At 42.3% G+C, this 54,029-nt stretch overlaps 4 protein-coding genes across 5 annotated transcripts; 2 read left to right on the plus strand and 2 right to left on the minus strand.

Moving 5' to 3' along the window:
- Nucleotides 1–6,049: 6,049 nt before the first annotated feature.
- On the plus strand, nucleotides 6,050–34,774 carry atf6 (activating transcription factor 6; the record flags this gene model as incomplete). The annotated part of the gene is made up of 16 exons (XM_079221492.1): nucleotides 6,050–6,149; nucleotides 6,712–6,788; nucleotides 7,178–7,256; nucleotides 7,870–7,967; nucleotides 8,806–8,929; nucleotides 9,170–9,373; nucleotides 10,962–11,122; nucleotides 16,986–17,171; nucleotides 17,340–17,431; nucleotides 19,085–19,222; nucleotides 20,797–20,895; nucleotides 21,017–21,119; nucleotides 21,865–21,929; nucleotides 23,207–23,318; nucleotides 27,161–27,245; nucleotides 32,931–34,774. The coding sequence occupies 16 exons, from the start codon at nucleotides 6,050–6,052 to the stop codon at nucleotides 33,125–33,127; spliced, it is 1,920 nt and encodes a 639-aa protein (XP_079077618.1). The 3' UTR covers nucleotides 33,128–34,774.
- Nucleotides 34,775–34,966: 192 nt separating this feature from the next.
- On the minus strand, nucleotides 34,967–43,307 carry olfml2ba (olfactomedin-like 2Ba; the record flags this gene model as incomplete). The annotated part of the gene is made up of 8 exons (XM_079220792.1): nucleotides 34,967–36,174; nucleotides 36,276–36,452; nucleotides 37,457–38,746; nucleotides 38,972–39,200; nucleotides 41,049–41,210; nucleotides 42,400–42,507; nucleotides 42,756–43,019; nucleotides 43,146–43,307. The coding sequence occupies 8 exons, from the start codon at nucleotides 43,305–43,307 to the stop codon at nucleotides 35,561–35,563; spliced, it is 3,006 nt and encodes a 1,001-aa protein (XP_079076918.1). The 3' UTR covers nucleotides 34,967–35,560.
- Nucleotides 43,308–44,251: 944 nt separating this feature from the next.
- Nucleotides 44,252–49,137, minus strand: LOC306738824 (torsin-1A-interacting protein 2-like). 2 transcript variants are annotated; one of them, XM_079220746.1, is made up of 8 exons: nucleotides 49,046–49,137; nucleotides 48,510–48,587; nucleotides 48,034–48,195; nucleotides 47,322–47,357; nucleotides 46,820–46,993; nucleotides 46,100–46,231; nucleotides 45,755–45,910; nucleotides 44,252–45,583 (listed from the first exon to the last, which is right to left on the minus strand). In XM_079220746.1, the coding sequence occupies exons 2-8, from the start codon at nucleotides 48,544–48,546 to the stop codon at nucleotides 44,820–44,822; spliced, it is 1,461 nt and encodes a 486-aa protein (XP_079076872.1). In that variant the 5' UTR covers nucleotides 48,547–48,587; nucleotides 49,046–49,137; the 3' UTR covers nucleotides 44,252–44,819. The 2 variants fall into 2 exon arrangements, with proteins under 2 accessions (XP_079076872.1, XP_079076871.1); XM_079220745.1 differs by having other exon boundaries at nucleotides 47,322–47,396.
- A 206-nt stretch (nucleotides 49,138–49,343) lies between these two features.
- LOC306738872 (uncharacterized protein) lies at nucleotides 49,344–53,213 on the plus strand (the record flags this gene model as incomplete). The annotated part of the gene is made up of 8 exons (XM_079220801.1): nucleotides 49,344–49,422; nucleotides 49,649–49,771; nucleotides 49,864–50,037; nucleotides 50,478–50,582; nucleotides 50,674–50,805; nucleotides 50,929–51,048; nucleotides 51,145–51,195; nucleotides 51,297–53,213. The coding sequence occupies 8 exons, from the start codon at nucleotides 49,344–49,346 to the stop codon at nucleotides 52,079–52,081; spliced, it is 1,569 nt and encodes a 522-aa protein (XP_079076927.1). The 3' UTR covers nucleotides 52,082–53,213.
- Nucleotides 53,214–54,029: the final 816 nt, after the last annotated feature.

Genomic DNA, 54,029 nt, shown 5'->3' on the forward strand with positions numbered 1-54,029 from the left:
CCACTCAGCGGGCCGTTGGGCTGCCCCGCTAATGGGACAAGCACCCCCGGCTCCACCGTCCTTGTAACAGCGCCCCATAAAAGAGCACAGGAGGATGCTAACCAAGATGAATGTCATTTTTTTCTCAACTCATTCTACACTAATCAGAGCTTTTCATTTGTTATGGCCTTGCGCCAGCCCCTCCACCGCAGCCTCCATTAGGGCAGGATAACGTATAAATTCATTAAAGTCAAAGAGGGACGTTAAAATGGTCATTTGTCAGATCTCTCTTTGTGTGTCCCTAATGGTGGCACATGGTTCGAGGCATTGAGGTGGTTTTTGGTGGGGCTTTTCTTCCTCCCCAGTGCATTAGGAGGGGAACGTGGGAACTGGGGACAACGTATATGTTTCCCTCTGTTCATGAATGATTTGCATTTTCAAATTCAAAATGTAACAGTTTATTGTTTTACTTATTTATCTATTTATTTGCAATACTCTCTGAAAATAAAGTAAAAACACATCAGGGGCATTTGCTGGCCTTAACGACCCTGTTGTATTGCATTCATTTGTATTCCATCATGTTACTTTGATGTGTCTTACATCTTCATTTCTTTTGTTTTTGCCTGATTCAAGGAAAATGTGTTATTTTGGTGGCTATCCAATTCATCAATCAACTTCAGAACCCCCCCACCACCACACACACACACACACACACACACACACACACACACACACACACACACACACACACACACACACACACACACACACACACACACACACACAAACTCACAGTCAATGAAGCAACCCTTTGCACTAATCCCTTTGTATTCACACCACCATTCCCACCAAACAATGTCCTAAAGCCTAATCCTAAACCAAGCTCTACAGACCTGGGCCACCTGCTAGCAAGTCACAGTTTAGCTACGAGGCTACAACACAAAGCTGAGCAACACACCGCCTGTTTAAAGTCACCTCACAACACCTCGCATGCAGCAATACAAAGAGCACAACGAGCATGGATTGACATCCAAACACGCACACATCTTATTTTTGCTCCTTCTCTCTCTCCTTTTGGCCCCCTTTCTCTTATTTCTCTCCTTCCCTTTCTGTATCCATCCCTCTCTGGCTTCAGGATGGAGGTTCTGGCTGCGTCGTCAAGGGAGACGGCTCTCTCCATCTGCCTCTACTGTCATTAGCCCATCTCCACCACGCTTTATCCAGGGGAGGGGGGGAGACCCAACACCCCCCTCCCTCCTGGACCCTCTTCACAATTCTGACAACCCCTGCCCCCTGCTCCATACATAAGCCTGAGATGATAAGTGTTCCCCCTCTTTGTGTCGGCCAGGATAAGACAATGCCACACAGCACTACAGAACATCATCCATCTCAGAGGTCATCAATCTGGGACACAAAAGATGAAATGTAGCTCGAACTCCCTTTTGCAAAGAGGTTTCTCTTTGCTTAGAGGAAGCTCGTCCTCCACCTCGCTCGCTCCTTTTCACTGCTGGATTACTGGTTCACCAACAAATTCTTCTGCCTCGCTTGATGGGAGGAAAGTAGTTCATGCATTTGCAACTATTCTAAGTATTTAAAAAATACACACACCAGAGCATAATTGCAATTGCACAAAAACAAAAGTATCCAGACATTATTTCAACATCTCCAGTGATAGATGAACTCTGTTTCAGTTCCTCTGCAAGACAAATATGTTGCTGATAAGGAATGTCTGATTGAAAACAGGCTGTGGACACTCCAACAGGCCTCTGCCAAATTTCCATGAATTTGTTTGGTGGTAATTACTTATTAAAAGCCCAGCGACACACAAATACCACCATTCCCCTTTTGTTTCTCTTCCTTTTTTTGTGGCTAATTAGGTTTACATTGTCTAACCACATTACATTACATTACATTTCATTTAGCTGACGCTTATATCCAAAGTGACTTACAATAAGTGCAATTCAACCACGAGTACAAACTCAGAACAACAAGAATCAAGAAAGTACAATTTCTTCAATAAAGTTAAAGCACAAAGTGCTATCAGTAAGTGCCATTTAAGTGCTACTAAAGTGCTACTACGGTGCTACCTTCCTTATTCAAGGTGTAGTCGAAAAAGATGTGTTTTTAGTTTGCGACAGAAAATGTAGAGACTTTCTGCTGTCAGCATATTTTTTTTGTCTTTGGTTATAGTCTGTGACAGTGTCTTGATTTGAGGTCTTCATTTTATTCAGGTAAAATAACCCACTGAGGCTAAAACGTCCTTTCCAAAGATGCTCAAGAATCAACATTTCAAACACAGAAACCACAATAACATTTCTGAGATAACAAAATGGTGATTATTATGTTGCACAACATATTTATGACTGTTTGCCCTTCAATGAGTTTAATGTAATCTGTTGTGATGTTATTGTCACACTCAATTTAGCACTGAAATGATTGCAAACAAGTTCCAAACTGAACTTTGTGTTTTTGCAGCAGCAACACAGACAGCAATTGTTGGTTCTAATTGGAAAGAACTTGTGATCAAAAGCAGATTTGCGTAATAATTGGATTCTGGTGGACAATATTGTGCTGTTTTTACCTATTTCATCTCTTCTTTGATGTGCAAGGAAAATTGTTTAATCTTTAGCCATTGTGACTCCAGATAACAAGAGACACAGAGCACAGCCGCCCAACCTCTTGTAGTATAAATAGCTGATAACAAGATGCAAAATGTGATATTGTCTCTAGATGATAATCTTGTTTTGGATTTATTTTGATAGCTTTATCCATCTTAAAGAGGCCTCTCTCCCTGATTGTCATTTTCACATTACACTGTTCCCAAATCGGATGTCATACTTCAGACAAAGGAAGAGAAATATTGTAGCAGCTTCAACACCAATGTGACCAAAGCCCTTACTTCATTTCACACAAACGTTCTGTTAAAACAAATCAGGTAAACCTGTTAATCTGCTGTCCGTGTCTGAGTCTGAGGGGCTTTGCACACAATCAATATGATGAGTCCTCAACCATCCGCACACTAAACACACAGTCCACGCCATTAACCACCACTCCAATCTGATGCGGGTGCATTTTCATTACCACCAGGGCACGTGATCCAGCCGGAGACATGGCTTATATTTTTAAGTTCTGTGAGGAATGTTTGACGCTTGGACGCGTTAGGAAACCTTGGATTTCGACAAAGTGCACAGTCACACTGTCACGTTAGCAACAAAGAGCAGAGAAAGGTTACACTGACTAGACTCGCCCATGATTCATGATTGCTTACATTAGCTGATTAGGTTTATGTTATAGGTGAACAACAGACTCCAGGCAGATGGCTGACCTCTATATTAGTCTTTACCTTGCTGTAATAAGTTAATACAGGGGGGACTTGTTCTTCCAGTCCAACCAATCCAGCAGGGAATCAGCCGGACCACTTCAGGTTAATCTCACTACGGCCTAAAAAGCCCATGATGGATTAAGCCCAGTCGCTGATTTTTAGCCCACAATGTCACTTACTGCTGTGCCTGTGTCATTTAAAAGTCACAAACAAAGTGTAATAGAGAAGGTTCATTCTGTAACAAGAGCTTACACACACATCCATCTGATGAGAAGAGACCTGTTTACAGATTTGTCGGATAAGAAGCCAATTTTTTGAAATGCAGGAAGCTGACTTAGCTTTTGTCCAAACGTGTGGTTCATGTCATGTTTGTGTTTTCCACAACATGCAGGATACATGTGGGAACGTCAGTAACAGCAGTTCGAGAACATTTTGTTCTGTGACCAGGGAGATCAAATTATAGGTGCACTGACATTTACATGTGCCGATTCAAATGATTCATATACTGATTCAGCCAATCAGGACATGGCCCCCAAACACCTGCGGTTCTTTTTAATAGACTGTTAGAGGAAATTGCCTGAATTTAAAGGGTACTCCAGCAGTTAAGCATTGCACTTTCATAAAGTTGGACAGATTGTAAAGAGCAGAGGTCGAGATATCCTGATTTTACATGGAAAAAACTGGATCCTTCACATCCATTTATGCAACTGTTTAGTGTCTTTATATAGAGCCTTCCTGCCTGGTAAACACTTGTTGTTATTTGTTCAGGCTTGACACAGAGCCATACAACACAATATAAAATCATTTTCATGTGCATTTTTAATACATTTTCCTGAAATCATTTTTGGGGATTTTCTGATTAATGTAAAAGTATTACTGTTATCTACCTTTCTTTGCAATATGCTGTATTTGTGCTCTATAAAAACATTGTATGCACTTACAAAAACATTAGTTAGAGTTATGATGAATAACCTTAATTCTAATTCACAAAGGCTTTGTCCTCAAACAGGCTTTACATGGCTTAAAAGGGCTCCAAGCCAGATGCTTGTGCTGCCTGTCGTGACACTAAAGTACAATTTACACCAGAATTGATGCATCAGTGGCATGTCAACCCTATGGAAGCATCCATCTGTCCAATCCTCACCAATTCCAACCGCGGTTATAGTCGTCACTGTCACCCATGCATCTAATCAGCAAAGGACAGACCGCCAAACTATTTTCACCAGGCTGACGAGCATCAGCAATACCAAACCAATCAGTATATTCAATGAAAAAAAACCTTTGGAAGGTTATGTTAGAAATATGTAGAAGTTATCTCATTTATCTGTCTCAAATCAAAGATTTTTTTAAACTACCATAGAAAAAACTTGGAGGAAACTGGTGGATGTTTGAATGACCGGCGCAGCCTACAAACAGGACATCAGTTGGCAAAGGGGGGGTCACACTTTCATTGTATTCAGTTGTTGGTGGCTTCCGAACAGGTAAACTAAATCAGAGGTCAATTAGATGGTGCCTATTTTTTCTTCTTTTGTTTTTGTACACGTCGGCAGTTATAGTTATGGGAAAGATTAGAAATCAGTTATATATATTTGTTAAATAAGAACATCATCTATATAAACTATTATCTTTATTTTCATGTAAATATTGTTAGTTGAAGCATTGTGTCATAAATAAACAATATATTATTTACATTATGATATTTAAATGAATGAATCTGAGAGCCTTTCACAGACCCCCTAGCCTTTGGCTGCAGACCCTACTTTGAGAACCACTGGTTTAAATCACTCAAGCTATTGGTTGAATTTTGGTTGAAGTTTGACAAAGCAATCCCAACTCAAGTTCCACTCATTACCTTTTTCCAGAGCTTTCAATCATGGTCACCATCAGTGGATGCAGTTTGCCAAGTTGTCACTGAGATGGATTAGCTGTCAAGTGAGCTCAGTTGTTATGATTTTACCCAGAGCACTTTCAGGAGTTTTCATAAGCACAAACGCTCATAGTTGATTGTAGAAACAGTAGGTTGGCAAATCAATCACAACTTAAGGTTATACTTTTACTTAGTTTCAAGAATAAGGCGACTGTGAGGTGGCTATTGTCCTGTTTTCGCTCAGCTCTACGCTTGTGTATCATTGCCCCTTATTCTCAATAGGATTTAGTTCACAGTAATGTGAGTAAGCCCTTAACTAGACGTTACTAGAATGGTTCTTTAACAAGATCAGTTGAATTTAAAGTTTCGATTTAGCCTACATCTCTTGGATTAACAAAATACTCAAAAGGATTGGATTGTCAATCATTCATAACGAGGAGATTGTGCAATTTAAGTGACTCTGCATTTCATTAATAAACAACCATAGTCATCAAGTCACAAATTATTCAGCAAAATGCAAACGTTTCCTCTCTGTCCAGTCATGAACTCAGTGCCTTTACACCCCTTCGAGAGGTCAACTTAGCACACTGTCTCGCCGTGGCACGTTGCACGGCCTGCTGTACTATCCTGCCGCCCCGTGGTCTGCGAGGGCAGCAACAGTTTACGGCACATTTTACATTTTCGCCCCTGCGTTTTCTGTTTCACACGTTCGTCCCTCGGCGGCACCCGTACATTTACAGTAAAGTCGGACGTGTATCTAACTGGTTCCTCAACGTCAAACAGGAAGTTTCCGACCAAACAGCTGCAATTGAACGCATCCTCTGTACCGTCGCTTGATTTCTACCTGTTGGTTTGAGACGATTTACTGATGAATTTAAAAGATGGCATCCGACTTAACGTTATACTTAGACAACCATCAACAGTATCCCGCGATGGACGATGAGACAGGCACCATGTCTATCGACCACGGAGGAGAGTGGGGTAAGCGTTGGTTAACTGCACTTCCCAGACAGATGAAGCTAATGTTTAGCGAGCCATTGGTTGAGGACACGGACATCATTAAGGTGCCTTTAAATACATAATATTTGACATGGTTGCCGTTTCCAAAACACTCTTATCACGCCTGCGTTTGATTGCGTAGCTTACGTGTACTTACACACGCTTCCTGTCGTAGCACGTAAAGTTAGCGTTAGCTAGCTGATGTAACCTGCTGAGCGAGAGTGTAAATAACAACGAGCAATCTGGCTGAAAACACGACGTCCAACACAGAGATACAACACTATCGAGCACATACTGTGCAAACACTTTGCTTTAAAGATGCTTTGCTGCACTTGCTTTGAGATATAACTGAGGAGAGTGTCTTCATCTTTCCCACTTTAAAGCTTCTATTTCAAATTAATTTTGATTAAATTAATTAGATATAATTTTAACAGTGTATTATATTAAACATGTATTATGTACAAACTGCCTAGTTATAAATACAACATAAACATGTTTGCAGTAGCTTATCTCATTTACGCGCTGTATGCTTATCGTTGCACAGACATTAGCCTGTTTGATGAGCTGGACGACCTGGGGGCCGCGGATGACCTGTTTCAAGCCCTGCTGCAGGCTGGCTGTGTGAGTAACTTCCCCTCAGTATGCAAATGTCTTTCATCAACAAAGGGCCAGAGATGCAGGTGCATCATAGGCTAACATGGGAGCACAGTATGTTATGTAAGAACATGTGATGCATGAAACGGCAGCAACACACACACACACACACACACACACACACACACACACACACACACACACACACACACACACACACACACACACACACACACACATTGTGTAGGTGTGTGGCATAATGTAGGCAATAACCAGGTTATTACAGGACTTTTATTGACATGCTGCTTTCTGCTCGTGTATATATAAAAGGTTATATGATAATAAAGTGATCATATGCCCTTTGCTTATGTTGTTAACCAGACCATTGTTTAAAAAGTGTGTGTTTGGTTTCTCAGGCCAGTGAGGGTCCAGCCCTGGACTTTGATATCGACATACCGTCGTGGTATGGCGTGGACACAAGCAGCACCTGCACAGGTACATCGACACACGTTGACATCTGTGTAAACGTGGATATCACATTTCAGCATGAAACGAGTCGAATGTGAACTGGACAAAAAAACTGTCCCATATCCATCTGTTTGGTATTTATATGATGTAACCCATGTGATGTACTGTTGCACAGGGATATGTTGAGGCAATTGAATATAATATTCTCAGGTACACTGTTGTTGTTTTTGTTGGAAGTGTAATGTACAATTGATGAAGAAAATTTGTTTTTACCAAAGATTATTATTATTATTATTTATATATATTATTTTCTGAAGTCACCTACCTCTCAGAATGTTTGTAATATTTCTTTAAAAAAGAGGAAAATTATGACAAAATATCATTGATTACTTGAGTTTGTTCATATAATGTCTTTATAGCTGCTTTATGTTTGCTTTGCAGAGACAGTAACTGTAGCTTATTAACGAGGTGTGTGTTTATGGGACCCAATGATTTATGCTAAATTAATAAAGCATACAGAAAGGGTGTTAGTGTTGAGTTTGTGTGGGATTACACAGAGATAAGAAATTCACATCCGTCTGTGCTGATAAGCCGACATATATGACACATTTTTCTGACGCCTTTTTCCTTGTGTATCCAGATGGTGAGGTGAGCGTGGACTCTCTGTCACCTGCCTACACTCTGAGCTCTGTCCCCTCTCCTTCCTCTGTGGAAGCCCCGTCTCCATACTTCTTACAAGTAAGTCCCCGTCTTCAACTCTTCGTCCTTCTCAGTGTTCGGCAGTTGACTTGTATTTCCAATGCAAATCTTCCACTGTTGTTACTGGTTGCGAGTATTTACATATGTGCCCCTCTTGGAGGAAGTAAAAGCTTCATCCAGATGGCGTCCAAACATTAACAGCTGCTCTTTACTTTTGGATACACTACACATACACACTTGAGACACTTTATTAACAAAAGCCTTAAACACCTTGTCAAACTGATCATTTGCCGCCCGCCTGAGCTGTGCCCCACCCCTCGTTAAAGAGAAGGTGCTGACAACTTCAGCCACATTAGCATAATTTAGCAGGCAGATGTTTTCACAGTGTGTCAAAACAAGGACAAGGGTTACATCTTCGTCCAGCCCCGACACAGTCTGCACACCAATCACCCTCACTGAATCCAAGGACACGTTTTTGTCCACTAGTCTTTACATATTGACAAGGACACTTGATTCATATTAAATCTGATGTGATAACAATCGTATTCCGTCAGAAAGTGTTCCCTTACTTTCTAGTGAAGTTTGCTGATGACTGATTGCAGACAAGCATCATTCATCTACAGCTGCTCTGACGTAATGTTTTACGTTTGCCAGTTTTGATGGCAATAACAGGCAATCAGTACATGGCTTAGAACTGTGTATTGTTCAGTGTTGAGCAGCAGAAGTCAAAATAATGAAACCTTATGTCGGAGTTACCTGTATTTCAGATTCAGGCTTTAGTCGTCACTGATGAACTACTGCTTTTGTTTACTGCTGACGTCTAGAAAAAAAGAGGTTCGGTACCTAATAGACAAGTCTTCTCTGTTTCCACGTCCAGGATGAGGCCATGTCTCCGCAATCGCTGCCCTCTCCTGCTTCAGTCTGCTCAGAGTCCAGCGGCTTTTCTGGGATCTCTCCCCCAGCTAAGAGAGCTCCAAAGAGGACCAACCAGAACGCCCGAGGTGAGGCAGCTGTCATCTATATTCGTACGCTTATTCCAAACACTCTGGGTTTGCAAGAAATCTAGGATGTGATCAACAAAACTGAAAGATAGAAATGCTCTCTCATTAGAAAAGACTTGGAATGATTTGTAGGAGAAAAAACCCTGTCATGATCAATTCTAATTTCACCACCTTTCCTTGCATTGACATACATTCTGTTTTCTTATCTCATTACCTGCCGACCCCCATCACACATAACAGCCAGACAAGCTCAGCCAATCAAGAGGCCGATTCAGATTGTCCCGAAGGTTTCCATCCAACCGAAGCCGCTGATTACAGCTGTGCCTCTGGCTCATGCAGTAGCTCCCCTGCAGACCAAGACAATCATCATCCAGCCCCTGCAGGCCACTGTGCTCCCTGTGGTCAAACAAGTGCCGATCAACATCCAACCAGCGCCCCCTCCAGGTGAGAGCTCACACTGCAGCACGTTGAGACACATTGCATCACCTCACACTGTATTGCATCAGACCAGCACACTGGATTTATTTGAGTAGTGTGTTGTGAGGGTTCCTTACTTTACAATTTTTAGTTGTTTTTTCATTTCGTGATGACATGGTATTTCCGTAGTACAGTTTGTCATTTCTGATGAATTTGGTTCTGGTTTGGACAATAGTTGAATTGTTGTGTCTTGTCCAGCAGATGGTGGCATAACCTTAGTTTGTGCTCAACTTTAGTCCTCAATGTCCCACGTTACTCTGCTTGATGGTCAACTAATTCTAACTAAATCCGACATTTAAGATGTTTGATTCCTCCTTTTTGTATCCAAAATATGCCCAAATTTGGTTCCATTTGAGGGAAATTCCCAATGCTGGGAATCAGCCTACAATCAAGAAAGTTTGTTTTATGACCCACATGTAAACCAAAGACTATTTATGGGCCCCGCTGTGTGATTTTTATGTGTTTCATGCATTAAAATATTTTTTTATTTTGTTTTGTGGTTTAGCCCGCCTGGGTTACCATTCTGGTTACATCCACAACACCGAGGCCAATGTAAATACTTATGTCATTGTCTGGGACCCGAGTGGGTGGAGTGTCTGACCTCTCTCGAATTTGAACTTGGCTCTCCGACGGCTTAGTCACGGCTAAGGTGGCAGATGACTAAAGCTAAGACAAGTTTAGGACCCCAGATGGAAGTCAAGTCAAGCCTGCTCAGTGTTACGAGTCCCTCTAGTTTAAGATCTCCACAATATGCACAGTGAGCCCTGTGCATCAGACAGATGGAAGAAAGAAATTAGAGATATTTACTGATTAGTCCACATCCGATAGATTACAAACGGGCTGTTCCCAAGGTTTTTAATTTATTTTCACTTTCAAACTCGTGAATTCTTCTTTCAGATGGTGAGCTTGGGCGCAAGACACAGCGTTGGCACCACACACATTCATTAGTAACACAATTAGCACTGGCAGGTTGTTTAGTATTAGAGGTGCTGGGTCAGAATGGTTCCTGGCACAGGCTTACTGGGAGGGGTGGGCCTCTCTCTGGGAGGCTCCTACATAAACAGGACCTGTATAAACATGGTGTTTGTGTTGTGTTGAGGTTTTGCTAGTTTCTTTCTTTCAGGCCATGATACATTATGAATGTGGGCCAACACAAAGGTTTATATGTGTGTTCATGCACATACAACTCACACAGCCCGTAGGTTGGAATGTGGAAGGTTAAGACCACAGGTTGAGGTGGTAAACATCTTCTCCACCTGTACTTTAAACACAGAGAGTGCCGTTAAAGACGAGGGGTTAATGTAGGTCACCAGCGGTGAGGGGGGGTTTAAGAGTCCGGACCGTACCATCTGTAGTACAGGGTGATTTCATAGAATATCAGGTTGAATTTCAAAGACGAGGCAAATGTGGGATAAGAACATAAACACAAACATGGGAACAAACTGACAATCACAGGCGGCGTTTATCAATGTTAATCATACAGTAAAAATGATGATTATAGTATCGCTAAAACCCGTAATTTGAAACTGTGCATGTGTTGTGTACTCTTTCTCAGGACGTCCCGTCGTGCTGTCTCAGCCCAGCCAGGTGCTACACATCCAGGCACCACAGGCCAGCACCGCCAACATGGTGGTGTTCAGCCAGGACCGGTCCGTCCCCGTCGCCGCTCCTCCAGCGGTCTCTGTCACGCTGCGAGCCCCGTCCTCGGATGAAGATGTGAGTCCCGTCCACGCTCTTTATGACTCAAGTTGTCCTACTTGCTACATTGTTGAGTTATTTACACAGAGGGGTGGAGATGAGACAGAGCCGACTTTCAAAGATGGCAAATGCCCTCTTATGTATAACCAGTCATGCAAAAAAAATGTAACAGTGCTTTGCCACATTTTCATTGTTAAAAACCTACAATTCTCTCTTCCCCCCTCCCCCCCCCCCCCAATCTACTATTAGTGTCATTACAGCTGAGTGCTCACGTAGGTGAGGTCATTTACACATAACTGTCAAAATGTTATTTGATTAGGGATTAGGGGTTCAGTTTGCCTCCATTGGTTACACCCAACCACTCCACCTGTGTTTCTTTACAAATGTACACTCAGTGACACAAACTGAAGATTTGTTCACTTGGAAATCAAGACGGTAAATACAGGTAAACTATAGTGCCATGTTCCCGAACCCCCATCGGCCTATTTTGACATCTGAATGCTTCAAACACAGAATCCTTGACATCCTTGTAGTATTTTTTTACTCTAATCTGTCGGGATTCATGCTCTCAAGCTCTTCTGGAGGTCACCCTCTTTAATTTGCTTCCTAACTAAGAATGTGTCCAAGCAACGTATACGACGGAGCCTCTCCATGGGAGTTAATAGTAGCTTCAAGTGTTTGTGTGCATGGACGTGGGAGGACGTGCCAGTGTGCAGCTGCGTGCCTGAGAGTAGCAGCACCGGCGTGCTTCCACTTGCCCACCGTGCTACTATGTTGTTGTGGTTACCATGTTCTCTCTGGAACCTGTCCAACATCTTTAGTGTTTATTTTAATTTCACAAACCATTAACTTTAATTTCGGCGTAAAATCTTTAAAGGAAAACGTTAACGCATGAGTCTCCAGGGCTTTTATGGAGCCACAAACAACTCACAGATAATCGGCATTGACTTCTGTTTTGTTTGTGCCTGTGGGGTCTCGTTGGAAAGACGAACGTTATGCATTTGTAGTTCTTTCGGCGTGTATGCTGTCGGAGGGATATCGGGCTACTCTCCATGTGGATGACGGAGGGTGGGATCATTCGGGGGTGATGTCAGGACAGCTGCAGTGAACAGGAGACCCACACAAACATGTAAAGTGAACACAAAGCCCCCTAATCTTCAGTATTTCTACCCAGTGCGCTCATTTCTCTTGGGTCTGTGGAATGAAAGCACAGAGCTTTTATGGAATTTATTTATGAAAAGGTGCAGCACTGTCTGACCCAGATATTTCTGGTTGTGGTCTCTCAATGTGCACCCTGGACTTATTTTATGTGGTAGTGTTAATCTTTTATAGACCTGGGGCGAGTTTGGAGGCCTGTGTTTCTGATTCTTTTGTCTTTGCTGGAATACACTGCAAATACATCTTTCTGCCAGTCTGAACTGTCAGAAAGAGAGATGCCATGACTTTCATCAACTTAAGTGTTGATTTAGGCCCAACAATCCCGGATGGCTCACTGATGTCTGACCTTTTTAGAGAGTTGAGCAACATGTTCTTGCTACGTCGTCTGCTCTTGTTCTTTTTTGTGTTTTTCCTGTGATAAAATCTTTCACATTCAGCATTTCCATTTCGCTGCCTCGTTCAAACTGACGTGGCAGTGAATTTGTAAAAAAAGCAGCTTTTTATTTTATTAAGAATAACCATGTGTGTCACATTTGTGAAATGTCTCCAACTGTAAATCATTTGCAGTGATTTCTGCAAAAAAGAAAATGCATCCAATTATCAGCTATCATCATGTTATAGGGATAATCATTGTGTGGTTCTGATGCATTACCCATGGACTCGAGTCATAGCAAAATGTCACAACGTTCTATTTGACCAGCCTGCTCAATCCATCTTGACGTTAACTGTTTGTTTTTCAATTTTTTATCAAGGTTCTTTAATGATTATCCTCAACTGAAATTTTGCAAGTGGTTGTTGTTTTTTGACGGGTAACTGTTGACCCTCGGCTGTAAAAATAGTCGGGCCCCTAAAAGGGCCCGAGAGGAACTTGTCCAATTATCATGGGGATAATCAAGTCTGGAGAAGCACTTTTCACACTAGACCTTAAGAACAATGTCGAGGAATTTCAAACCTCAGAGGCCAAAACAAATACGCTTCTCAGCCATTTGTAAAGCAAACCAAGTCAATAAAGTTTACAAAAGGTGACTAAAGGGGAGGGACAACACATTAATCATGATGGGGGCGGGGGGAGGGGGGGGAGACAGCTGAGACCTCCATTTCATTTCTCAAGATGGAGTGGTAAAAGGTTTTTAAATATTTCAGTGAAAGTAGGACAAATAAATTCATATTGTAGAATCTGAGTGTCATATAATGGTTTAAGGAGAGACTGTATATGTTTTTCTAAATGGCGGCCTCTGAAGCCCTAATTGACAATTGTAATTTGAAATGAAAGTAAGAAATAGTGTAAGAGTAGCACAAGTAGAGAGGAGTCATAAAGTCAGCGGCTTAATAAAGCCACTTACAGCAGTATCTGAAGTTCACTAACATTGGCCCCCAAAAGCTACTGGTCATACCAGACCAGTGAGGCTGGAGCAGCAAACCCCCTTTAGTGTGTTAAAGCGAGGAAGGGATTGTTTTCTGCTTCTGCATATGCATATATAAATTCAGCTTTCCATTTGAAAGAAAAATAATGCCTTCTTTCATCTCTCTAAACATGCATACCGGTAGTCTCGCTGTAGACTGACTTGAGAGTTGTTTTCCGGGGCCCACGAGCAGCTCCTGAGCCGCGTCATGCTGTGTGAATGTGCACGCTCGTGTTCGGACCCGCAGCAGCTGTGTCCACTTTATAACCTCGCTGTGGTTTGGGTAGCAGCACAGACTTGGTGGTTGTGTAAAATGCCTGTTAAAGAGGACATGCTTGTGCCAGGTGTTACTACATGTAGTATCTGCAGTTTGGTCCGCATCACTGTTCATGGTGTTTACAGCACTGTATTCTGGGCTATAGTTAGCATTAATAAGCCCCCGTGTTAAACGGCTGCTAACGATTACATGCTCCAGACAGGTGCTGTGCAGGACGAAGAGTTTGCGACAGCTGTAAACAGCCATCAGGGATTTAGCTGTGTGTGTGTGTGTGTGTGTGTGTGTGTGTGTGTGTGTGTGTGTGTGTGTGTGTGTGTGTGTGTGTGTGTGTGTGTGTGCGCGTGTGTGAGAGTGTAACACTGAAAAACAGTCCTGCCCGGAATTGCAGGCTTCATCAAATCTATGGCGTCCCCTCCCTCCAACACAGAAGATGCTTTTACGTCTTTTGATTTTCTTTTCGCATCAGTGTGCAGTTTTCAGTTCGGGAGTGTTCAGTTAAGTTCAAGAAAAATGGGGGAAATCACCGTGAGAAAATTCCAGAGGGTGCTACAAGGGAGCTTGATTAAAACCATTATTTAACACTCGTCCAAGGAGAATGCTTTGCATGGATGAGAGCAGTTCTTAACCGCTTCCTGAACATTAAAAGCATGCTTTTGTCCCCATATCTGGTTGTTTTTGTCGCAGTGTGTACACGCTGCTTTTTCAACTGGAACAACGCTTAAAAAAAAAAACGTTTGCTCTGCACCTCCATGTTTAATCCACAGCAAAGTAAGTTAAGTACCGTGTGGGTGCTCAAGTGGGTACTGAGGGAAACGGAGTACCTAAACAGTGATTTGCAACACAAAATAGCTCTTAGGAAGAATTCAACATCTTGTCAGTTCTGTCACCTGTGGAACACATACCATAGTTATGGGGGTTTTTGACCGATGGTAAAATCAGGAACTTGTTAAACTAAGCCCCCGTTCAGAGAGGTTATTGGTTCGTCGCGCTCCTCCTCCCGGAGTAACCCTTCGGATGCTGAATGAATAGAGTTGACCCTCAGCAGCAGAGTGGCAGTCCGGCACGCTGCGATCTGTTGGCTTGTTTTCTTTCTCTTCACCTGCATTCACCCATTGAAGAGTTTGTAAGCGGGTGTTCTCCCTTTCAGCAACACCCTGCCCCATGCACCTGGAGGAAAAGTGCCCTGCTCATGGGCACCGTGGCAGTTTTTGTTTTGACCTTGTTGACTTTTCCCACAGCCGCTGGAGTTTGAACCAGTGTCCGCGCTCTCACCCATTCCAGAGAGGTTCATTGAGAAATAAAAATGTTTGCCGCCTGTCCCACATTTTCCTCCTCAGCCTCATTCTGGTGGCGATGTGAAGTCCCCCCTTCTCTGCACTCCCTGGTAACTGCTTACTTGCGGCGTTCCCAGGCTCGGGCTTGTGGCACGGCTCCCAGATTTGGGCTGGGAGACGGAGGGGTTTCTCAGGAGACAGAACACAAATACAGGGATCCAAATAACTTAATCACCAGCAGGGCTATTAGGCCCAGGATCTTAGAGGCTTATTACTCTGGGGAGGGCGTTTGTGTTTGGAGAACGGCAGGAGAGGGGGGGGCCGGGATGGTCAATGGAGGTGTTTGGGTGCCACCACAGCCATGGGTCGTGTTAATTTGACAGGTCGTGTTACGATTCAAGCTATTTGGGTTCGATTTCATTCACTTACCTCACAGTGGAAGGAATCCCATTGGTTATCCTTAGCTACTTACATTTGCATACACAAAATAGCCATTAGAGTTTTCCCTGCTTGGTCAAACCTCTGACAAACCTCAATTTTGTATTTATGTTTAATGTTAATATATTTAAATGAATAAAAAAAGTGACAAAAAAATAGAGATGCTAATTAGGGCAACTAAGATTAGTTTTGTTTACATCCAGACCTGCAACATATATATTGCCTCTGTGTTTGTATCTCACATGTGAACCCATTTCTCAAAGAGTGACAGACTCTCTAAACACATTTTTCTTCACCTATAGAACAGAGGCATCGCAGGCGACCTCTGGACCTCTCGGAGGATTTTGGTGTAAATATTTCCAAGCGGAAGCTTGATCGTGTGCACTTAAGGGCTCTTTTGGGAGATGGTAAAGACATGATTTGTAGCAGAGGTATCATTAACTCACACATCTTGACCATGTCTGTATGATTCTGTCACCGTGGTAAACGGGACCATCAGCAGCCGAGATGGCGCACTCTCGGTGGGAATAACAAAGTGGACCCCGGCTTTTATGTCGACTTCCTCTACCCCTCTTCTGATTTTAGTTTCTCACCATGTGTTCTATCTTTTTACTGGTGGTTTCTCTCTCGTGCCAGGGCCGCCTTCTTTTATGGAAGTTCTCAGTGTTGTTCAATGTACCACAAACATCGACAGAGCAGATGTTGGAGCTCCAGTGTGGGAAATATGGATAAGCATCTCCACCATCGACTGTACTTTTGCATTGATAAATGTGTGAAATTCTATTTTTACGCATACACACCGGCAACAGCTATGGTCGGAAGCTTTATGTTTTCGGTTTGTCCGTCTGTATGTCAGTTCATTCGTCAATCTGTCTACCTGTACCTACGTCCCATGCTCTTGAACGCAATTTTAAGAACGATTGTTAGAGGCATACCAGCGTGAGGCAGTCATTTTAGTTTCCTACTTATCCTCACGAGACACTTGTTTGGGTGATTTCACTGAAAGAGATTTATTGCCCTTGAGATCATTGAAAAACATACTGTGCGTTCCATTACCCATGCTACCATATTATTTGGTATGCCAGAAAAAGATTGAGTTATTCTGAACACAACGTATGTTAAAAACACCAGGATGTACTCCTGCATCCGGTGACATTATGATCCACAACCCAACAGGCGGGCATTTTATCGTGTTCTCACAATAACCATCCCTCTTCCCTGTTGGGATAGTTGTAGCGTGGATACATCCACAATGGGATGACTTGATATGAGTAATAACCCATTTCCAATGTGTGTTTCTGTTTCTGTCTTCGTCGCTCATCTCGCTCCAGTCGAAGGTGGGCCAGAGGCAGCAGCGCATGATAAAGAACCGCGAGTCGGCATCCCTGTCTCGGAAAAAGAAGAAAGACTACTTGCTCTCGCTGGAGGCTCGGCTGAATTTGGCGTTGTTTGAGAACGAGTCGCTCAAGAGTGAGAACGGCAACCTCAAGAAGCAGCTGGAGGGCCTGCTGTGTGAGGTGAGAGGCCCGCAGCCACAGCTCTGCCAGACACTTCCACACAGCCGGCACTTATAAAGAGGCCTGTGCTGAGAAACCTCCACCACAAGAGTCTTGTGGGAATTATGCATGTATATAATCTCTGTTTTGAAGTGTGTTATGCAACATGATTCCTAACTTTTCCTGCAGAACACAGTGCTAAAGGTGACCGCCCCCAAGAGGAGAGCTGTGTGTCTCATGGTGGTGTTGATGTTCGTCATGCTCAACGTTGGACCAATGAGGTGAGCCTGTGGTGCATGCTGTTTCTCTCTGTACGACTCCACAGCAGACTGATGTCGTTTCTAAAAGCTTCAATTCAGTTCAAAACAAAACGGACGGCAATGATGGCATGATTTAGCTCAAGATGGATGAAGATTAACAGTAACTGCAACAAACTGTGGACAATTACTGGAGGAAAACAAATGGGAAGCCTCATGAGTCATTGTGGGAATCACGCCTCTCCTGTAAGACATTACGCAAAAACGTTTATTAAAAACAGAGCAGAACATTTCACATTGAAGTAGTTTCTTCACAAACAAACCCACTTCCCCTTATTTCAGTTGACAAAGTTATAAACGCATTGGAATAAAAAACAAATTATAAAGCAATCATCTCCGTATCGTTTTCCAACAGTTTAGATAAGACTAAACACTGGTCTTCCTTCAAAGCTTTCAGTGCTTGTACTCATTTGGGTGTCTACAAACTCACAAATATGAAGAAAACATCAGAAAACACGTGATTCAGCAAGTTGTTCACATTTGGCACCTCTTCCTATGTCATATGGAGGCTCATTAGAATATAGCATGTAAACATGTTGTAGTTGAAACCCCAAATATAGGTATGAACCTAAGAAGCATGTCACTACAATCCACTGTAATGTGGTCCTGTTGTGCACACACTTTACCAGTCCAATCTTAAGTGAAACTGATGTACCGGTAATTGGTAGAGTTGTAATAGTTTGCCCATGCTGTGTGTACAATATATTCCATCCCTCTGTTGTTGTGGCCAGAGTTTAAGGGCTTTGTGACTAATGGGTGAATCAGCCTCAGAACATCGCTGGGTTGCGAGGAACACTTTCCACTTACAGATGTAAAAAGTGTAAATCATGTGTTTATGGCATTATTTCTGATCACTGCTCATAATGTTGACAGCCGTGACCCATTAAGAGGATATGTGAAACAACACTGGGGGAAAAAAAATGTATTCCACCCATCTAACAGATGGCGAGATTGAGTAATCTCACAAACTCAAATCCACCTCCAACGACAGCGATGACTCCTCTGTTCTCATGTTGTGAAAATGTTTGTTTTCTCCTGGGATCAGCTTGCTCCACAAAGATGCGAGGATCAACTTGTTGGACTGCCTTGCTTTGATGATCTGCCCGCACTCTGTGCTGGGAATGTGGCCTTTCAGTTGTTCTCTAGAGCATCAACGTGATAAAGTTTCTGTGCACTGTTGAATGAGTTTGCTTTTAAGACTTTAGAGGTATTCACAGTAGCTGAAGTCTGTGTGCGTCTGTACCTGTGCTCAAATCTGTGTGTTTTGTGTTTGGGTTTCTCCTTCGGAATGTAAAATATGCCCGCTTTTGAGGTTGGATCCCTTTTTGAAATGAAAATGCCACCCAGAGAAGTAATACCATTGAAAGAGATTGTGTGTGTGTGTGTGTGTGTGTGTGTGTGTGTGTTTTTACTTGTGTGTGCTTTGGGTTATGCAGTCTAGATCAAAGTTCAGATTCTTCTTGTGGCAAAAAAAATGAAAACCCCTCCTGTGCACAGGATGTGGGCCACATGGAATTTGCCGGTTATTTCAGTCCAGTAACTAGTTCTTCGTCTCTGTGCGTTTCCTCCATCCCACCTGTCTCTTTTCCTCACCTCTCCTGTCTTCTGTGTCTCCAGTCTGTTTCAGGGCGGTCCGGGCTCCAAGCTCGGCGTTATCTCCATGCAGCAAGGCGGCAGACACCTGTTGGGTTTCTCCTCCGAGGCAGAAAGTGAGGTTGTGATGGGCCCCGAACCCCTCGCCCGTGGCCCCGGCAGGTAATGAGCTCAACACGTTTAACAACACAACGCCGCGTCAGCAGACCCGGATGCACCTGTGCCTGGGCTCAGTCTGAATCGGTACAGGTCATTACAGCATGTGTAAACACGCGCGCCTGCCGATTACCAACTCTGTCCAAACGTCTGCTTTTCAAATGCCTCCAGGCCCCCTGACTAGGTAGCCAGCAGTTGTGCTTTGAGTAACAAGGTGGGAAATTGGGGTCCGGCCTTGTTTGACATCCAGCTTTGTATTGCCAGTAACAGTTTATTTTTCTAAAGGGTCATATATTTTTCTTCTTTATAAAAAATAAAAGCGATTTAGGCCCAGCAGGCTCATTTGTAAATTGCATAAATAACATTCTTGTTTGGTGCATTACCTGCACCCCCCCCATGTCCTGAAAGGTTTTGCAAGGTGGTCGGAGCATCTCATGTCTGCATGGCATCGCCAGCCTGTCTTTTGTCAGATTGCCGCACCGGGTATGTTACATGTTAATGCGAAGCATTCATTCTGTAGTGTCGGGTTTCCCGGCAGCATTAAACCAAGCGCGGGCAGGAAGGAACACATTAGCTTTTACAAAAGGGTTGACAGCACCGAACGCACCAGGGAGGAGGATGACGGGGGAGACCTGTAACCTAATCTCGGGGTCCCACTGAACAGGAAAGTGTGTGTGTGTGTGCGGGAAGGTTATTACAAGCCCCTCAGTTAGAGTTTTGATCAAACCTCTTCGGGCGGACATGTTGTCTCACCGAACCATTTCCAGAGCGTTTAGAGTCGGGAACGCGAGGCCTCGTCGACCCGTTGGCTCAGATCAAGGGGGCCCGGGGGAGGTATTACATTGGTGGCAGACGCTTTGGTAACGAGCCCCCTGCAGGTGGGCCCTGCCTGTGGACAGTCTACACATCATCACCTCAAGCAACACAATCAGTCATTCGCAGAGAACAGTTGTAATTAAAGTCACAGTAACGTCTAAGGAGGAAGGGCAAGGCATGCAATGCCGTTTTCTGCTTATCCGTAATGTATTTAAACCCCACTGCAATAACCCAGATTGTTGGGGCTGTTGAGTTTTTTTTTCTGTCGTCCATAATCAGACTTGATGTGACCTGGTGGTGCTCAGCTGTCTGGAACATGTTTCTGATTATTCTCTGAACAGCACGTGGCCGTATCGCTTGAGAATCTGAACTTCCTGTCAGCGTTTCTGTTCTTACAATTAGCGACTGAAGCTCTGCCACCTCTGCACGTGTTTAGTATTAGGGATCTGAATCCATGAATCTCTTTAGTAACCAGTGAAATTCAAAAGGAATATATTTGTCCCCACGGTGAAGCCAAGCTGGGTTCTTTTTTGATACCCTTTTGCTTCCTGCTACTCGATCCACTCTGTTTCACCTCCGTCAGAGGGCAAGCAGCCATGTCGGCTCTCCGCTTGCATTGAAAATATATTCTCAACATTTGGGATATATTTATTTACATCCAGATTCTTATTTGGAATTTGACATTGATGTGAGAGCACATGAGCGGTCTTGTTGTCACTTTTCTGTTTGTTTACCAGCTTCTGTCTGCTCTTTCCTCTGCGTAGCAGCTTTGAGGATAAGGCTCTGATGGTGTTGAAGGATCCTCTCTTCCTCAGACCGCCTCCACCCTGCCTGCCTCCTGTTAACAGGACAAAGTGCTTAGAGTAAGTTATGAACTCTTTCATGCATGGCCTACCTTTTGTCCTTTCACATAAGAGCATGAAAAATGCTCAAAATTGACCTAAAATGTGAAAAACAAATGATCTCATCCACTTTGATTGGCAGGTTGGCCCATGAGTTGAGGGGTTGGGTCCACCGTCATGAAGTGCACCAGACCAAATCCAGGCGCACGAGTAACAGCAGTCACAAGCCCAGCAGGACCATTCTGGTAAGTCGTGTTTTGGAAAAACAAGAAAACACATCTAATGGGCCATGCAAGACCTTTCGTGATGTTCGGGGTTCGCTATACAGTTTACAAAGTAAACTCTGCTTGTAATTTAGGCCATATAAAATCAAAACAACTCTTTCACCACTGCTTTACCTCCCCTCTCACCTTCCCCACCCTCTCATTTCTCTTTATTGGGCTGAGTTTAATCCGGCAGCCCTGAGAAAGTAAACACAACACTTAGAGCCGAGCTGTGGGATTAGTGCCCCGTGCCCCTTTTTTTTTCCATCTTTTTTTTTTTTTTTCAAAATCTGTCACAGTTGGTCTGATCCATTAGGAGCTGCCCAGCTCATATATACCCATTCTTCATTTTACTTTAAATAGAAGTGTCGGCGTGTTTATTTCTCACCTGCATTGAGCTGTTGTCTCCAGACACACTAAGTCGTCACAGCATTTCAACCTATGTATCTTCGTTTTAATAAAATCGAACTCTTTCATTGTGTTTCTGTTCATTTGAATGGTTTTACATGCAAGTTTAAATCTTAAAATTCCTAAATTCCTGTTCATCAGGATACACCGTGGGACTGGAATGCGTGCGCTGATCTCTCGCTGTTTTGAAATGATCGGTCTTGACAGTCTGTATTTATGTATTTGACAGTGTTGCTCACAGTTTATCCTGCTCTATCTAAAGGTTAGTTGATACGACTATAAAGTGATTGTAGCTCATTCTGTTTTTCTTTCCTTCCAGAAACAAGAGAATAAGGAGAGTGCCCAGATTTTGACGGTCCAATACACAGAAACGTCTGAGGAAAAGTGAGTAAAGGGCTGTTGCAATGTAATTGTGTCTTATTCATGCAAGTAAATCATTTTTCTGGTTTTCTCTTACAAGCTACTTGATTTTAAAGCTGCATTAAGCATTTTGAGGGCAGAATAAACTGTAGCTATAACGTAACTACTGCTTGTATGGTAAACCAACACTGTGGTGGAGTAAAACAATACCTGTTTAGAGCTGCGGACTGTATTGTTTGTTGTCAGCTGGATACTCACAGACATATTGTGTAAAGCATCTGTAGACATAACAAACTGGTATGTTTCATTTAGATGCATTTGACCAAAGTGGCTCCTTCACTGGAGATGTAATGAGAAATATCATCTCTGCCTTTTATTTCCACATTTCTGACATTTGTCTTTTAAAAAAAAAGATTTATGAAACAGTGATTTGAAAGCATGACACCCTGAACAGCTTCAGAGGTTTGTTGGTCAGCAAGAATCTTTCCTGCCGGACGGCACCGTGTAGTTAACACCAGGCAGAGGGAGACAACAGTTATTTGACCACCCACCGTTTTTTAATATATATAATACATATAACCAGGCAACAGCTGTTGAGTCTGCAGAAGCTTAAGTTTATCTGCTGGGTTGTGAAACATGGGAAAGGGACGACTGTAAAGGTGCAACCAATGATTACGATAACTACGATATTGATTTCTGTGTCGTTTGTTTTCTCGATTTAATTGCTTGGTTACGAAACAGAATATTGTGTAAAATAACCATCACATTTTCTCAAGGTCATAACATGTTTTACTTTTTAATACTAAAACTCAAAGAGAATGAGTGTCCTATAATGTAAAACAAGGACAAAGCAGCACATTATTATATTTAAGAACCTTAAACTAAATCATTTTTGCCATTTGTGCTTTGTGCTTTTTGTAAATAATTTAAAACATAAACGATTGCAGATTAATTTAATTTTGATTGACTGATTAATTGACTTCTAGTTGCAGCTCTTGATAACTGAGATGATAACTGACTGTGTGCTCCACTAGTACACATTGGATTATTGAATGATTTCATACACTAAGGAAGAACGTGTGTCTGTTTTAGGGTTAAAGTCTAAAAATTAGACTATATTAGAAATCTAATATTATTTGATATTGGAGGTTTGCACAAAATGTGCCAAATATAATAAATTTCTTTGGCACAGAACATTTATTATCAGCATTTGAATCGGTGGTATTCATGTCAGTCTTTTTCTCCTCGTTTCTGAATATTTCTCCAGTGTTGCTTATTTTTCCATTTTTCTCCATCAACAGGAATCCTGGCAGTGAGCTGCAGGTGTACTACGCCCCTCATCACACCTACAGTGACTTCTTTGATGAGATCAACCGTCGCGGCGACACTTTCTATGTGGTGTCTTTCCGCAGAGTAAGTTTCCACATGTTTGGTCCATTACACTGATTAGAGAGGAGTAATGGAGTCTGACACCGTGGTTAAAGTAAAGCAGGAAGAATGATCAACACGCATCAACCTTTGAACCTTTCAAACGTGTGTCCCAAAATGGGAATGAAAGGCAAGAAATGAATTCTACACCGAGTAACTTATGAATCATAAATGATATGGAATAGGTCAGTTCCTCAACATAGAGGTTTGATTTGAGAGAGAAGTTGATGAAATGCACACGCCTCAGGGTGTAACTACCCCTTTCCAGTCCAGTTTCCTCGGCCCATTTACAATCATCAAGACCATGTTGCAGATTTCTAGGCACGGCTACATGTCACTGTTAATCTTCTCGGTCTTTATTCATTTGACCTGTTTTCCACATTTCAGACTCTGGACCTTTTTAATGTTCCCTGTTGATGTGATTAATCACATTAAAGTTGTTGGATTTGTTTGATTTAGTTTCTAGAGGGCCAAACTTAAATCCCTTCGTCACCAAGAAAAAGAAAACAAGTTTTCTGAATAATCTTTATCCTTTTTTTGAGTTCTCTCCATTGTAGTTTGTGTTTCATTATTATGGGACGCTCCATCTGTTCCAACGAAGACACGTTTTATTGGCAAATTTGTGGCAAACATTAAGAAGTTTCTGAACAAAAACACATTTGGTTACTTCTCCAAAGAGCTCATATCACACTCTACACCTCTGGGTGATGTTAAGCCCTTAAATCCTCAGGATTACTTAGTGGGGCGGGAGTTTTGAAGCATGTGGTCAAAGATCAAGACCCCCAAGTCAAATGGGTTTGGCTCTCAGTTGGCATGGTGACAGCAGGGACAATGGTAACAATGGTGTCCCCGAGTCCAGGGCCTCTGCAGGTCAAGTGGCTGTCGGTCACTTTCCAGCAGCTCTGTGTTGCATGAGCAGAGTTACCGAGGGTGGCATAGTTTAGAAAGTTCAACATGACGGCTCGGATACTTTGACTTTCAATCAACTGTAAAATAATATAATAACGTGCAATTCCAAATGTTAGAATCCTACTGACATGCTGACAAAACAGTTTTTGTAATGAATCACCTTAGAGAAAATAGGCTTTTCAATTATTTTAAAGCTTTGATTGATTATTTTGATGTGACGATGAGGAAATGACCGTCACGATACCTTAAGCCTAAGGCAATGTCTTCATATTGTTTGTTTAATATTCAGTTTACAATAATTTAAGACAAAGAAACACAGACCATTTTCACAATTGAGAAACTGAAACCACCAGAGAATGTGCTTCATCCATCATACGAATAGTTGCTGATTTTAATTTACTTGCGGTTGATGAATTGATGCATTTTCTCAGTTCTAAAAGGATTTGTTAATTTTTCTGACTTCCTCTGATTCTCATTTTACTCATTTTTTAAATAGAAGAAAATACCACAAGTCCTGCCTTCTGGACGACATGCCTGGTTTCATGGTGTGTGTTTTTTGTTTGTTTTTTTTTTCTCAATGCTGAGCTGAATTTATCCTGGTTTTAATAAGCCGGAAAGCTTAGAGGAATCAAAAATGCATTATTAGGTATGAAAACGAGCACTAAAATAGTAAAAGACAGATCATAAATAACGGGCTTGTTCTCCAGCTTGACCTTTTTTTAATTCTCACAGACCTTTATTGGCTTTTCTCAGTCCGTTTATTGGCCTGTATTTTGGTTTCCTGGGTTTCAGTGTGTGTGTCGGTCAAGAAACAGGTGTGCTTTTGTTTTTATGTTCCAGTAGGTATGATTATACAACAAGATTGTCAAAGCTCCGGATCAAATTTGGAATTTTGTTTTGGCTTTTAAAGTCAATCACTTCCAATTTTGACTTTTTCCCCCTCGGGGGAACTCGCCAGGTTCATGGCGGCCTGTTCTTTCCCCCGCCAGCGCTCGATGTCTCTACAGTGTGCTGCACGCTCAGAGATGGCCGTTCTTAGGTCAAGGGGGCTTTTCTCCTTGATGGATACATTACCGCCACTTGTGGCTTTTGTTTAAGTGTGAAAGTGAGGTGATGGAAAACACAACTCCCAGCGAGACTGATGTGGAACCTGCTCCCACTCACCGCCGTTTAGCGGTCTTGCATCACTTCTGGTGTTGCTTCAGCACCTGTGGCTCTGTGCATTGAGGTGAGGTGGTGGAAACACTGGCTGCTTTCACCGTGGACCGTATCCCATAGGGTTCAAGGAAAACCCACCTGTTGTCATGGCAGCTGCAGCTGTTATGTCAGCTTGACGAGCTCGCCGCTCCCCCTGATGATGAGCAGTAATGTGGCTGCTGGTTTCCCGCCACCCTCATAACACAGTCAAGGCACCCTGTCTGCCATTGGTGGCTTACAGTTTATCCTTTATTCCTTGCAGTGCCAAGATGGTTTATATCACACTAAATCCTTAATTATGAAGAAACATGACTATTGAAACTGCACAAGATAACTTCTTAAGCTGAGGGCAACATCTTCGTGTCACTTGGCATTATGAAGAACACTTATTTACAACAATGACAGAGAAAAGCCTCCCACATGCGCTCTGTTTTTCCTCACAGTCTCTTTATTCCCGTAGACTCATATCTCGTATTCCTCCCACACATCGATACGTCTCCTTAATTGTACATATTCTACAATGCTGGTTTCCATCTTCCCGCTGTAATCCCTTCCCCAAACCTCAGACCAGGCTCCACCTGTCATCGCCTCAACACCCCTCATCTGTCAGTTCACCCAGGCAAGATAAAGTAAACCAGTTTTCAGTTGGCCGGTTGCTAGTCTTCTTAAAGGGCCCCTCCACGTGAAGTAGAGTTTACTAATAATAAGTGTTGTTACTACTGTCTGCATTAATGCTCCGGAATGGATTATCTCGAACTGTGCTTCAGAAATGTATAAGAGGTAGCTTGCGTTACTAACGGGAGGTGTGGAGTTTGAAAGAAGTCATTATTTCGGAGGCAGGGGTGTTCAAATGAAAGGCACTATTGAGTTGTGAGTTTGGAAAAGTAGGATCCAGCGATTCTTTGGACATTGACCCATACTAGGAACTATAAGTCCAGATATGTATGTGCTTTGATTTTGTGTGTCTTAGTCACACAACTTTATGGAAGTGAACTATTCCATTCATGGATTAACCCTTTAACTGTGTTCACATCAGGAACTTTTTTTTCCTCTTTTTTTTTTCAGTTCACTTTCTTTTATTACAAACTGAGAGAATACATGTGTATTTCTCAGATAATGTAGAATTTAATTTACCATCATAGTATTAATCATTGTGTGTGTGTGTGTGTGTGTGTGTGTGTGTGTGTGTGTGTGTGTGTGTGTGTGCGTGTGCGTGTGTGTGTGTGTGTGTGAGCATTCCTCTCTCCCCCTCAACTCCTGAGAGGATGTGCTCGGATTATAACCTTCCCGCTCATTGTTTTATGAATTGCATGAAAGCTATTTTTAATAGCCTTGGAAACTGAAGCACTTTACTGGTTAGTTCCATTTTGATCTCAGGCTTCTCCTACATCAGTAAGTACCACAAGTACTCTAATGGCCGAGAGTGACCGTCTTGAAAATAGACTGATTTTAACTGTTTAGTTGATGGGGCCAGGCATAATAAAAGGGCTAAATTTGAAGAATCCTGTGACTAGAAAGGCCCTCATGGAAATTGTTGCCTTATGCGATGACCATTGCATCATTGATAACCTCAAGATGTTATTGTCTCCCAGGAGATCTTCTCCTCAAACTTGACTCCACATCTTGATCAACAACTGACAAACGCATGCAACCAACCGTTTTTGTTTGCTTTGAAATGTCTTTTATTTTGCTCTCGGTGACCTTCTCCTCTTTGTTCTCAGGATCATCTGCTACTTCCTGCCACCAGCCACAACAAAGGAAGTCGACCCAAGATGTCTTTGGTGTTGCCAGCCATGAACATAAACGGTATGCACTGCAGCACAGACACAACAGTTGGCGAGTTTGGTCACTCCACACGATGAAACAGATGAAAGGCGAGCTGGGAGTAGATTGAGAAACACGTCTCCCTATAAGAATGCGTTACGACACTTGACACTCCTATTACCAAAATAGAGCACTTTTGCTTTTTAAGCCTATTAAGGAGATTCTGATCTCCTTTTTCATCTGCACTGGTATGTTATTTTCCAAAGTCTACCTTCTTGGATGTCGAGTGTGTGTTGTCCGTTTGACTTAAATTAAGGTTTCTTTAAAGATTTTCTTTGCCAAAAAGTTTCTTTGACTTCTGGCGTCTTGTTAGTTGACGCTTGCTTCTTTGCTCCCCGCCTCCCTCTGAGCCCTTTGTAGTTTCTGTTATGTCCTTCAGCCTCTGATTAGGCTTTCTGTTGCATTTAGCAATGCTGTCAAGTGTCTGTACAGCAACTGACCGACCCACACAGTCACAAGCATTACAATAAGTCCCCTTTAAGTTCAGTTCAGCCATTTTCCTTTTTCTTCGCTTTTCTTTTTTTGTGATGAAAATAATGGAGTTGAGGCCTGCAACTTGTGAATTTCGTTCAATTTACCAAAGTTATATTACAAATATTTTTTTTTATAATATATTATTACGATTTTTTTTTTTTAATGCCTTTATGCTGGCACCTTTTGTTATCACTAATTTCATCTCTTGAACTGTTTGCTTGATATCCATCACCCATACAACTGTATTTAAGACAAGAAGTTTGTACACAGCACTTGAAAAAAAGTCAGTATCATCCAGACCTGTGGTTCTAGTCCAAAGTGTGCCATCTACAGGAAAATAAACCAGGGATGCATCATCTGCCTTAATACCGATACCTAAACCTGGCTTTGGGTATCGGCAGATACAGAATACAGATCCGCTTCCAGCGTTTAGCTATTAAGCTGTATGCATTACTATGTGGAAATGACTTTTCAGGCTTGAACTTTGTAAAACAAGATTCAACAAATAAATGCATAAGTTAAAAAAAGTAAATTATAAAGATATAATTGAATTGAATAGATTGGCCCCATAGGATGCAGGTCCTGGTGGAAATGTAAACATGCTAGTGATGAACAGCGCTCATCTAGACGTCTTTAATTCCTCTGAAAGAGAGCAGTTGCTGTCCACATCTTGTCATCGTGGGTGGTAATCAGAGCTCACTTGGTTTCCACCAGCTCATCCGAGATGCAATCACCCGTTTATTTGACCGCCTGCCCTCAGAAACAATGCCCCTCCGGAACATTTTAACAATGGTATACTTGAGGTACGCCTCAGTATCTCAACACTCAATCGACCAAAACATTGGACTTGGATATGGTGCATTGTTGCCAAATTGTTTTTTGTTTTTTTTATGAATCACTGAAGTATACAGATGTTTCCATGAGCTCATCCTAGCTTTTCTCCATGGTCCTTTTAGATCTGCTGGATTATCAATACGGCATGTCAAAGTCATAAGAGATTTTAGTGGAAAAGTCCAGATGCTGCAGTTAATTATCAGGTGGCTTGATTTCGACCGAGCCTGTGGGACTGAAGGGAAACCTGCTGAAGAGGGCTTGTGTTTACGTAGGGCGTGAGCAATTAGGACCACAGCCTGTTGTTGTTGTTGGGCGCTTGCCTGGCGTCCTTATCAGAAATCCTCTTGTTCCTCTGATATCTCCCCGTCTCGTCTGTGGCAGCGCACCAGCACCAGATTTGATTAGTCAACCAGCTCAGAGGAGTGAGTCAGTGGAATATGAGCAGGGAAGACATGGCCGATGGGGAATAACTTTTTTTCCTGGGAGGGGGGTGAGAGATGAAGATTGATGAAAGTAAACATTGTTCTTGGTTGGTCTTGTCAGGGAGGAATGTTACGGTCCGTGCTGGTCAGATGGTCCATTGGAACAGCAGTAAATAGTGAAATCCAAGACCTCCTTTTCAGCTAATTGTCGAATTGGCCAAACAAAGGTGGCATTCAGGGAGAGATATCGAGTCTGGCTCAAAGAAAGGGCCTTCAATTTGCATGATCCGTCATGGAGGGCTTCGGTTGGCCTGAAAACGCGAAACGCTGTGTCCCAATAGTCTTTTCCTGCTTGTTTCAGGCGTTGCCGTGTTTGCAGCGAATGCGCTGGCTCGATCATGTGGTGTCTTTTAGAGAGAGGACCAACAGCAGCTTTTGTTTTTAGCACAGACGCGCGTACTGTAGCGTCACTTTTCAGACGCCACAACTGGCCCTGCTGGTAGTTCCTCGACGACCTGACCGAAAGCATGCAGGAACGTCAGCTGAATGAAGTGCCGGCCAACAGATGACCGATTGTCAACACCCGGCTTGGTCCTCCCTCCTTCAATGAAGCCCCCATGTGTCACATAGATGACACGACTTCAAGTCGCGTTTCATATTTATGTTGTCTTTTAAACTTTGAAGTGATTAAGTGCAAATGTACACATTTAGCTGGCCGAGACACTCAGACAAGCCCAAACACTGTCCTCTCTCTCTGGAGCATGATCCCTCTACAGTGGGGGATAATTCTTTCCAGCTCCCTGTTGCTGCGCTCCTTTTAGGAATGCCTTCCTTCTCCAGGCACTAAATGGTTTTCATCTGGAGGAGGTGGGTAGACTCCACTAATCTGGAGGGAGCGTTTGGTCTGTCGTGGTCAATAACTGAATGTCGGAGACGGAAGACTTTGATGTGAGCCGGCGCTGGTTTGCGTCCACGCTTCAGGGGCTTTGTTAAAGTTACTCGACCTTGACCACCTTGGTTCTCTCTTGAGCAGTGGCTCCACATAAGGACTCAAGGGTTTGTTTATTTTACCATCCCCCAGAGTTTGAAAGTAGCTCAATCAAGTGGAAGCGACATGTTTGGAGGAGAGGAATGTTTTCGGAGGTGACATCATTTACAGGTGGATCGACCGTGGGAGACGCACTGCAGTCTATTTTTTTCTTCTTCTCTGAGATTGTACATGTGCACTGTGGCGAACAGGCAGCCTTCACTTGGGGGGGTTCAAGGTAGAGCGCCGCACCACGGAAGAAGATGGGGGTCACATTTTCCTACTCCTATAATCTAAACAAACATCCAGGGCTCTGAAAATAAGTGCACTCTCAGCAAGCCGAACGTTTAACCCTTTGCCACCTTTGCAACATAAACTCGTGCAAGTGATTCTTTTTCTTCGGCGACTTAAAAAAAGAATAACAAAGCTAGTTATTAGCCGTGCTAGCTATGTGAGATGAATTATCTAATGGTAAAACATTGCTTTACTGTTCTACACTGGCCTGTTGAACTATTGTAGAACCTCCCAATCATTCATTAAAGAAAAGATGAACATATTGGCAGAATTTCCCAACTCAAAATGTTCTGGATTAGTAGGTTACGTAAATGTTGAAGTTGCCTAATCACCACCCGATTAGACTTGCATTTATTTTTATTGGCCTTGTAATTTTGTGATTATACTTGCTGAGGAATTGCTTCCTTTTCTGACATAAAGAAAAAACATGAACATGTCCTCCGTGTGTGTGTGTGCCAGTCTGTCCCCCCCGACCCCCAGAGATGCACTCTCAGGTTTCCTCAGATGTGTCGTTGCCAGACATCAGGGTTTTATCAGCTCACTGTGTCGCTGAATCTTTCTGGAACATCTCCAGATGGCTCCAGTGAACTGGGGAGAGGAGACCACGCATAGCAGGACGGTAGATTTGGCAGCTTCTTCAGAGGGCTGATGTTGTGCCCCGTGGCTGCGTGTTTGTGTGTTTCCCGTTTCACTCGTCGGGTTTCTCAGGCGGCTGAATAGAATTTGGACTATTTGGTAATTTGGTGAATTGCGGATATAAACAGTGTGGAGAATTAAATGGGAATCCTCAATTTTGATAATGGCTTAGATTATGGCCCACAACATACATAATAATTATATTTTTTGTATTATTGGGCACTTATATATAAAGTATGGGGTGCAGTAATCTCTTCTCTTCTCTTTTTTTTCTTACAAACTGACACACAAACTGAGCAAAAAGTTGCCTGTGAACACTTAAGCAGACACAACATCAACATTCCTTTTGAAGTCCAATATTCCCATGGATTTACATTTATTCCATACTTTAAAAAACCACCAGAACTGACATGATTTCCCATTATATTCGTCCTCTTCGTGTGTTGTGCATTTGGATTATGAGTGACACTCATCTGCTGTTGGACTGAGCTAAGTGGTGGTCATGTCATAGCAGTTTAATGTGCACTGACTGCAACAATGAAAGGCCCTTGAACCATTTGTGAGGAGTAGTTATATGGAGATGCACAGAAAATCACTTTTTTAGCTCTGCTTCGGAGGCGTAATTTGAGATGGACATAGCGTGACAAACTCCTAACCCAGAGGACGGTTTCCAGAGATGTCTGTTGAATCACTGAAGCCATTTGAAAAGTTCCAGTTTCACCACAGGTGCAAAAGAGGAAGCTCGGCAGCAGATGAAGTCATGCTCAAGCATTATACGTCCACGCACCGTTTAATGATATGAACATCCGTGGAGTCTTCTGGCTGCAGAAGGAGCTATTGTATTGTCACTGTAAAATCTGATAAACTCTCTAAAGTATACGTCCGTGGAAATTCCAGCTGAGAGGCAGAAGAAGCTGATGTCTTGCACAGGCGTCTGGAAAGAGACTGCAGAAACAACTTGCAGCGCTCTCGGCCATTTTAAAGACGCCTGCAGCTCCATTTCTCAGTCATATGAGTGCACTTATTCTGACTGAGGTTTGTCTTGTGTGCTCCATGTGGGGAATGCTGCTATTATCTTGTCTCTCGCCAACAACAAAGGAAGCCACGTGTTTTTGAGTCGTCTGTTAATGTGAATACTCAAGGGACGCTCACCATGTTGGGAATAGCTTTTTTTTTTTATTGTAATTATAACATTTTACAAATTGAAAGGATGTTCTTCCCTCAAGCTTTTGGAGATCACTAAAACAAGCACCAAACCGTTGTCTCAAATCCAGCAGCTTTTTCCCCGAACTACAATTTCCCAAGATAAAGCCAGAGCAGTTACACTGTTTGAAGGTCACACTCCAGGATGACCTTGTTAAAATGTATTTATGTTTGATAACAAGCTTCGTGTTTATCATGGACTGCGGTGTGTCTCTGGGGTTTTTCCAAACACAATAGCCTGACTCATCAACATCGATCTCGAACTCTCCAGACTCGCTTCTTTTCTTCTCTGAACACAAAAAGCCTAAATGATCCTGACTCCACATCAGCTCTCTTTCTCTCCCCCACCCCACACACACACACACACACACACACACACACACACACACACACACACACACACACACACACACACACACACACACACACACACACACACACAAGTTTCCTCTCAGACGTGCATGTCCTGCTCTTGTTTAGGCTTGTTTTGTTTATCTCAATGATGGAGAAATCCAGAATGTGACTCAGCTCTGGACTCCATGTGTGACCCAGCTTCTACCTCTCTCCCACACTGCCTTCAAAACAATACCCCTTTACACTCCCAAAATACTCTCTTAATCATATCTTTCTGCAACCCTGCCAGTGATTATGGAGACGACCACTATTCGTGTCTTGAGTTGATTAAATCTTTTGCCGTGGTATGAATCCACTGCTGATGGAGCAACTTATTCAACAATAACTAATAACAACCTTCCACTTCTTTTGCCGCCATTACAGACAGCATCATACGGGACAAAGACTACGAGGTGATGATGCAGATTGACTGTGAAGTGACGGACACCAGGATCATCCACATCAGGTCTTCCAGCATCCCGCCTTTGCTCCGGGTCAACCGCACACAGACGTTTTACCAGCACTCCTCGAATGACAGCCAGGGCGCGCCTCCTGTCGGTGTGCTAATGGGGTCTGCTTAAGATCCCTCACCTGTTATTGTTTATAACTCCTCGACTAAATCCATGAAGATAAGATCTCAGTTCACACTTTTCTTTTTGTGCGTGTGATGAAGTACGGTTCAGATGTGGTGAACTCCCACTGACTTGATTTATATTTGAATGAAATACAAAGGTAGGTTCTCAAATTGTCAGCTCGAGTGAGCTGCATTCTTTATTCGGGGTTGATATCTGGGGGCCGCCTGTAATGGGGTCCGAGCAGACGCTTGCTCCTTGTGTGGCAGCACTGACTTCTCCCTGTAACCCCAAATGCCCCACATAAGGGTAATTGCTTAACGGCAGGGGGCTGAGCATTGAACCCTGAGTCACCCCGTCATAACACAAATACTTCCGCCCCGTAGCAGCTCTCCTCAAGTCTGCTCTTTCTTTTTGGGTTCTTAATTTCGGAAAGCAAGCTGCAAAGCCGGAGGAGGAAAACAGAAAAGGATTATATACAGAAGGTTGATCTCACTGGGAAGGCATTTGTGTTTGTACCGTGGCTACAAAGGGGCTGTAACAGTCTCTCTTTCTCATTTTGTAGTCTGTTGGCCTCTCTAAATACAAAGACTTGGGAAAACAGTGAAACGGTAAACTGATTAATTAGACGCCGCAATTAGAGGCATTCAGTAAACTCAGGAAGTGATCTGTGAAAGCTAGCAGGCTAACCATGATGCTGTTGGCTGGTTTCCATTCATTCAAGGATTCAGGTGCTCTGTTTTTTCCCTTGTTTTTGGGGCTTTGCACTGTGCTTCTACTATGTGATTGAACAGATTTGGATACTGTCCATATTTATTTATATTATTATGTCACAGTAAAGCCAACTCCTGTGCTAAGATGTAATTCCCCCTTTTTTATGTGGTCAAAATGTATTCTGTCAAGATTTATTGACATCTTCTATATCTGTCTGATTATACTTTGTGGGAGCTTTAAATTCTAGTATTCTAGACTGAATTGTAGATAAAATGGCAAATGGTGGATTGAAAGGAAAATTGGAACTACCGTAGAGGGTATTTTTCACTGGGTAGCCATCCCAAGGTTTTATTATCTGTACATTGAAACTCAATATATATACAGTTGGGCTAAACATGGCAATGTTTGACATATAACCACTGGTGAAAAGCATAGTTTGAGTCCTCACTTCTCCGTCCACGAGCTAAATTTCACTTTTATTTAGTGCACTTGAATCTATATTGAAATTGCAACCTACTAGAAACTGTTGCATTATGAGTTTTAGTACTAATTTGTTGTAAAGATTTGCACTATAAAAGAATATATAATAAATTGTAATAAAATGTACTTATTTGTCTATGTTGATAAAGCAACATACTATACTTGTACCTGAAAGTGTATTTCTTTTAGCGACACGTTTGTACAGATGGTTATGTGTTAACTCAACAAATGCCCATAAAAAATGTGCCCTTTTTCTTGAGCCAGGCCGTGCGTGTGTGTTTGTGTGTGTGTGTATGTGTAATTGTTTTTTTATATTTTTCTTTTGGTTTCAAAAACACATTTGTTTTCCAGCATTGTTTTTACTGCATCCAAAAAAAAAGTACAATTAAAAATGTGTGAGGGTTTTGTTTTTTCGTATTCTATTATGTGCAAAAACCAAAATAAACACTGGATTTTACTATACCTTTGTGTGTATCCTTTGGCTTTGTTTCAACAAGTACAATAGAAAGTCTGTTCAGGACTTTTTTTTCATCATAACTCCAGTAACTGTAAACTACAGCCTTGAACAATCGTTGTCTCTGTTTGTATTTATGTTTTTTCTCTCTGCCTGGTTGTCTTTTTTCCCCACAGTTGACTCCACACACACACACAAGCTATAATTAAAGCCACTTTAATGTGATTATTCAAACACAGAAGACATTTTATGTTAGTATTTACTAACTTTATTGCAGTCTCTTCAAAAACAGTCTGATATGGATGTGCTAAGTGCTTTCCCAAGACAACGGTGTTACCACACAGAATACCTGCGGCATATGATGCAAAGAACAATGGAATACAAAAATCATGTGTATAAAACAGAAACATGGAATCTCTCCACGCAATTGGGGGATTTGTTCAAAGAGTAGCTCTCCTAAGAATTGGTTATTTTATGTGAATTGTTGAAGCGTTATTTGACCCATGACGTGAGCTGGTTCTGACACCTTTCTACATTAATTTATCTCACAGGGCTTTTTCTTTTTTTACAGTAATACAATATATATACAGTACAACATGATGTGTTGACTGAGAAATCAGGCTCATCGTTTCATTCATTTCAGATACAAATTTAAACAAAACAAAGAACAAAACAATTGTGTCACAAAGCCTTCAGTATATTTGGTCTCCATACTGAAGGCCGTGTGGACTGATCTACAATCCATTCAAACCATACAAAATTACTTTTTAAAAATAACTACTGTCAGACCCTTACTACGGGTCTACATAGGCAAACTTAATGTTGTATGTGACTTGGTGTCCGTTGTCCCACGCATACAAAACGCCCTCTTTGGGATTGTAGTCAATCTGCGTGTTGTAGGTGTAGCTGTTGGTGAAGGGCATTCTGGGAGTCATCTGAGTGTTTGTGTGAGTGTCGAAGGCGTATTCCAGTTTGGCGTCCCTTTTGTCGTAGCTGTCAACAGCGTAAAGGACGCCGCACACGATGAAGCAGTTCCCGTAGTGGTTTCTCCTGAGCCCGGTTCTCCAGGTGGTCTCCCTCTGCATGCTGAGGTCTGAGGGGTCCAGTCGACTCAGGATAATCACTTCCTGTAAGAAGCCCTCGCCGTCGAGTGCCGGGTAGACGATCCACAGGCCGCTCTCGTCCACGGCAAAGTCCACTTCTGAGTGCTGGCTCAGCTCCCACTGCGATGACGACTCTTCGAGCAGAGCGTCGTGCAGCATGGTCCAGGCCGCCACGTAGCGCCGCCGCAGGTCGAACTTGATGATGTCTCGGGAGAGGGCGCGGTTGTAGTAGAAGGCCCCGTTGTAGACCACGTGGCCTGTGCCAACCCAGTTATAGGGAAGCTTGTATGAGTTGGTGAAACGGCCTAGGAAGGATAAAGAACAGTGGCGACGCATGAGACTCCCTCGAAGCAAGAGGAAAACAACAAAAAGCCATTCAGTGAAAGCTTTGACTGCTGGCTCTCACCTTGTTTGAAAACCTCCAGGTTGCGGAACTCCAGGAGAGTATTTCCGTAGAGGAAGTTTGTGACGTAGATTTTGTCATTGTCAGACTTTGGATCCTTCATCCACGCTCCTTCATTCCGGCCGTAGGTGTTGTGAGTTACCGGCTCCGAAATTGTTGCCAAAGTGTCCTCACACTCCCCTGTGAAAGAGTCACAGAGCCGTGAGTGAGGATTTCGAGGCTGTTTATCCAAACCTAGGTCTGAAAATAATTAGAGGCTTTTATTTTAACCAGCTTTTATCATGGAAAGGTCGAGGTTGCCAAGAAGGACCGAGCACTGAATTACAAAGTTTAGAGAATTTGCAGGATATTTTTTTTTTTGGGCATATGGTAAACTCTTATAAGGACTTGCCAAGAGGCTTTTTAGCCACTCTGGCTCTTTGGATGGCAATGTCAAATATCTCAACAACCAGTGGAAGGATAGGCATGAAATCATGTCCAGACAACGACATTCATGGTTCCATGAGGGTGAAACCAGCTCACTTTGATGTTCCCACGCCATGAGGTCGACATTTGTGGTTTTTAGAGAAACGTCTCCACAACTATTGTATGGTTTCCCATGAAATTTGTTACAGATATCCAATGTGCCAGGAATATGAAACCTACTACACTGTAAAAAATAAATCCTAATTTTACGGGAAATTATATAAATTAAATTCAATACAAAACTTTGTCAAATAACAGTGTTTCACAGCAGAATTTTTAGTGATATCCCTTTGTTGAAGGTGTTCGATTGTAATAATACAGGAAAGGTCTAAAATAACAGTATTTCACTGCAAAACCTTTGATGAAAATTTCCGTAAATGTATGGTTTTTGCCCTTTATTTGAATGAAGATATTTTACCTTAATTTTACGGGTTTTGTTTGACAGCCAGTCATTTGAAGTTTTTTTTTTTTACAGTGTACAGTACAGTCTTACAGCCAGCAGTTTGGACTCATTGCACCTTCCTCCTTCCCATTTGCTAATCAACATGTCTCGCACTGTAACGTTTCTTGGAGCGGTTTTGTAGTGTTTCTAGCTGTTTTCCTTGAAAGCATGAATGTATTTGCTATTTATTTAATGAATAGCAAAACAGACATTTGTTTATCTTAAACCTAACTCGATAAACATTCGATAAGTCTTCCCCTCATTCGATTCAACTTACCAGGTTTCCTTGAGGGCGATTCCTCCTGTCTTTGCATTGGCTCTTCTAATTTCGGGTGTCGCTCCTCCCTCTCTTCCTCTTCCCAGCTGATTTTGTATTTTTGTTTGACTTGAGCAGCCTGCCTGGTGGTGGTGGCGGCAGATGAAGAAGGGGTAGTCACAGGTGTGGTGAAAGGCGGCGATGTGTGGGGAGGCAAAGTGATCGGTCTCTGTGTGGTAGGAGGCAAAGTCGTAGCTGAAAAGAAAATTGATTCAGTTGTTTCTTCTGGTGTCGAGGCAGCAGCCGGTGTGGAGGAAGCCGGTGTGGAGGAAGCCGGTGTGGAAGATGTTGGTGTGGTGGAAGCCAGTGTGGAGGAAGCCGGTGTGGAGGAAGCCGGTGTGGAAGATGCTGGTGTGGTGGAAGCCGGTGTGGTGGAAGCCAGTGTGGTGGAAGCCGGTGTGGTGGAAGCCGGTGTGGAAGAAGCCGGTGTGGAAGATGCCGGTGTGGTGGAAGCCGGAGTGGAGGAAGCCGGTGTGGAAGATGCCGGTGTGGTGGAAGCCGGTGTGGTGGAAGCCGGTGTGGGAGCTGTTGTGCGGCGTATTGGTGCTGAGGTCAGGGCAGCATGGGTTGCGATGGTCATACTGGAAGACGGAATGGTAGCTAAAGCCTCTGTGGCTGGATTTGGCATATGTGTGCTTGAAAGAGCTGCAGTGCTGTTGGGAATGATTTGCATTTGTTCTTTCACCTCCTGGGTAGAGCTTTCCATCTTGGTGGTTGGTATTTTTCTTGTCGTGAATGCTGGCCGGACTTCTTTTGTGGCTATAATTTCGGATGGTTGGGTTGTGTTTATTGTAGTTTTTGTTGTTTCCTCGGCAGTCAAGCTTGAAGAAGTGCCAGAAGGTTCTGCCATCACATGGATTGGCCCCTGAGTGATTCCAGCAGTGACTCTTTGAGCAGTTTGAGGTGCAGCGACCGTGGTCCTGGCTTTCTGCGCGGTAGCGGTTGGTCCAAACGTGACGCTCCTCGCTGTGGATGCGTCACTCCGTATGTCTGTCGACACGTCCACCGAGGTGGTTCCACCCGCGCTGACGAACTCACTGTGAGTTTTTGAGGTGGGCTGAGTTTCTTTCGGTTTGGCTGATTGGCTGGTCTTTGTGGAACCGTGCAAAGGACCGGTTGTCTTTGGTTGAAATGATCTCGGTCCCGTCCTCATCTTGGGGCGAGGGACTCGGTTGGGACTGTGTTGTAAAAGATTCTCCTCAATGAAGAGGTTGATGGGGCCGTCACCACTGAAGCCATGATACTCAAAAACTAAAAAAAGAAGAAAAGAAAAAAAGAAAATGTGAAATGATTTCTTTTGAATCATCCAATAAGGTTGAAATTGTATATTAATCTGTGTCTGAAATCATAAATGAAGGTCATGCAAACAGCAGAAGCTATACTTTTAGTATCACTTGTTTATCACACTACCGTAATTGGTGCATTTTTTTTATAGATTTGTTTATTTTTCCTCCTCTGCTGAGGGTCTACACTCACGGTTCTCTCCAGGGTCTCCATCATCCGCCACCATTGGATCTGGCTCCGATTTATAAAAAGTCATCCCTCTTATGATCATTCCGTTGGGGCCGGTCTTCGACACCTGAGAAGCCTCCTTGTTAGCCACGTTTCTGAAAGTCGCCTGAGGTTTAACTTCAATGATCTGAGCAGAGCCGTCTGTCTCTAGCAAGGATGGATTTTCCTCAATAAACTTCTTCTCATACTCTTCCTGTAAGTGGACAGTTGGACACACAGAGCTTCTATGAGAAAAGAACATTTACCAGTGCAACCAAATGCATAAGGATGAGACCAATACATCAGTTTGATTATATACTGGATCAATGAGATAATGATAGGAGAGAAGAGAGTTCATTCTACCATGGAAAGAAAAGCAATAATAAAAACAACTTATACAACCGTTTCACTGGTTCAACTTCATTTTGGAACACTTGGAGAAGCCTAACGAAATAAAATGTTTTGTTCCAGGGACAAATTACTTTCTTTTTTTGTTTAGTGAGCTCAACAACAAACAAGAACTCAGACAATCAGACTTTAAGTAAACCAAGAGTTTAGCCAGAGCCAACTTTTTGGGGGGGAAATAAATTGGCAACACCCACAATGTAGGTATTAACTCCTCATTGCAGTGTGCATGACTGTGGCAAGAACAAGTAGGGCCAAGCTGAACCAGCAAGTCAGTCTGTAAACTGGGGTTGATGTTTAAAATGGAAATTTTGGGTCATACATTTATTGTTTATGTTAATTTTCTCTTCTAAATAAGTTTAGTTAACCTGGGATTTGTATGAAATCTGACCGTGATCATGTTACTTCTTTTTTTAGCTGAGTAACACCATGCACAGTCCTCAGCAATTAAATTTGTCAGTGTAACATTATTATTGTTGATAAATGATGAACAAAACTACAAAGTGCAACCCAAGTTGCAATAAACGTGATTTATCCTTTAATAAAGTGGAAACTTTTAATTATTTCATTGTTATTTCCTTAATAACCTTCTTTAATGCTTCTTACAAGTGCTCTCGTGAAGCATATTAAACTTGTGAATCACTTGCACGTGAAGCCGGGTCCACCCAGCTCTGCTGGACGGGCTCCCTAGGTCACATTATAGCTGTCATGGATCAGGCCCCAGTGGTAAAGTCGCTGGACTGCTTTTGTCCACAAGGTCTGCCAAACCTTCCAATTACCTCAATAACTCTTTCACACATTTTTATTGTGGAGACGATGATTTTATGGTGTACTTTGTGGAAAGAACACATAATTACTGCTTTTGTTTTGAACGCATACAAGACTTAATAATGCTTTCGCAGTCTGAGCAGCAACATGTGAATCCAATCACTTCTTTAGGCTTGTTTCTCTCCTGAATTCAGTTGATTCACAGCAGCTTTTAATACTGAATACTGTCAGTCAGGTTTTGTCCTGTAACAATATTGATGCATTATAACACAAGAGAAGAGTCTTATAGTCTTCCCATAGGTAAGTTTAGCAACTGCTATTAATTGATTTAATGGCACCATAGTGAGTTGTAACACACTGACTGGTGTAATGCAATGTGTGAAACAGGAAAAAGCATTTTTAATATTTATTTAGTAGTTAGATGTTAATATCATAAGAAATATGTATGTACTAGGTAGGTGTACGTTACTAACAACTGGTTATTATTGACAGGTAAGACCATATGTACTTTGCTGTAAAGTTGGTGTATAATTATCTGGTGAGTACTAGGAAGTACTGTATAATTTGCTATCTTATTTAATGATACTAGCCAAGTTATGTTCTTAATGTGACAGTAATGCTATAACTATATTTTGAGGCGTTAACTACCTTTTAATACACAATAAATATTCACTTGTTATTTATGCTTTAAAAGGTACTTATTATTTCAAGTACATTTTGGCAATTAAAGATCATCCCCCCTTTTGCATCAATAATTACCAAAGTAAAAATGCAGTTAATACTGTGTTATTATAGAACAGTAAAATAAAGAATTTCTAATATCACTGAGTGGCATTAATAGTTTAGCTCTTTCCTTTACGCATCACTGTGATATTAAGGTGTCACTTACATCTGGGTCTTGATCTGCTTCAGTCCTGCTGGCCTCACTTGGTCTCTTCTGGTCCTGGTGCCGGTGCAGAGCAGGGGTGGGCGGGCTTTCAGCCGGGATCTGAGAGCTCTTCTGGCTCTTCTGGGGCTTCACTTCAGCCGTGGTGTAGTTCAGAGCTACTGCCTTCATGCAGTCATGAACAAATCAACATATTAGCAGAAATAGTTTGTATGTTTTTATGAAAAATTGTCTGCAATCATCAGCAAACATAATCATTAACAGAAGGAAATCTTAAGTAATTAATGAACCATTTTCAATGCAGACATTTTGACTTGTCATAGTATGAACAGCTCATTAAAGATGACTCTGCTCTATTCAAGTACCCCAGTAAACCAATAAAGTGTGACAGTGATCCAAGATGAACTATACCAGGACCCCGAACCTGCAGCAGCGACATGGACTTCATCTATGAGTCATTTCATTGCTAATATTATTATTATTATTATTATTATTGGGACAGAGAAAACAATGTATTCCGTCTCCCTTAACTTCCCAGAATGCATGGTAAAAAAATGGCAGTGATGTCACTATAACTTCTCTACAACCAACCTTTTCACATGTCATACCAGGACAGGCACAGCTGAAACTAATAAAAGTAATTATGGATATGCTTGATTTATTCATTAATTGCATTACCTGCAGCTGTGTTTTCCATGCCAAGACAAGTCCGTGAACATGTTTATTTCCAAAGTAAATGCAGCTTTTCCTCTCAGTTTTATTCACTGCAGGTTATGTTGCATGTGACTCTGTGCAATGTTTTCAATTATACCACAGTCCATTTCACTCAGTGATTCATTAACCATAAAGTGACACGTACAAAACCTTTTGGGGGGAAATTATAGATATGATTTGGACCATCTGATCCAAGTATAAATAAATTCACAGTTAAGAATGAAACTGTTCAATTCCTGATTGAACACATCTTCACACTAAAAACTGTATGTTTTAAACAGTTAGTCAACTTAAAATACCATTCTCCATCATAATATTTTCATTCTTTATTAATCTATTGAAAAATAAAAGTAATTTACTGAATGGGGAAAAGACCAAAGAAGGTATTTTGTTTGTCCATTATAGTCAGGTCAGCTAAGGGTTCAGTGAGATAAACGTCCACGTGTGATGGAAAGTCTGTGCACTCCTTCCAGGTCCAGCCCCTAATAAATCTGAAAACTGGCCCAAAGAGTGTGTTTTACTGGACACACCGAAGCCAGAAGCCCCCAATATAAAACACACCTGCTCCCACTATAGTTTGCTATACCAACATATTTGCAGTCATCTTTGCACACTTCAAAAGTACACTGTAGCTGTATACCTTTTCCATGTTTTCCATGCGATCCAGCAGCTTATTGGTAATGGAGTGCAGCTTCAGTAGATCCATGCCATAGAAGGAGCCCTCCAGCAGCTCGAGGATAGTGGAAAGCTAGAATGATCAAGTGGATTCCGTCAAAGGCCTTTACCAATTCAAGACACGCCATAAGTAGGTCTATCCCCAGCCCATCCAAACTCAGTCTCCTCTGAATTTGATAACCCGTGATATCCATAAACCCCCAGTGATCCAGGCTTCTCTTAAAACACAACAGGCGAAAAAGCCTTTATTGGCACTGGAGCATCGCTTATGCGTATCGTAGGATCGAGTAAGGCTGGGGAAAGGACCGGACGACACTTCACCTTGACATTCTTTTTCCCAGCTTCTCTAAGTGTTTTCAGCCTGAACTCTCCCTCGCATGGGTTGACCGCAGACGGAGGAGCGATGCAGGCGCACTTGCACTCTGGTCCAGATGTGATAGTCTCCACGCTGTAGAAGTCCTGCGCAGTGGCGCTGCCTTCTTCTAGCCGCCGGCAGGCGCTCCTGCTCAGGGGTCTGACAACACATTTACACCGACAGTCAGAGCCTTCCGAGAGGGCTTTCACTTTGTCATAATCACCCAGCAGCTACAAAGAGAAGAGGACGGATGAATTTTGCAAGACACTCAATAAAAATAAAAAACGTTTGAATTTTTTGCGCACGAAATTGTGAAATGTCCATAAAACATGTGAAGAAGAGATGTTTGCTCCTACCTTAGAGAGGATGCTCTCCTGGCCATCTGTCACCTCCTTTAGCCTTTCCTCTTGCTCGCGCTCAAATTCTGACCTGGGATCTGCACCCCAGGTCTTTGGCGCTGCAGAGCACCATGGGAAAAACGCACAGCACAGGACGACGGCAATGCATAACTTATACATATTGCGAAGCTCACAGAGCACCGAAAAGAGAAGCAATGTTGCAAGTGTGCAAGCAGGCACAGCCTGTCACAAATTACTTTAGCTGCCAAGAAAATATCATAGCCTACTTCTGGCTCCAAAATCTGAGAGGTGAATCCAGAGGAGCCATCAGTTATAGCGAGACTAAGCTTTATAGCGCGATGCCATCGTGTTCATTGTCAGTGAATGCAGAGAAACCGTGCAGTCAGTGAGGGAGCAGCCGGCATCTGCTGCTGGAGGCGCGCTGACAGGGGGCGGGCCTGATCAGACGGGCGAGGAGGAGTTAAACTGCTTCAAGTTACTTCAAGTTACTTCTCAAACATGATGGTGGTGAAGCACAATTATCATTAGTGGGGGGCAAATGCATTGAAAGTCAGCCTCATCTTGGTCTTTCTTTTAGATTCAACTTGGCATTATAGGTTCTAAAGGATATTTTTTAGGTCGAATACAAAGAAACCTGTTGCATATTGATTTGATGCTCTTCAGTTTCTATACAAGTTTCAGCTGTGCTTTTACTGCCCCCTAGCCGCAAAAAGAGTTCACTACAATGACTGGAGGACGTTCAATTCCCTGTTATGAAGCATGCTGTTGGACTGTGGTTGGTATTGCGCCCCATGTGGCCAACCGTGGCATTGAATAGTTGGTAAATTGGCACCTGTTGATCACGTCGTTCATTAGTAGCAGCCGTGCACACGGTGCAAGCAGCGTCAGGATGCTAATAGCCGAAGTAGCTTTTAAACGGTTTTTAAATAGCTTTCTTTCTTGTTTCACGTTGCTCTTCTATTTATTCATCAACTGGACACCAAACCCTGAGTAAGCTGCCGAATGAACGTAACTTCAGTTTGTTGTGCACGTTTAAGAAACATGGCTTAAAGGACTTAAAGAAGGAAGCCATAACAACGACAAAACATTTTAAATTACCTGTTTATTTTCACTTTAAGGCACATCCAATTCCTGCACTTGTTTTCATCAAACTCCGAAGTGTAGTGTGATCATATACAGCCTCTCCGTGTGATTCATGTTCGTGTGAATATAAAAAGAGACATGGGAAGTACGGCTAAGGCACCTGGTGCCATGTAGGTTTAAGTAAATCAGAAAAAGACTTGTCATAAAAAGAATAACCCCTGTATTGTGATACCAAAAGAATTGCTCTGTCTCGAAGAGCTTTGTGACGCAAAATCCACAAAGCCCCCAGTTGAACCACCTTGCAATTAATCTATAATTACATTTGATCAAAGCACCACGATGAATGTCCTGGGATTTTTGTTCTTTTACAAACATCCCAAAGCATAATCTTCATAATATCAAGTGTCCCATTTATACTTGATTCCTTAATCTGTAGTGAGCTTCATTATAGCAATTGTAAGAAACTTTAGGGTGTTTAAAAACCACTGCTTCTCGCCTCAGAATGACTAGTCACCCAGTGAGAAATCAGAAAGATAGGCGGTAGTTAAGTGCTCTGACTAAAAGTTGAACAGTGACTATTGATGTCCCCTAGCACCCTTCACGTTCTATCCTTTCCTCTGCTGCCACAGGCAGTATGAGGTGAGAAATACGACTCCACAGTCCACTGTACTTGTCAATGTCCATCCTGTCAAAAGACACCGGATGACCATCGGAGAGGAACTTCTTCTGAAGATGGTCGTCCACCAGCTCCTCCACAGTACTCAGACGAGTCTCGGCAGGAATCTCCTCTTCCTCCCCCAGCAGTACTGTGAAGATCAGACAAGTCTTCTTGTAGGCAGCGTTCTCGTGGTCACAGTAGCGATAAAAAATAAGAGTGGAGCCTGGAGGCAGCTCCTCGAAGCGGTTAATGACGGCCACAGGTTTATCTCCTTCGAAAGCTCCCTGCAACTTGCTGTCGATGTCCAGTTTGACCTGGTCGCTGTCTTGGCTGGCTTTGCTGGCTCCGTCGATGTGGAGGACGGAGGCGTTGAGAGAAGAGGAGAAGGCGGAGGCAAGTCTCCGAGCCAGGCAGTGCAGTGTCTTCTCACCTCTGTGGCCTGCAGTCAGGATCAGACTGACCGGCTCAGTGGGCTGGGCTGTTTGGAGGTGCCTCAGCAGGTGGATCTTACTTCTATCCCAGAGCTCCGTACGTTGATTAGGGAACTGAGTCTTTACCTTTTCCAACTGCCTGAGGAAGATGTCTATTTGCCGCACTTCCTCTTTCTGATGGGAAGACTTGGGTTGGTAGAGATGCTGCCACAGGAAGGCAATTACGATCGCCGACAAACTGGCTGCTATCAGGTATGTAATTCCTATGGAGAGAAGGCACATGTGTTGTCTCGGTTAATACTGAGTAAGTCATTTATAAGTTATTCAGAACGGTTATTTAAATGACTACCACTGAGATGGTAAGGCCATGGCAGGCATTTTATTTAAATGTTTCTAAAGAGAAACAAGAGGCTAAAAGCGCAAGGATAAATTACCAAGATTGCCCCACAGATGTCCAATAACCACTGGAATTGCAGGTTCAGCATCAGCAGTCTCCTTAATGGTGGGACCAATGGTTTCAACGTCTTCCTTGGTCTGTGTGGGGATTGTGTTCATATCCTCATCTTCCTTATCCAGGCAGCTCTCATCATCTGACAGATGGTAGAGGGGGGAAAAGGAAAAACGTGTTAGCTCACTTGTGCAGCCTCATGTTCATGCTCACTCACCGGCTTCCCACGAGTGAACCACACCTGGTGTGTTACACTGGAACGCCCAGAAGCTCAGCACCCCAAATCAGAAAGCTAAGGGGGAAAAAAAGTAGTCAGAAAAGTCCCACTCACCCTCTTCAGTGTTTGTGTCGTTAGAGTCTGGGGTTTCCTCATCAGGTCCATCTACTTGGTCATCCTTTTTGCCATCTAGGGTTGGTGGGCCGGTTGTTTCTGGTGCTTTTGTCTCTTCAGGGTTGTATTCTCCTGAGAACACAAAACAAATTGTTAAAATTAGTTGTGTTTTTTTTTAACTCAGTATTAAAGGATAGGTCATCCATCTTATATCAATACCCACACTTATATAGATGCCCGCATGTATGATGAAACAGTAGTTAGTCACTGTAAATGTTACTACAGTCTTTTTGGTATGAAAATCGCTCTTTATTTCAATAGACTGATTCCTTGCTGAGCTGCCGTGGAGGGTTAGCAACACGGAGGGAATTTCACACTAAAGGGCACGTCAGTATAATTTTAAGAAAAAAATGTGAACCTACCCTTTGAGCTTGGAAATTGAATATAGTAAGGACATAAACACAGTTAAATAACTACTGAATACAGCACTGCAAACAAATGCCAATACCATACTGTGACTGAAGGTCAGTTTGTTTAATGACATCCACCTGCAAATTGCAGTGGATTAAGAGTGAGGAGCATTAATAAAAAAAGACACTAACAGCTGTAAACAAAGCAACCAAGTCCATGACATGGATGGTAAAATGCAGAATACAGATTTGCGAGCCTGTGCACACTGCAGTAGATGCAGACAAAGCTTTAGACTCATTGAACACTCACTTGAAATCTCCGCTGTAATGGGCTTTTGCTCTTTTCTTGGCATCTCTCTCTTGTAATCCCCATGGCTTCCTTCTTCAGGGTTGCTGTTATCCTTCACATTCAGCGTTTTGTCATCTTCAGGAGGTGAAGATCTTTCTATTGGAGGCGCCATCCTCTCTTTGGCCGAATCACCGTCTGTAATATAACCAGAAATTAAGTGTCATCTAAGTTCTAGTCTAACTTAATGGCTAATGTTTAATTTTAAATTAAGAATCCTATTTTCAGTTCTATTACAGATCTGAAGGAAACATTTTGTCTTACTAGTTAATTTTAAATAACTTCACGTGAATAATTGTATGACACATTATGAAATGGATAACAAGGCTCACAAACAAATGTAAGAGCAGAATGAAAAAATAAATAAATGACGTAAATTTAGACCACTGCCTACCGTATATGTTTAGTAAACATACTAGTCTAATATATCTGTCCTTTTTTGTCACTAGTGTTTTAGTAACATTACCTTCTGTGTGGTTATCTGTTTCTTGCTCTGCCATGTCTGTGGATAGGGGCACGTCACTCAAGAGATGGTTCAAAGCTGTATTATTTATAAAAAAATAAATAAAAAAAAATATGTATTAAGCACCTGTTTGTTATGCTAAGACCCAAGCACATTTAGCGTTATCAGTTTTGGACAGATGTTCAAAGTCTGAAGTTTACAATGGTTTGAACCAGAAATCAAGCAAGGCTTCATGATGTCAAAGTTGGAAATATTGAATGCAGAATAAACATTTTGCATCTACAAACATTCACACAGAGCTTACAACTCAGCTAACCAACTTACCAAGAATAATTTAATATAAAGTGAAAATGAATATGAATGCAAAACATTTGGAGCGAGACAAATTTCTACAACTGAGCAATGTTTGTGGTGTTTGTGGCTAGATCAATATTTCCATTTGGAGATGTTTAATTTGAATGCAATGACATGGTGGAAACCTCCCCTCATTGCACAGAACAAACACTGCATGGAGAATACAGTAAATTGTCTTAATACACCATGAACTGGGACATGCCCCCGTTAGAGAACGGTTACAAAACTGTGAAAAATGACACGGGTCTGTAGCAAGCTTTTCCGAAGTGAGTAAATATAAGTGCCTTGGCTTTTTGACAATGTGAATACCAGGGATAATAATGTCAAAATCACTTGTTACAACACTGACGATAACACTCACTTGAAATGTCCGCTGTAATGGAATTTTGCTCTTTTCTTGGCATCTCCCCATGGCTTCCTTCTTCAGGGTTGCTGTTATCCTTCACATTCAGCGTTTTGTCGTCTTCAGGAGGTGAAGATCTTTCTATTGGAGGCGCCATCCTCTCTTTGGCCGTATCACTGCCTGTAATATAACCAGAAATTAAGTGTCATCTAAGTTCTAGTCTAACTGAATGTTTAATTTAAGAATCATATTTTCAGTTATATTACAGATCTGAAGGAAACATGTTGTCTTACTAGTTAATTTACAATAACTTGACATGAATATGTGTATGACACATTAGGAAATGGATAACAAGGCTCACAAACTAATGTAAGAGCAGAATAATTAAAAAACTACATGTACATTTAAACTACTGTCTGCTGTATTTGTTTAGTGAACACTCGTCTAATATAACCAATATCTGTCCTTTTTGTCATTGGTGTTTTCAACGTTACCTGCTGTGTGGTGGGGATCTATTTCTTGCTCTGCCATGTCTTTGGATCGGGGCACGTCACTCAAGAGATGGTTCAAAGCTGTATTTAATACAAATAAATCTGTGTTAAGCACCTGTTTTGTATGCTAAGACACGAGCACAGTTAGCGTTATCAGTTTGGACCGATGTTCAAAGTCTGAAGTAAACGCTTCTTGACGTCAAAGTTGGAAATATTGAATTGTCTGTTTCAAGAGCCCCGAGGTTAGCTAATAATATCTGGGGGGGATAATTTACTGAAATTGCTGCGCGAGCAGACATTGTAAGCAAACTGAAAATAGTGACTAGTTAGCTAGCAAGACTCTCTAAGCTTGAACGAAGCTAGCTAATCTACCGTAAAGTGTTGATTAGCTCCCAACTAGCTACCGATTGAAGTGACAGACAAGATATGCTGGTTACGACAGTTAGCAAGACGTAACGTTAAGTCTGTAAGGACTGCCTTCGTGTAACTTAAATACCATGCATACATGTTACATATATATTATAGTTATTCATTCTTACCACACCCTCGATCACATCGCCGTGGAATACGTCCAGTATAACGCGTCCTTGTCTGTTTTTATGTCGCGTTACGTGAGTCGCACCGACGAGTCACAAATGTTCCCGTCGGAACGTCCAGCAGCGGCCAGTGTTTCCATGGGGATATCTAAACGGTGGCATTTCCGGACATCGACGGCGTCCGCTCACGAAATGGTTCCCCTTAACTATACAAGGAAATCAGGAAAGCTTATCCATTAGTGAACGCGATGTTTCGTCGTATTAATTAATTAATGTTGCCGTAATCGCCCGAGTTATCACAATGGATTCCAAGGTGTCTGAAGATAAAGAGGCTCGCCCGTTGAGACGGTCGACGAGGCAGTCATCGGGGAACGTTAAAGGTGAGCAAAAGGACTGGTGTACAAACGGCTAGTTTAGCCATCGAAGCTAAACAGCGCTCAAAGTTGAACGAGAAACCCTCCTGAATTTATTCTGAAACTAAGTTTCGCTTACTTCATCAATGTAGACAATCCCCAAAAGTGATATGTTAACGGTTTTATGTTAACGTGTAGCGTAGCAGTTCTTTGAAACTTCGACCTACAGTAACATGTCTTTCTGCTCCTCTAGTATTGATTGTTGAACCGAGCCTCAGGGGTCCGCTCAAGAGGACCAGAAAGGGATTAAAAAACCAAGCTCCTGTCCCAGCTGTCAATGGTTCCGGCGATGTGGAGACTGGCTCAGACGATGACGGTAAGATGCTCCAGTTAAAAGTATTTGCCTAGTTGGAACGACAGTTGCACTAGTCAGTCCCTTTTTCAAGTCTTTTATGTCCAATTTAACAGAGTCCCCGAGCAAGAAGAGCCGGACAGAGACTGAGAGACCAGTGGATGAAAGTGGGGATGAGAAGGAGATGGATGTCCAGGAATCGGTTAAAGATCTGGATAACAATGAAGACCTGGAAATGGATATTGTACAGGATTCCTCTCATGGAACTCATCAACCAACAACATACCACGGTTAGGGCTGCAACTGATGAAATATTGTCATTATTCATCAGTTTCCCCGAAGTGATTTCATATTGCTTGTTTTGTCACCAATAATTCACAATTTCAATGTCATGATTAATTATATACAACTAAAAAGACAGCACATTCTCGCACTTGAGAATCTGTAATTGGCAAATTTGCCATTTTTGCCTTATACAAAATTACCCAGCTACCAAAATTATTGATATTTTTTTGTACGATCAACTAACACATTAATCAATCAATAATTCTGGCACTAGCCAAAGTTGCTCAGTGATATTTCTATGTTTGTGTTTCCACCAAAGCAGATGTTATTACATTTATACTTACTTGGTTGAATATTAATTGTGAATCTCTGATTCATAAGACTTCTTTTCACTAACAGATCTATAGGTTTGTATCTAAATCAAGGTTTTCTCTCTATGAATCAGGCAACCTTGGCGATATAAATTTATCCCCACGAGTTAATCTTGGTGAACGCCACAGATCAAGTCTTGCTGTAAATGTAGAATTGGACTGGATGAAAACCAAGAGAGGTAGGAAAAGGCTACAGATTGATTATGCGTGGGAATGATTGCCTCAAGGATTGATAATACAGTAATCCTAATCTGGCTTGTTTGTTTTCAGTAAAACCATCAACAAAGGAACCTGTAGCCCCCACCAAGTCTGCCGCACAAATCAGACCACCAGCAAACAGACGCGATGTGTCGGTCACCAGCATGGCCGACTACAAGAGGACAATGGAGGCCAAGGCCACTGGTATTGTAGACGTTTATGTTTAGTCAGACTGTATCTACAAAATGGCATTGAGCACCTGTCCAATGGGTTTACATCTCCCAAAAAAATATCAGATTTTACATTGAATTCTGCCTCACCTTTTAGGTATACCAACAGTTAACTATCGCGTCCCACGTGTGTACCCAGCCTCAGAGAAATCCTACACAACGCGACGTTTGAATAAGATGCAGAAACTAAAAGAAACTGCTCAGTACAAAAAACAAGGTATTGCAGCTTTAACTGAATATATCAGTCATTAGCAACATCTAATGTCGCTGTGACATGTTTGACATTGATTTAATGAGATTTTTATTTTACAAGGGATAAAGAAAATTGCTGTTATCAAGAAAAGCTCTGGATATTCCGGTCGAGGTAAGATATCATTGTTTTAATTTTAGTATCTTCACATCCAAAGATACTTGTTTTACATTATTTGCAATACTACATGTGACTATGGCCTTGTGTCCCTCCAGGATTCATTTGGTATTTATGGCGTTTGGTTCTCCTGGTGCTGCTCTGTTCGACCCTCTTGGTGGCATGCAAGATCATTCCTGTACTTAAAAAGACTTCAAATGGTGGAACGCATCCATCCAGGGCTGTAAAGCCAGAAATATTTGCTGATCATTTGTCTCTTCTTGAGACTCAGTTCCCAAGTCAGCGGCCTGAGTTGTGGAGGATGAGCAAGATCCACCTGGAGAAGCACCTCCAAACAGCCCAGCCCACTGAGCCGGTCAGTCTGATCTTTACCGCAGGCCACAGGGCTGAGAGGACACTGCACTGCCTGGCTCAGCGGCTGGCCGCCTCCTTCTCCTCTGCCCTCAACGCCTCCGTCCTTCACATTGATGGATCCAGTAAAGCCAGCAAGGACAGCGACGAGGTGAAGCTCGACATCGACAGCCAGTTGCGAGCAGCCTTTGAAGGAAACCAACCAGTGGCTGTCATTCATCGCTTCGAAGAGTTGCCTCCAGGCTCCACCCTCATTTTTTATCGCTACTGCGACCATGAGAACGCTGCATACAAGCGGGTGTTCTTGTTGTTTACTGTGCTTCTTCCTCAAGATGAGGTCACGGGGGACCAGAGTCTGAAAGACTTGGAGGAGATGGTGCATGACTATGTCAAGGAAAGGCTTGTGGACTCCAGCAACCAAGCCGGCTTCAATGACATGGACATTGACAAGTATGGGGGACTGTGGAGCCGCATCTCCCATCTTATCTTGCCTGTAGTGTCTGAGAAGGAAGTAGAGCAGGAAGGATGCTGATGAGCCAGGCTAGCCACCAACGAGGATGTCGGAATACCACTTTGGACCAGCCTCATCCTCCTTGGCAACGTGCAGGAGCAATGAACCAAAGAAGTAACATGTAAATGTAACGTATGGGCTGTTAGATTTCACATATGAACTTGAGTTTATATGATTGACCGCAGTATAAACCTCTCTGTTGGAGATGAAGTTATACTTGCGCTGCAGTCTAATGTTGATGATTCTGTTTAACTGCTCTCAAGATGTCCTGCACTGAGTTTTTACACATGCATACATGTACATAGTCTGCATAAGGATGTTACAGTGGCACCATCCTTCCACTTTCAAAGTAGGGTATGAAATGCATATTTTCATGCAGGTTTAGCATACCATATATATTAGTTTGTGTTTTCCTTCTTCTGTATTGACGGACTTTGTTGAACAGCTTCTTTTTTTTTACCCATCTAAGAAGAGCTTTTTGTTAACAATCAGCATGGCTCACACTGGGTCCTTCTTTGGAATGAACAAAAAAGGTAAACGGTTTTTTTTAACTACTTTTTTTCTGATGGAAATGTATATTTCCTATTCTGTCTCGGCTGGTGGCTTTTTTTGTATTTCTGTTTAATGTCCCCATGGAGATGTGTGTCCCATTGCTAATTTCATTCTCTTGTGTACACAATTGGATTTGCACTAACATGTTTGCTCTATCTATCCTGATCAAGAGTGCTGGCTTTTATTAAGATAAATATTTTATATTCTTAGTTTTTTCAGAATGTGTATATTTGTGATGTGTTATCTCTTTCCTAGATGGGAATATTCTTTTTATCTATTGCATTTAAAAGGCTTTGTTCTTTGCAGCTGTTGACTTCAAAATGTACAGCTTCTTACTAAGTGATTTGAATTTGTTCAAATTAAATGTTACTAAATATTAGTCAACAAGTCACAAAATGTGCCTTAAACACTCGTATGGTGAAGATTGGACTATATTTGACACGTGTGTAAATCATTTGATACTATCTTCACAACCCAAACGAGGTTTCTTGCAAAAGGTTGGTTCTGATTTGTGCAAATTATAATTTTAAGGAAAGTATTATTTCCTGTAATCCCACTCAATCTCTTGTGTTATCATTCTGAGATTAGTTTTGCTCACGTGAACATGTGTATATTTTTAATAAAGATTATTTTGATAACTAGAAAAGTTAATAATTGATGCAACACACTGTTTTTTTTTTTTTATCTGCACGCTTAGTTTCTGGAACGGAGGTAAAGTAACCACACACAAAAAATATCTGGGTTATGAGGAACCGACGTTTTGAGATTAGCACAAAAAACTGATTGGTATCACTCTGGCAAATGCAACGGCAGAAATGGAAGACCGGCTTGCGGGTTCCTGGTCAGCTATAACAGCAGAGAGTTGTGACGAGGACGGTGTGACGACGCTGCTTGTAGAGTATGTGAATGGACACTGAAGAGAATCAAATGATTTATATGTTGTTACTGCCTGACTTTGACTAGGTTTCATGTCCTGCTTATACTAGAGAATGTGTCTCGGAGCTGAGAAAACGCAACTGGCTGAGTTCCCACTCTGCGGTTTTGGTTCCGCACACACTCTCTCTCTTGACCCTGGCCGAACAGGTCAAAAAGAGGCCGCTGGGGCCTTAGATACACATGCTACCGCGTTTGCACAGCTTGCTTTTGGCCGTTAACGGTCTTGCACAAGGCCATATACCTGGTTCCTGATATATGGGAGAAGGTCCGCTTTATGCTCTCGGGAATAGTGGCAGACAGTATAACTCATCCTTGTGACCTTTTAGGTGTCTGACAGACAGACGGACCGCTCCCTTTTCGCTACTTAGACTGACAATTTTGGAAGTCAGAAAGAGGAAGTCTCACAGAAAGGGAATAAATACTCACTAGCTCACTCACTAACTAATTTTCTCACTAGTACCTAGAATATTAACCTGCTTTT

This window comes from Taurulus bubalis (genome assembly GCF_910589615.1).
Source record: "Taurulus bubalis genome assembly, chromosome: 7".
NCBI lineage: Eukaryota > Metazoa > Chordata > Actinopteri > Perciformes > Cottidae > Taurulus > Taurulus bubalis.

Coding starts and splice junctions, on each gene's coding strand:
- LOC306738824 (XM_079220745.1), bottom strand. CDS start 48,546: ATGGCAGAGCAAGAAATAGATCCCCACCACACAGCAG. Junction 45,911..46,099: donor CGACACAAACACTGAAGAGG/GTGAGTGGGACT, acceptor ACCATCTGTCAG/ATGATGAGAGCTGCCTGGAT. Junction 45,584..45,754: donor ACATCTGTGGGGCAATCTTG/GTAATTTATCCT, acceptor TTCTCTCCATAG/GAATTACATACCTGATAGCA.